Source organism: Homalodisca vitripennis, chromosome 1, assembly GCF_021130785.1.
Source record: "Homalodisca vitripennis isolate AUS2020 chromosome 1, UT_GWSS_2.1, whole genome shotgun sequence".
Taxonomy (NCBI): Eukaryota; Metazoa; Arthropoda; class Insecta; order Hemiptera; family Cicadellidae; genus Homalodisca; species Homalodisca vitripennis.
The window spans coordinates 166,620,251-166,692,339 of NC_060207.1; the positions used below are offsets into that span (position 1 = coordinate 166,620,251).

Sequence of the window (72,089 nt, forward strand, 5' to 3'; positions counted from 1 at the left end):
AGACATAACACAATCTCGATACCTGTCAAGTTTCGTAGCGTGTAAACCTCTTAACATAAATGGATATCTACCACTTGGGTCTCGATGACACTCATACCATCACTTCTTTTTAAAGACCATCTCGCGCTTACTGAGAGTTTCGAAACAATCACTGACTGCTTAATTCGGCTAGCTAGCTGTATCATTTCATTCCACCAGATTCTGATAATCAACATTGTATTTTGCAAACAAGGCATTTAAACTCACTGGACGCAGGATAAGGGTGGCTACCCTAGTTTGTAAGAGTACTGTTGTACTTTTAAAACCTAAGGGTAGTACTACCACTGGTCCTTGGGTATAATCAAGTCAGTACCCTATCCTCGAAAGCAAGAGCCTATGTTATTAACTAATTCAAGCTTTACATAGCCTCAAGTGAAAAGATCACTTAACCTCTTGACTTTCCAGGATCCCGGAAGCCTCTGTAAGGGGGAAAAGATGTATTATTTAATCTGTGAGTAATATCTGTCTGATTTGCATTATTTTTCTACAAACAAGAACATTTTCCAAACAGACTGAAAAAGTGGTTGTTAGGTTGAGAAGACAAACTACCTACTATCAATACAAGAAAAGGAATTTTCATTTTTATTTTATATAATTGAAAATAATTCATTGTTTTATAAATTACAAAATTAATAGAGATAGTATAAGAAATACTAAGATTATTTTAAAATAGTTAGGCTTAATTGAATTATGCCCAAAATAAATGTTTTTATAATTGGTCAAATAATCTCGTAGGCTTTATTGCAATCCTATCTTTATTTGTATCCTATATTTCACTTATGAAATCCTAATTTAATTTATTTTTTAGGAGTCCCTAAACTGCTTTCATTTAAGAGTTTTAACTTTCTTGGATTTATATATTAAGTTGCATATAATAGGCTTTTTTTATTAGGCAGTTAAGAATTTGAACATATTTATAATGATTTAAACAATGGAAAAATTCTTAAAGGATAGACTATTCATATTCTAATGAGTGTTTACTTTTAGTTTTGTATTTAAAAATTTAATATGCATTAATTGTAATAAATCAAGAAAATAAATTTGTTCATATTCTATTTTTTTGCTCTGTGTTCGTTAAAACAAATCCCTATTTACGTATCAATGCATCATCACCAATGTAATTCTTAACAGATATCTTCGTAAAACACCGTAGAAGTTCTACAAGTATATTAAGTTTCACGGCTATATCAAGTTTACTATTGAAGTCTAAGAATAAAACTGTTTTCTGAACTACTACTCTACATTGCTTGTATTTTGGCCAAAGCATGAACTCGCTGTGGGTAGTGGGTTTTAAGTGGATTAAATATAAGCTCATTGACACGAACCCAAATTATAACTAACAGCAAAGGGAAATATTTAAAGGTTTACATAATATTACTTATGTTATTATTCTCATTCGAAAATAACATTTATTACTCGCACGGTTTATATAACCAATGAAATGTAACCTATTCTCATACCACATTACTAATATTGTTAAATAAATAATTTCAAAAACATAAATTTAAATCACTCTTTCAATCAAGGCGCTTGCTAAAGCGTTGTGTTGTTGGTATAAATTCTATTAATAATTTTATTGTTTTAGCTATGAAAAATACTTTCAAAATGTTTAGTTAAAACCTAAAGCTAATTCGTATAGTTCAGTAAGGTAGTTTACTAAAAAAAACTTATTTATATGTATGAATATTCATTTGTTCATCAAAATACGTAACCTTAAAATACAACTTCAATTTTAGAAGTTGATATTGTTTGAAACTGTTTAGAAGTTAGATATTAGTAGGTAGTTTTATGTTAATATGGATATAAATCAAACTATGAACCATATTTTAGTATCCAATATTATTTTATCTGAAGATTTATTTAATCAGTCAAAATCTTAAAGGAATTTGGTTATATGTGTTTCATCCCCCTTGCTTTAGAATAGATTCCTTTGGATATGACTATACATTATTCAACACTATTTCAATGTCGAGTACATCCATACGCTTGTCACAATAGTTAGACATGAATTATTATATTTATGTCATCACAGTATATACATGTTATCAATTTAAAAAGATAGAGCGCAAAAATAAGTGTACAATTTAAGGACGAATTGTGTGAGCGCCACAGTCGCGTTCTCCTGAAACTCGCGCATGCAATCAATATTGTAGCCTACGATCCGCGCCGCTGCCGCAGTATTATGTGCAAGACGGATTGTTAGACCGGCCAAAGTGGGTTCTACAGAGAATGGCAGTTCGTTTATAAACGTAAGTACTGCATCTAAACACTAGGCCTCGTGCCAGGGCATTGCGTCTGTACACTTCACATGAGTTAGCATCGGTTTGTTGGTCTTGGACCGAAAATAGGCTCCAGAGCAATACTTGAGACCGTATTAATAAACAGACATCGGCGGAAATCTGACTTCCTTCCTCAGATCGTAAACAAAGTATATTCGAGTCAGTGGGTCAACTCCGTCCAATTTCTAATGAGGATGGTCGGGTTTCATAACTGAAATCAAATAGTACAGTTAGCATAATCTCAGGTACTGTTTTGATATGCCTATAATTTCACCAAAATATTTTTTGCAGACGTAGATATTTCGTAGATGGTTTCAATTTTTAATACAATATTTTAGTTGAAATAAATGCAATATTTATAAAATATTCGTAAATTCAACTAAAAAAATTCGCAGCTTGTAATTTTTAATGTTATGGAAATATTTCTTACTAGTCTGACTATATGAAATTATTAACGTTAAATGGTACCATCTTTTATAAAAATAAATTAATTTAAAACGCATACATTTTTAAGTACTCTATTTTTGTATAGGCGTTACTATTGACAGCAGTCATTTGACATTTCTAATTTCTTAACTCGTACATCACAAAGTGAAAGTGACACAGTTTACCAATGCAAGTAGGGTGTTGGAAACACATGTTAGTGTTGATAGGTTATAAGCGACACAGGATGACAAAGATATAGATGAAATAAGGTGTCACTGCAGATAGAATCTAGGGGTCACATATTGTTAGTGATAATATACTCATAGTTTATACACGAGGTATTAGGGTTGATGGACAGTAGGTGACACAAGATGACACGGACGATAGGGTATAGATGAAACATGGTGTCACTGCAGATATGATCTAGGAGTCACATATTGTTAGTGATAATATACTCGTAGTTTACACACGAGGTATTAGGGTTGATAGACTGTATGTGACAATGACTATAGGATATACATGAAACAATATGTCACTGCAGATAGGATCTAGAAGTCACAAAGTGTTAGTGATAATATACTTGTAGTTTATACACGAGGTATTAGGATTGATAGGATGTAGTTAATAAAATTTGTTATTGCAGATAAGATGCAGGTATTACAATACATTAGTGCATCTAGGAGTAGAGATAATAGGGGTACGTGACAAAGGTTTAAATGACACAATTCGCTAGGTGCAGGTGACAATAGGTGTAGAGATGCGACAAAGTATCACTAAAGATCACAATTCGCTAGGTGCAGGTGACAATAGGTGTAGAGATGCGACAAAGTATCACTAAAGATCACAATTCGCTAGGTGCAGGTGACAATAGGTGTAGAGATGCGACAAAGTATTACTGATGATAGGGTGTAGGTGTAGGTAACATTATGTATTAGGTCAAATAAAGTGTAGTTAACAGAAGTTTTTAAAGGAAATTCCATGTAGGTGATACAAGATATTCCTTTTTTCTATAGCGTGCGTGTTGCTGACAATTTAATAAATGACTCAAGGTTTAGGTTACGTATCGAGACTGAGTCCTTGTTATATCATTATAAAGTATTAAGCCGTTTTTATATTTTAACACTCCGCATACAGTTTATTATATTTATATAGTGGCCAGCTACTGAATGGGAACATTTTCAAAAATTTTCTTATATAAATATATAAATTTTTAATAAATTTATTTACATTAATGTGTTGTAATACAAGATTGAAAATGACACATTTTTGTGCTCCAAAATATTTCTTTTTCATGAAAATCTGTAAACTAACGTAGTTGTTAAATACGCAGAAATTCTTCTTCACAAAAACTTATTATTATCAACAGAATACTGAGCATTAAGACCAGAGTTCATTCCAGAGTGGTAGTTCACCGAAAAACTATGAATGATTAGAAAACGATTGAGGAAAAGATAAATAACTTTTGAATATGGCATGCGTGTATAGTTATCGGCATTTTAATTTAGAGTCCTTTAACTAATTAGTATAAATAAAGTATTAAGAAATAGGCTTTTAAAAGTTCTCATTATTTTGATAAAAGTATCCCTTTCACACTTTTTAGCATACAGTATAATGTAATCTGATATTATCCCTAGGCCTGGAATGAACTGAAGTTTGATTCATTTCAATCAAGATAAAACAATGGATCATTATGAAACCGTACAAAAATCTTTGATTCGGTGTAAGTAACAATATTTAAGAACTACAAGTGTTTTGTTTCCAGATGAAGAGACAAAATGTGCGCACGCTGTCTCTCGTCGTCTGCACGTTCACCTACCTGTTGGTCGGGGCAGCAGTGTTCGACTCTCTGGAATCTGAGACGGAACGCAAGCGATGGGAGTTTCTCCAGGGTGAGTGAATGCAATGTGCAATTTGCATTTCAAAGTGTTAGAGAATAAATTATCAAAAGTCCCCATTAACCAAACCGTATATTATCCGGAGTTCCCATTAACCAAACCGTATATTATCCGAAGTCCCGTTTACCTGGATAGAGTATGCGATGCCAACTTATAAACTCCATACTACAAAGCAGATAATTATAATGTTGCCAATGTAAAATAAATAGTTATTTTGTTAACTTGTTGGCTAAGCGTCAGAAAAGCTCGTCACTCGGGAGGGCTGAAAATCTCTCTTCTGTCTGTGTCTGCAAGATATATTTAGAACTAATTGAGACATAGACTTGAAAATGTGTTCAGCGCTTCATTTCTACGTAGATAACATCAAGTAAGATGATGGAAGATGGTCCCTCTATTGATATTGGGTGAGTGTTAGGGAAGTTTAACTAGGACTTATCTCAAGAAAGTATTTGCTTGTAGGCTTGAAATTTTGTATAAGACTTTACCTCCACGTAGATAGAATTCAATGATGGTGCATACCTCTATGGGATTTTGGGGAGCATTAGTGAAACCTATTAATCAGGGAAATATTTAAGCATCGAACTGCGTTATTGGCCAAATGAACTTAATGTTCGATGATGTTACGTCCCTTCAGTAGATGGACAGGATGCGGTTAAAGATACATCCATTGCCTTGAAACAGCGTGAGGCAAACAGAGGCCCAACAACCTTCCTGGAAGAATGAAATGCAACCTGTAGTATTTCTTGTGTAGATGGAGGCAGCTTTTTGGACAATGGAATGAACTATATCCCGGCAGAACGTGGTTCAGATAACGCCCATAGCCTCAAAACCTGTAGAAGCCTGTATAGACACGTGGTCTGATGTACTCCTACCTTATCTACAATAATAAATATCAACAAATGTATACAGACACGGTTATATTAAAAGAGGCAATCTGAGTCACTGACTTTGAAAGATTTATTGAATGATGTACTCTGTTTTGTAGATCTGAGAGATAAACTGCTGGGCAAGTACAACATCTCGCAAGAGGACTACAAGATGATCGAGATCGTGATAATAGAGAACAAGCCACACAAAGCGGGGCCGCAGTGGAAGTTCGCAGGAGCTTTCTACTTTGCCACGGTTGTCCTCGCTATGATAGGTCAGTCAAAGTTGTGTTGAGTGACGGATTTACATATTTTGAGGCCTTAGGCCAAAATTTTTATTACGATTCCCTCCCTCTTCATAACCAATAAAAGATGGTCAACAAGGAGTTCGAGAACAATTGTAAAGACAATATTGTTAAGCCATCTAGGACATGACCTATATTGTAATAAGTTTCAAACTTTAAACCAGCGTAATTTTTTGAAGAGTGAACCTTTTGAGCTCAGATTTATGGCATTGTACTCTACTAATAAAGACCTTTAATTTGATATTCTACACGAGCTATGCTCTTATTTGGGATTTCCTTCCGACTCCTCCAGGGCTATCCCCCTGACATGACAAAAAAAATTGTAGTTACTTCAAACAGTAGATTCATGGGTGGAGTAATGATGTTACTAAATTTTATTGTTTTGCCTGTTGGCGTTCGGGAATTATCAAGCCCAGGCAGGACTTTTTACACCCTGTATATACATGTGGCATCTTGTGCGGCCCCTATCAGCCCGTGTAATGGTAAATCCTGAACTAGTTTTATTCATTTTCCATAAATACGTTTACTTCTTTAGTAAAAAACTATAATAGTATTTAAATAACCAGTACAAAATAAATATGTCGACCTCTAGACATTTCTTTTGGCATTGTTGTCCCTTCACAACAGCAAACATAAATTGATTTGTCAGGGAAACCACCTTTGAGAACAATTTAATTCAAACTAAAATAAAATTTTCAATTAGTTATTTAAGAAATCGCGATCTGGATTCAAATTGCATCGAAAAGTTTCGAACACAATTCAAATCTTAATTAACAGGAAACTCTTAATGGTAGTCTTAATACCGGTTATGTAAGCGTAAGAATTAAGATTTTAAAATCCAAAATTTGTGTATATTGAAAAAGAATATAGGTTTCGTTAAGTAAAAATTTATTTAAACCCACAAAGCTAAATATTTCTTTACTGGATATATCATCCGATGTTGCAATGATTGATTAGAGGCCTACAGCTTTGCGGCATTTACCATTGAATACATAAATGTAGAGAGAGATATTTAGCATAATAAAATATTACTTTTAATCAGTTTCCAACGTTTTATCGTGAAAATATGCTGATTTGACAAAAATCTCGTAATTTACTACTTCCCATACAACACATAGCTCGACGGACCTTCATAGACGGTTGACTCCACATCGTCCTTGCAGCTCTGTTGGTCATGTTCCGCCTAGTAGAATTCCTATCAAAGGTCTACGTTGGAGACTCCTGGTGGCTATTTTAGTAAATTATTTAAAGATGTGACCCAAATGCTTATCAGGAACTTTGCGCTTTGACAGGTCTCAATTTCACAGAGTCAAATAATTGTGTACGATGAACAGTGAGCTAAGTGGATCATTCCATTCCATGTTGGGTATTTTGTTGAGTGCTATCTTACTGATACAGGATATGGCCACTCGACACCTGTCACAATCGGAGGAAAGGCGTTTTGCATGGCCTACGCTATGGTGGGAATCCCCCTGGGCCTGGTGATGTTCCAGAGTATCGGAGAGCGTCTCAACAAGTTCGCCTCGGTGGTGATCCGTCGGGCCAAGATGTATCTGCGGTGCTCCCAGACTGAAGCCACGGAGATCAATCTGATGATGGCTACAGGAATGTTGTCCTCTGTGATCATCACCACGGGGGCCGCCGTATTCTCACGCTATGAGGGCTGGAGCTACTTCGACAGTTTCTATTATTGCTTCGTCACTCTCACCACCATCGGATTCGGAGACTACGTCGCCCTCCAGGTGATTGCAGACTACATTTAAAGTTAGGAACAAAAATACCTATTACTTGCAGATATATTTAATTAAAACTTAACTTAAGCTTTTGACAATTTTTCAGAATACTCATGTGTTTACAACTACAAATTAAGAACTGGAACACCCCCCAGGTTTCTACTTAGATCCTATATTGAAAAAATTGTAGTGCAATTGTAAATTTACAAATCTTTGAAATTGATTGGAACTATAATCGACTATTCCTTGCAAATGTTTCATATCATACACTGTTACAATCGTCCCCAAAAGCTGCAAATATTTGGGAGTATTCCTTTAGTCTTGACACTATAAGATTAAGTAAAAGCCAGACTTTGGGTTAGTGTGAAAGTTTTTGCGTTCACTCCACAATGGACAACATTCCGCCCTAGAGAGTGACTCCCATTGCGATTTCGATATAGAGGTAGTAAGTACAAGTGGATTTTCACACCAAATTTCACCCTCTGCGTTTTCAACTAATTTGAAACGTAATGTACATACAGACGGTCGCACACAAACGCAGGTCTCTGGTTTAGTCATCAACTGGTGTGGGACACTCCACTAAATGTTTAGCCTATTAAACTTCAACGTGGGGAATTTTAATACATTTTACAGAGCACAACCCCAAATTTTACAATCAATTAAATGCAAACACTGGTATGGGTATATATATCCAACTAGATAGTCTTGAGCTACATTTGATATTTTAAGATGCAAAATTAATATAAAATCCATACATGAGATCCATGCTCTGTCCATCCCATTTTCTTCAGTAATTTTCTTCCATTTGTTTATCATCCAATTCAAACCTTCTTTATTCAATCACTCTGAGAGCTAGAGAAAGAGAGACAACATTTTATGTAGTTGTGTTCATTTCACAATGGCTTGTTTTACTAATGTTTCATTAATTACAGTAAATCTATTAAATTATGCTTTATCCAATTATTCAATATAAGTGCTTAGTGCTCAATTTTACGGAAAGAATCTCTTCTAATATCAGTTCTCTTCAAAACTTGTTTTAGAATGATCAAGCTCTCATCAACAAGCCAGGATATGTGGCTTTGAGTCTTGTTTTCATCCTGTTTGGACTCGCCATAGTTGCTGCAAGCATCAACCTGCTGGTCCTCAGGTTCATGACAATGTGAGTTACAATTTAATAGGCCTACTGTAATTATTACATTACACGGTACATTTGGATATAGAGTGTGTTAAGATTTCTTATTTTTGGAGTTATTAACTTTGACATGCTCTCATTGCCAAACGAATATATGTTTAACACTGAAGAAATTTTTAGAGTCTATTCATAAAATAAAAAATGTTAGTAATACTACAGATTAAAAACATTAAGCTTCTGTGAAATCGTTTGTCTTGCTAATTCAGTATTGTAAAAATTAGAAGTGTTTATTACTTTCCATGATGTTTAGCAGGTTTATAGAAGAAATGTTATAATTTTTATTTTTAAAACACAGTGTTATAAACTAAATATTTTATCTGTTTTACATTGATATCTAGACTACCTATTGCCCTGCACTCAGTTGCAAAACACATCTCTGCCAATATGAACTATCATGATTGTGCTCATCATTCATAAAAAAATCTAAGAAATATTTGTATGAGTGTTCTACAAGAAGAATATTTATTGGTACAGACCGTAAAATCCCACAGCAAGTGAATTTTTACACTGACCACTTGGAATATTACAGGAGTAAACAAAGATAATACTCTTACAAATATTTACATTCCAAAACACATAATTGAGTTTAGGATAAAGACTCAGAGACCATGTTGTCTGGTAACCCTGCTGAAGTAGAGATTCTAAGATTGGACACCATGGTGCAAAAGTAATCCAGAGGTCATGGAGATTCTAATTATATAAAGATTACAAGATCCTGTACTGATGAAATCTTGAGATTTAGGAGATCTTAGTGGAAAGACATCAGAAATATCCTGATGTATAAAATCTTCAGTTTAAGGAGAACTAGGTGCAGGAAACATTGTGAGGTAGAGAGACCTTTGTACTAGGGAAACCCCAAGATTAAAGAAATCCTGATGGAGGAGGGGAGATCAAGGTCATGTAGATCTTGCTGCATGCTTGATTCTGAGGTTGTGTGCAGATAATATGTAAAGGAATATCCTATTACATGAATGATACAATGATGCAGGGGAGATTCTTAAATCAGAGAGGTCATATCTAGTTTAAAAACTGAGCTCAGGGAAACATAAGTGCAAGATATATTTTTGGGATAAAATAGAAACTGGAAGGGGAGAAATCCTGAAGTCAGAGGAAAAACTAGTTTAAGAAAAATCCAAAAAATGAAGAAGAAATCTATAAGAGTTAGAGATATTTTGATGTCAGAAAAACTTGATTTACAAGAGATCTTGAGGTAAAGAAGAACCTTGTTCAGAAGAGATCCTTATAGCAAGAAGAGCGACATTAGGGAATATCTTGGTACAGGAAAAATTCCTAGGATAGGAAAAAATTGCTATAGGAGAGAATCTGTGGGGAGTGAATGAAATATCCCGAGGTCTTAGAGGACCTGGTGCAAGGGAATGAAACATTAAGGGATATCTTGGTTCTAGAAATATACCTAAACTAGAGAGACCATTGTGCAAGTAAAGGTCAAGAAAGAAACACTGCAGGTGCGATCCTTAGGTCAGTAAGACCTTGGTGAATATATATTGAGAATGTATAGCCCATAGAGAAATGTGAGCCTAAGCTCAGAGGCTTGATACAAGGAAGATGAAATCAGGCAGACTTTGGTACAGTATGACATTGGATCAATACCACTTTTTTCCAGGAGAGATCCTAAGGCCATGGAGACCTTGATCAGTTCATGGTTGATTCTGAGATTAGGTGTAGAGGATAACCCTCAGATTAGGGTTATCCTACAGATAGAGGATATCTTGAGATAAGAAATCTTTTGCTCTAGGTAACATATAAAAAAATCCCTTCTGGATTCTTTATCACACAAATGAAAATGAATGTTAGGTACACATCTTAAGGACTTAGTTGTAAAAATATCAAGGATATTTCACTGCTGGCTTGAAAGGGTGAAATAGATGTGAATAATTAACTATGATACTATAACGCTCTGATCAAATTATGATAGTTAGCTGTTGCATAATATACTTGAGGATTGTTACAATCCTTGGTCCAGGTTTTCACAAGCATTGTAAACAACCCTTTGCTCTGTGCAGGAATGCCGAGGATGTTCGGAGGGAAGACAATGAACTACAGTCAGCCTCCCATCATGTGTTGACACTGGACGGTGAGGTTCTAGCTCTTAACGGGAAGCTACTGGCAGGCCACGCTAACCCAGGAGTGGTAGACGATGACTATGACCAGCTGAGTGTGTGCTCCTGCAGTTGCTTCGGTCCATCCAAACATCCCCCTCACTTCGTTTCATTCGACCCTCCTCGCAATCCTTCTCTCTCTAAGCGGTCTTCTGTGTAGCTTCCAGTTTTAAATAATTCTGATTCTTCATTAAAGTGATTTAAACTATATTTTGTGTACACCATACACAAAGGTACTGAGTTTTAACTTTTAAATTTTTCATAACACTATCTATTAAGATGCTCAAGAAGCCATTCTGGTGTAGATCGATTCTATTAAAGTATGGTTCAATTAAAGTTCAGTGGTTTATGTTCCATCCTCAGTTAAGGAAGATGCAGACCAAAGTGATGGTATGGCTAAATTTACCAAAGGATGTTACACTGAACTGTACTTAGATCTCACTACACATGACAATTAAGAGTTAGCATTATATGTTTATCAATTCAGTCATCTCACAAATGAAATGCAGTAGTTTACCCCCAAGGGAGTGGCTATATTATGTTATCAGTTAACTGGGGTTGAAATAAGAGAAAACATTGCACATGTGACTAAATACTTTGACCTAGCTATAGAACTTCTTCCTTTATAAATAAGTTATTAATAAAAAGAACAATATAGTTAATTTTTATATAACAGGTTTTTACACAAGATTAATATTATGTAATAAATTGTTAAACTACTTCTCTATTTTACAGGGAACAATATGACAGTGGCCCATTGTATTGTTTGTATTAAGTTTCTGGTTGATATGTTTTTGACTCCTTATTTTGTTACTTAATTTTTTTATATGTGTATATCCACTTTTTGTATTTTAGTATGTTACACACTAATTGATTAATTATTAGAATAAAGTTAAAAGACTGATATTTTATATAAAAAATGTCCACTTTACACTAAAATGTATATGAAAAGAAAATAAACAAATTTTTGCATTTTATGTTTATTATATATCCTACCTTAATTAATTAGCTGTTTTATTTTACATGATGCAGTCTTTCACTTTAACACAGGAAATGTTTTATACTATAAAAGTTTGGGATATTTGTTTATGATTATGTGGCTTGTATGGATTGCTAACACAATTACATGATTTGTATTTTGTTATATTTCCTTAATTATATCTCTTCTAAATAGTGGTTGAAAAGAAAGTTCCAAAATAAAAAGATTACTTATCTAGTAATAAAAAATTTACAAACTATTCCAATTTTTTTGGGATTATCCAATTTATCCCTAAAGTACTTCATGTACCATCAATTGCAGTCACTGCTGACATCCACATTGACATCATTCTGAGTCTAATTTTAGCATTAAAGCTGTGAGTTCCTTGTTGTGGATACTTGCGGACCGTCAGTAAAGTATCTCAGTAAAGTATTGATACTCAACAATTCCTCCTTACCTATGAAAGCTACTGTTATCAGATTCCACATGCACTATCTGTGTACTCTCTTGCTTACACTGAGAATAGCTCTCATTTATACCTTTAATAAGTCTGCTGTCAGTCAATGTTCAGTGCGTGTGCTCCTCAAGCCTTTGTCAGATATGTTATCTCAAAAAAAGACAAGACATGAAGATCAGTTTCATCAAATTTTCGTCAAACTCTGGAAAATGTGTGTGGAGAAGACTCAAATGAACCACAAGCCTTTCAGGGAGAATCATGTCCCTGACTACCATGAATCTGTGGTTCAACTGTTTAATAAATGGCCACAATTGAGTTGAAAGTTATCTCCAACAATCTGGTCGGCCTTTATTAATGTAAACCCCAAAAACATCAAACATGTTTACGTAGAGATCATACTATCTGTTAACAATGTATGATTCGGAAGAAGATTTGGGTATACAAAAAACCACTGTTGCTGAAATTTTGTCCAAGGACTTGAGTTTGAAACAAGTGGTTGTGAAATTTGTCCTAAAAATTCTCACTAAAGATAAGCAGGAATAAGCAGTGTTTTAAAGCTGCACAAGACTTATACAAAACCATGACCATTAACCTCAAAAAAATTATTGCTGCAAATGTGACATGAGTTTACACCTACAGTCACAAAACAACAAACCAATCATCGGTCTGGAATCCAGCGCCCGAAAAAGGCTTGGCAAGTTTGAAGTGAAATCAAGGCAGTATTTTTTACTACAAAAGGTGTAATACACCACAAATACGCTCCAGAGGACTGGACTATCATGAAGGATTACTACCTTGAAGTTTTGAGACATCTCAAGGATACGCTGCGGCAAAAAAGTTTTGAATTGTGAGCCAGTGAAGATTGAATGCTTCACCACAATTCCTGGAAGCCCTGAAACTTTGATTAACTGAATTCCAGATAATCAAATCCATAGTATAACATTAAATATACAGTAAAATAAGTAAAGTGAAAATATTGTTTTATTGTTGTAGCATATGGTACGTTTTACTACGGGGAACATGTTAAAGTGGACTATCATAGTCACTTTTTATACAAGACTGTACATACTGGTCACCATATACAGAAACACACTAGCAATCAGTTAAGTAGGCATATTACGTTTTTGTTTTTCTGTTACTTTGTCGTATACATACATTGTATTTGTAATTTTTAAATTTTATTTGATGATGTTATGAAGACTGAATAATCTTGTAAAGAACCTTATGATGGTCACACTGCATTTATGCTTTGCGTAACCTAGCACAATTCTGCTCCCTTGAACTCTTAAGAACAGCCTATTTTGGCTTGGTCCATACTCACTTGGAGTACGGAATCAGACTTTGGGGTAGCTGCTCTAAATACAAGCTGGAAAGGGTATTTAGACTTCAGAAAAGAGCTGTCAGAACCATCTTGAAATTGAAAACAAGAGAGTCGTGTAGAGAAGCATTTAGGGAGTTTAGATTATTGACTTTACCCTCCCTCTATATCTTGGAGGTCGCTCTGTACTGCAGGTCAAGGTGCACTTTGACTCAAGGCAGGGATGTTCACTCATATGATACTAGAGGTAGGGACAACTACAGAATTCAACAACACAGAAGTACAGCCTTTGAACGGCTGCCATCTCAAGTTGGTGTCAAAGTAATCAATTGCCTTCCTGAATGCATCAAAAATCAAAACCTAAATCTTTTCAAGACTTGTTTAAAGCATCTTTTGGTGTCTAGTGCCTTTTACACGATTGAGGAGTTTTTTCAATACCGCTGGGACAATTAGTAACCCCCCTACCCGATATTCTGGTGTTGAGAGTGTGATTGTTTGCATGATTGTTGAGAGGTGTATGTATGTTTGAGTGAGCTTCAATGTGTATGAATGGCTAGGAAGAATATGACACTTGCAACAAAATTGTAAAAAATACAATAAAGAATTTATTATTATTATTACTGCATACTCATTGTCAAAGCTAAAGACAGGGTAAAAAAGACTGTAGTTTGTAAAAAGATATATTGTCTTAATGCATTTGATACCTTGTTAAGATACAAACAAACCTAACTGCCAAGTTTGCTGCTTCAATACACCAACTGCTTGCTCTGTGATACTTGAAAAACCTCGAAATATTTGACTTCTTTCATATTTGGTCTGATCACTGCTAAAGGCTGCACCTACTAAAGACATTATTCTTACCATAAAAAATAAAAACATTGGATAAAATTTGAACCCAACTGCCTTTCAATGTTTCATACATTTCAAGCAATAGTAATTCCAAAATTAGCTATTTTCCTAAAACTTTGGGAACTACGTGTTTATAAACCTTCTGATGAGAAAATATTAATATAACACTATAGACTGTTATTATCTGATAATACTCATCCTGACCAGAAAATATTACATCACATTGTAGTAAAGCTACTTAGCTTTATCTAGTTATTAGTTTGTTAACTAACCACAGAAACAAATAGACAGGCCCAGTAGGATCTCATTGATTTACAAAAACAATCAGATTCTTTTACAATTGGACCTTGACTGTCCAGAACACCCTGGATATGATCTGTCATCATATATTTCTGGAGTTTAGTGTTTGGTATTGTTTTTCTCGAGGTTGTATATTGTCAGAGGTTTATCTAACATTGTATAATGTTGTTTTGATACTCTGAAAACTGTTGAAATCAACTTCGGATGTAAATAAATAGTTAATCTGCATGCTAGAGGTCTTAATTTTGGTCAGTGCCAGTGATTTATTTCAGCTGATGTTTATTTACTTTTGTGACCGTAATATCATTATATCTCTGCTATAAGTTATTTATTTATTTAGAATTCGTGATTCGTAAGTGTTTCGTTCATGTTTTTATTATAAAATGGTGCAAGAAAATCTTTGTTCTAGCGAAGTCGTCAGAGAATTTCAAGCAAAGTAATCAATAAGCTGTAAATTTTCACATTGCAAATACAATTTTTTAAGTAAGTTTTTGGCCTAATGCTTTCAACATTGTGATTTATCTATACTATTTATTACTTTATATCAATTCATTAAAACAGAATTCCTAAAGTGAAAATATATTAAGTTTACTAGGTAAGAAATATTATATTACAAAACTTTTCAAATTTCTTTACTTCTTTAAAACTTAAATTTTTTATGTTATACTTATTTGGGATTTTCTAATTTTTTACAGACTGGTTTAGAGAGAAATTTCACATTTTGACACCAAATGTGTATGTTACCTTTAATGTAACTAGATTTATGAACTTTTTAGTAGAGCATTGCAAAGATACCTCTGGTACTTGAGGTCATGGACACTTTTTCATTTGACGTGAACAAACTTTGCAACAAGGAATATTATTGCATGGCTCTATAAGGTGTTAAAGTTATCTAGAAATAATACTACATTATTACTAGTTTCAAACTGGCATCACTGAATATGTGTATCAATAATAAGAGCAGACATATTATGAAAGAATTTATTATGTTATAGCAAAATTATGATTTTACAAAAATACTATTGTTATCAAATCATATCACTTCTTGCTTATTGATAATAATGTCTCAGCAACTTTGGCAATGATATCTGGATGACAGAAAGCATCGATTACATGTTCCACTGATAAAGGAGGGGACTCGGAGGGGGATGAGTTGGCGGTACAATCACTGATACAACCGCATTTGGACAACAATAACCGCTGGAGATCTACTGCTGACATGGTTGAGACGGTTGACACATAACCAGGGTAACTTGTGGTGGGAACAGAATTGTCTTCTCTGGTTGACACTTTGTGAGCAACCACTTGATCCACACACCATGATAATTGTTGCAGATCTATTGGCTGATCTAGTAAGTCTGCCTGAGAGGATATGATAAAATTAACATTTTAGAACTAACTCACAAACTAATTAACACTATATTAAACAATATATTATGCTAATCAGTTTAGTGTGTTCCAAATGTTATGCACACTGAATGGATCTTGGAAACTATAAGAGATACAGCAAAGATTAAATGGACAAAGTTGTATGTAGTAACAAGACCAAAAAATCAATCTGGTTAAGTTGATAATTGGTTGTGTCATTCACTCGCTGCACTCAAAAAAATGGGTTTTAGTTAAAATTTGCTCTGTCATAGCTTTCTTACTAGTATCTATAATAGAATATTTTTATGTCAAATCTGCATGAATTTTTTTCTAGTTTTTAAATACTATAGTGAAAAATTTTTCAATACCAGAAATTTTAGTGAAACACAGAAATTATACTACAGGGTCAGTCTAAAACTAACTGTTAATGACATTTTTGTGATTGATTAGCAAAATATCATGTTAATTTTCAAATTGCATAATATTTTATGATCTTTAAAAAATACAAATTATTATCTGTATTACTGAGAGGCACTCTGAGGTTTAATTATTTAGAGTTGCTATTACTGTATACATGATTTATATGATTTCTTTGAAAAGGTACTTGTCGAAAACACTACCAAATACTTTTTATTCTGGCCACTACGAAGCTTAATAGATATTATATATTTAGTCAAGATATTATATTAAAACTATCCAGTTTTCTTAAATTCTGTCTTGATTTTATGCACAACAGAGGTTATGTTAATATGTTTAGATCTGATTAGGAATGATTATTAACTTGAGAGGTTAAGTCTTTAAAATTGGTAGTTACTGCTTAAAATTATGGTGAGTACTCCTGTGATGACAGTGTATAGGCTTGCCTAGACTGAATTTATCAATTACATGTCTGTGGAACTTGGAACCTCCAACTAGATAATTTAATAACTTTCCGCATTTGATACTGCAAAATGTTCTATCTTTAAACATTAAAGTCCTTCAAAATAGATTTAATAAAACAGAATACATTATTTCTGAAAGATTGCTCATTAGTAATTTTAAACACATCTTTTAAAGTGAAAAGTTTGATTGTTAATAAGTTGTACAAGAAAATATAAAACATTTATCTACATCTTCTGAATTTTCCTTCAAGCGAGAAAACCCAACAGAGACAACTTAAAGTAAAAAGACCAACTTTACCTCATTAGGGTTCAACAAAGGTGTTTCTGGCTTCATGCAGAAAGTTCTGAGTGTTGAAGACACAAAGAATCGTACTAGAGCCTCTTGTAGACGACTTGTATGATCAGTTTCCTGTAAAATATCAATCTACTTCACCATTTCACCAGCTAATGAATTACAATACTTATTTACATGCCGGTTATATACTCGATTGTGAACATGTGCATATAACAGACTCTGCGAGTGTGTACATTAGCCTGTACTATCCTATGCCAACTAAATAGTTACGAATTTGTAATATATCTTGCTCAACTAACCCCAGTTATACCTAAGTACATCTCACCATCCAGATGGAGGTACCCCACTATATGCTTGTTTTTAGTCCATGCTTGGATTACAAGGCTGGTACAGTGAGGCGGTACAGGGTGTGAATTCATTGAATGGTTTCTCACAACAATCATTTCTGATCTCAGGGAGTCTTGGTGTAGTTTGTCATCTTTGTAAGGGTACCTAATGAAAACATTTTTTAATCCAAGAAATTTTGATGATGGTACAATAGACTTAATGGGATCTTGAGATTTCTCACAACGACTATCATGAGCCTAATGCTCATTTGGGGACCTCTTGAAATCCTAGTACGTGTGTATACTGGCATACTTTTTAAATATTTTGTATAACATGAGGAGAAGACGGTTTGCACTGTTTATGATAATTTTTTAGAGGAAAAAAGTTTGTTGTAGTGCCATCAGTACATGTATTGTTCATAATTTTTATCTGTTTCTAAGTAATAAACCGATACAATGAACTACCAAAGGACCCAACAAAACATGACGAAATTAAAATGTTCTATCTTTATGAAACCAATCAATCTAACAATATAAGTTCATCATATATATATTGGTAACTAACTGAAAAATCTTACATGATCTACTTTTGCAGTATAATCAGTTTTTTTACAAATTTGTGTAGTCTACACTACTGACTTTTTCTTGCTACCACCATGGTTACAAAACCAAAGTAAAAATGTTACAATTTTATTTTTACAATTAATTTTTGCCTTTTGACCCCAAAATCAACAGTGTACTTCCTTAGAACAAGAGAAACCAAGGAAGTATCACGTTTCAAATCTCTAGTACCTATCATCTATCAAGACTTATTGCACAGATAGATGACTCAATTTTAAGAAGAACCTATTGGGTCATTACATTAACATACATACACTACGGTTACATGGTAGTATAAATTTACACTAAGATATAATATTTTCTAATGGAAAAACAAAAATTTGTCTCCTAGTTGAAATGATTTAGTTATGCACTTGATAACAACATCCTGGTTTAACTCAATTCGAATCAGTTAAATTTTTGAATTGGTATGGTTTCCACAGGATATTCTTCACTTTTGGTATGATTTTCTTTATAATGAAGGTAACATTTTTTCTCTCTTTCAGACCTATACATTAATGTTGAAAACAAATCATTTTACAAGTGGATACAGTGCTGATAAAAATATGGGAATCAACAATTCTACTTGCAGAGTTCTAGTCACATTTGATAAAATAGAAATGTTCATAATTTAGAAAAAAATCCAAAATTAAAACAATTTAACAGTGTTTATGGGAAGATATTAAGATGTACTTAAAACTTTCACTAACTGTGAGCTGTAGAATAATTAAATTTAATTATGGCTACTCACCAAAGGTACCCACATATTGATGCTGATGGCGGTGGTGAGGTTCTCCACGTAGTGCCACCAGTGGCTGGGTACCACCAGCACATCTCCCGGAGACAATTCAACCACGTGTGCTTCTCCTACACCTGTGGAAAAAACATACAAATATGAAACACAAAGCCATGTGGCATGTTTGAAAAATATATGTTGATTTGTTTTGCTGCTCAAGGACTGTGTAACTCATCACTTCCTTGTCTTGTTGGCTTTGAACAGATCCCATTTCAGCATTAGCGAATTCAATTTACTGTTTGCACAGATTAATTACAAAGTTATCAAGTGTGATCAGTCATCTAATTTACAAGTACAATATATATGAAACCAACATATTCATGTCAATGCAGACATTATTGTTATAATCTAATGGAAAGTTCAGAAAGTGTGTTGAGCAATTCACAACAGAAGATAGGAGATACTGAGTCATAAATTGTCTTTCTGTATGACGATATAAGCCCATATTCCCAACACAATCCACTGTTAAATCAGACAATATGGTTGGAATATTTTATTTACAACCCAAACCCAGCTCTTTCTGACTCTTCTATTCTTCCACACAAAATAATGATTACGATGTTAATAATATGAGAATCACAACAATGTTCCAAATCTACTTCACCAATCAATAAATATCTTCAATAGCATCAGGCTTTTTGAAGAAAAGTTTATAAAAGGCTCTTTAATATTATTAATGGTGGAAAACGTATATGCTAATATGCAAAAAGGACTGAGTGGGCGATTTATTGCCTGATTTTTTAGTGTTTTGTATTCCTCCATATGTTGATAGATATATTTTTTGTAATTAAAATTTATAAATATTATGTAAAGTATGATATTACAACAAGAATTACTCAATTCTTGAGATCTGCAACTCTTTTCATTTGATTCTGATACAAAATGGTAAATAAAATCAACAGGAGTGCTTAAAATACAATTTCACAATATTATGACTAGTGAAGTGTTGAAGCAGAATCCACTAAATCGTCAAACAATTCTAGTCTGACAACAACTGATCGGCAGAATTCAAATTACCAATCACTAAAACTTGTTGTTGTTATAAAAACCTTAATGAATAAATAATTACTGTTTCTTTCGCAGTTTGTATTTTATATATTTGTGATTTTCACATCACCGTGAGTCTGCTGCACCTATTTATGGTCAAAAGCTGCTGAATGGCACCAAGTAAATCACCAATTGCTGAAACATATAATTAGGTGTACTTTCTGAATGAAAATAATTAGGTAGATAACCACATTAACAAATTGCTGTAGTTTGATAAATAATATTTTGGCTACAGTTTGTATTTTCCATGTCCATATATGTTCTATGTCTGTTGTGTTGTCCACTTCTCAGCAGTAGTGTTTATTTGAACTGTTACAACTCCACACTAACACTGTCTGATAGCTACAACACTCTGAAGGTCAACTAAGGAACTATTACAAAAGAACATGGTTCGGTTTTACAAGGCTGTTAGAAAAAAATGTTACCTAGTTTTTCACAAGCGTTTTTGAAGTTTCAGTTCTCTTGTACCAGTTTGTACATCTCAGTTCTCAATGCTCACACTTTATATCTTACCGGAATTGGATTGAAACCAACATTGCCTCAATTTAACCTAATAGTACGACAATTTCTCGAAAGTAACCTCAACACACCTATGACCTCAGAATAAAGGAAGATCTTCAACTAAAGACATCACTTAGAAAGACACTTTCCTTCAGTTGTGCCACCAACAGAGAAGAAACAAGCTACTTTTAGACAGAGCAAAAACACATGTGCCAATTACTAAAGTTGTGTAAGACATTACACGTGCAGTGACTGCAGAATGACTGTGGACAGTAACCTGCTTTGCAAACTATCACGGTTTCATAAACTACTGAAACAGTAGCGTTGTAAATGGAGTAAATAATAATTTTCCTCTGTAATAAAGACACTTTCATCAATGGAATCAGTGTGATTAAAAAAGTTATGTATGTTTTTATTTTGCTCTTTAGTAAAGCCCCTCTCAAACTAATTCTCTTACAAGTAAACCTAGCAGCCTTACACATTTCTTATTAATATATATTTGTTGTTCCAAGCATAAATTGTAAGTTGTTTGTTTGTTACAGAACTAACAACTAATATTGATATTTAGAAATAAAAAAAATCTGGGAGAGGAGGGTTAGGGCACTTCTATAAACCGGCAATTGAGGGGTTGAAGGCTGTTATTTGCCTGAACATAAGAGAGTGCTGTCCACTAACCACTTTGACTGGACAAGACTACGATAAAGCTCGCTAAACCACCTCATGGGATCTTGACAGGAGGTGACCCTATCCCTATCCTCACCCCTCTTGTACTTCAGAAAAAAGTGCATAGGTCATTTTGGGACAAAGTGCAATGATAATTTTCTTTGCCTCTTTTCCTAAGTGAACAAAAAAATAAAGTGAAAATGGGGATACAATTTTTTAATAATCAGGTTATATTTTTATTTCTTAGTAACAAATAATATAGTAATAGGAATTGAATTTAGAAATGATATTACTAATAAATAGTAATATTGTTACAGAGCCAAAATAAGGGTAATTACAATATCAAGAACCCCTGGAGCTAAAAGGAAAACACATAACACTTAATTTAAATTGAATTACTAAATAATGCTGTTTTATATACTTTGCAGATCAGAAAGCCCGCAGGTAAAATTGATTTTGCTGTAAACACTGGACTCTTCATAAGGTACTCGGGTAGGCTTCAGTAGTGATGTTTTACAGGGAGGGAACATCACCCAAAGTTTCCTGCAACAAAAATTCAATTTCACCTAATGAGTATAATTTGTTTAAAAGAATGATATAAACCTACTACTAATTTTAATTATTACTATAACTTTCCAATTCAAAAGAGTCAAAAATAATTTTACTGGCTATGTTTTCAATTCATGATTATGGGATAATGATTACTCAAGTAAGCTTGAATAAAAAGGGCTTTGTATAAACTAGATAACTACAAGGAAAGCTTAAACACGTAAGTGCTATAAATGTTTACTTCAGATTATTAAAAAGTTCAATTAAAATAATTCTTAAGGTAATTTTGGAGATGATACTGCAATAGAACTGAGATATATCTATTCCGATTCTGATGTTTTTTCCTATACATTTTCCAAACTAAGCTTATATTTGCAACTCCTATTAGTGAGCTATATGAGACCTAATATTTAATTTATCAATACACTATTGTTTAACTCAATGTCATAATCCATCAATGTTTAGCATACCTAATCCATGACACAACATCTTTGATAACATTCCCGGGTACGTTTTACAAGATTACAGAATAATGTAATGTGTTTGCAATGGTATTATCATTGCTATCTAACAGTCACTGTCACAGACTGAAGGTTAAGCCCTTATCACAATGATAATACTTCATCATCTATAATAATACAAGATGTTGACTAAACCACATCAGGAGGTGTTTTAAGAACTTAACACTTCGTGCTACAAGATGATGAACTATTCTTGCCTCTCAAATGAATCAAACTTTTGATTAATTTTGTTTTAGTCTCTTACTCAATTTAAAAATACCTTTAAGGGATTGTTTTTATCCAGATTTATTGGGGTAGAATGTTAATACCACAATCACCTGCCATAAACTTGTGCGACAATGTTGTAACCATAGGAGTCCATGTGACAGGGAGTGTTGGCGCCTTCGGTCCCGATCCAGATTGTTGAATCATTTCCACTTTTATCAGGAAATCCAAAATCTGCCCAAGACACAGTCTACGGATAAACAGTGATAAAGTCACTTGAACTTTTCTCATCATTAAATAGTATTGAAATTAGTCTGATTACAAATCATATACCTCTAAAAGATTAGTTTTGGTTTTAAAATGTTGATTCATATGTTTATAGTCAAAGTACATCCAGGTGTCACTTGATGCGTTAGCATCGTCCAATAGTTCATTGAGTGTCCCTGACACAACTGGACAGTTGCTTTCCCACTGTGGCACCTAGAAACAAAAATATATATTTAATATAATTTATAAGTTTTAGAGATAATAGAATCATTCCTAAATTGGTAAACATGTTTTTTCAATGCTAGTTACATAATTAATTATCTTAGAACTCAAATATTTTATACTACAATTTTTCACAAGATGAGTGATCTATTGCTATGAGCTTGACATTTTCAGACATGAATTTATTTTAACACTAATCACTCTTTTACTGGGTTATTAAAGGTTTTTATTAAAAAAAAACATTCAAACTCCATTGAGTTATACATTATTTATTGACCTCCTTGAGAATATTTATTGAATACAATATTTCACTCTATTTGGCCTCTTCAAGTTCACAAAACTTGTAGGTGTCACTAATGAAATTGTAAATAAACACTATATATTGTAATATTGCTGTGGTGTGTTGCAGGTGTTTATTATCTATACTTTGTTAGCCAATTATAACAATAAAAAAAATAAAAAATAGAAAACAAATTATGCATTCCAACAGCCATGGTTCAAAATAATAAGAAAAACTAGACTTTAACAAAGACCAATAAATCATAAATAAAAAGAGAGAATGAACTGCATAACTCTGTTAGCTAGTGCGTTGTTGGCTACCCTGCAGAAATGTTCTCTTCCCTACACTGTTCGTAGCTGCAACAATTCAAGCCTGTGCTCATCCCAAGGTCACTCATGTGGTTTATTTGGTTAGTGATTGTTTTGATCAGAGGTGTGTTTACTTGACTTGGGTCAGCTTTAGCCATTATACATAATTCAATTCCTATTATTCAACCAATCTTAATCCAATTAATAAAAATTTATCATATGGATGAATAATGGAGAGTTACATATATAACATAAGTTTTTTTCTGTATATGCTCCATTCTGTTAGTGACATAATATTACATGGCATATAAAATATACATAGTACACTCAGAATTGATTGATCAGCAACAAAATCTGTCTATATGTTTGTTTTAACAATTTATATGTGTTCAACACAAATCAGACCTATTCATAATTTTGCATATTATATTGATTATGACAAGACTCCTGTCACATCCACATCTATAGAAGCAACCTCATGGCAGTGCACCTCAGAGCTTTGACATCATTAAAGCCCTCTTTTTATAAGTAAACTCCAGAAAAAAAGAGTTGCTTACTTTTATCAAGATGGTATGTTTAAGACAGCAAAATGTACAATACGAGATACAAGTTCTACTACTGACTCAGGTGGCAATCAGATTTACTAGTTGGATGTATACAGGTTGTAAAAAAAGTCCCGTACTGGCTTGGAAACTCCCGAACGATTAAAGATAAAGCAATAAAACTTGGTACATCATTACTGCACCTATAAATCTATTTTTTTACCTATAACTACCATTTTTGGTCATGTCACCTTGTTTTTCATGATGAATTCCATATTAACCATTAGAAGAAGAGAATAAAGGTAAAGTTTTACTATATGAGGTCTGTCCAGTAAATATGTGAACTGAGGCCATAAAAACTTGATTTTGCAAAATTTAGTCTACATTGACTTTGTCCCCATCAAAGTATTCTCCATTCGTTGCTATGCTCTTATTCTATCTTCTTTTCTACTATTTAAAGCACCCTTTATAGTCCTTGGCAGTGTTTATAGTTTTCTTGTCGTTTTTGCTTTATTATGTCCATATCTTCCCAGTGATGTCCCCTCATTATATGTTTACCTTTGGGGAATAGGAAAAAGTTGCAGACGGCAAAATATGGTGAATAAGATGGATGATGAAGGATGGCAATTGAATTTTTGCCAGAAAGTGGTGAACAATCAATGCTGAATGTGCATGTGCATTGTAATTGTGAAGGATCCATCCATTGTCTTGTGTCGAATTTGGTCGCACACGATGCATGCAGTATTCAAATGCTTGAGAACTGTGAGGTAGAATTCAGCATTTACTATTCGTCCTTCAGGAAGAAATTTATGATGAACAACACCTTCGACATAAAAAACCATGAGCATGACATTGATTTTCAATCGACTTTTACTTGATTTTTTTGGTTTGCGATTATCATTTTCTTTCCACTTCTTGCTTTGTGATTTTAGTTCAATTTCATTTAAGTAACCACGATTCGTGACCAGTGATTACCCTCTATTGAGAAATTCAGCTTTGCTTTCAGTGAATTTTTCCAGTCGGTAACACATTCAACTTTTTTTAACGTTTGATCTGGTGTCACCAGCTTGGGCACGATTGTGCACACTTTTTAAAATCCAAATGTTCAATTAAAATAGTGAGCCCTGATGATTTTCCTATATTCAGTTCATCAGCAATTATTCAGATAGTTTTTGGACGATCGGTAAGGACAAGAGACAACGCGCAGTCAATGTTGTCATCAACACAGGTGGTTGAAGGGTGCCCTGGCCTTGCATCATCCGTGGCATCTTGTTGGTCGTCTTTAAAATACTTAATCCTCTTGAAAACGGATGTTTCCTTCAGAGCATGATCACCGTAAACAGCTGTCAACATTTCAATAATTTCTTGATAATTTTTAGCATATTTCACTAAACACTTGATATCGATTTGCTACTCTGTGATTTTGTCAATTTTCATCTTCGACAAATAGTAAAATCGTACAACAGAAACTAACATAACTAGTACCATATGCACAGTTTGACGATCTGCCAAGAACTGATGGCTTACTGGGTCTCAGTCAACTAGCGCCTTCAATGGGTCGGATTATAGTCTGCATCATGGCCACTAGGTTGCAAAAGTTTATGTATTTATTGGACGGACCTCATATAGTTAAACAGCTTAAGAAATAGTAAAGCTTTTTCTGATATTGGCCTCGCTTAAGGATTTACTATATGGAAGTTGTCAGCCTGCATATCTTGTTACTTATTTTACAAATTAAAATTTTACTTCCTCATAAATTATTTTGTGTTACACTTACTTAAAAACAATTTGTTTTCCTCCATTCCAATGTAAAATAAATATTGTGTAGATTTCAACAATTATTTCAAAAGTGGGAAAATGTTCATAATAACAATGAAAAATATGTTTTACAAAAACAGAACATGATTTTATACAACAATAAAAATCTCATTAATAAAAAATGGTTGTGGTGAGGAAACTAAAATTTCCATTTTCCCCTACTAATACTTTGTAGTTTCATCCAACAAAATGTTCAAGACCAACTTATGTTTATCCTTTAAAATAATAACAGTGCCATTCATAAAACAATACAAAGATCTAAAGACGCTACTTGAATCTGCAATCAGCTAATGTTAATACATTTTTTAAATAAAGGACTTCTCAAGTTGATTAAAAATGTTAAAATTGTATGTAACAGAATTGGAAAACATTAAGATGTTAATATTAGCATAGATTTTTTTTTTCCCTGGGGCGGCCTACTGCCATGCACTTAAGCCTCAAGGGCTTTTTGCGCACCCCGGAAACACCATGAGGCCTACCAGTCTACAACTTCAGCAGTTCAACAAACCGCCGAAAACAACCTATCAATAACAGCAGATCTATAGTTCATTTAACATTATTTACTATACTGTTTTAAATGAGATGAAGGTTTGACTAGTTCTTTTGAATTATGATGATATTATTTAATTGATTATAATAACATTACAAATAATGATAATTTGATTTCATTGATTATGTTATTTAAAGACAAATCACATAGTATAGCTTGTAAAGCAAAGTTATTAACAAGAAAGACTTTATCTCGGAAATACAATGCATTGAGACTTAAGAAAGCAAAAATGGAAAATTCTAACACATTGTATGTATCTTTAGCAAATGCTAACTTACTTCTTACCTTTGTACATTTTTTTGTCCCTATTCTGAAATTCAGCTTAGGATTTCCCAATTTCTCAACCCAGTCCTCTAGAGACCAATGTAACAAGTCCCAAGATAGAGTATTTTTGAAGACTAAAGGTGTTTTCGTATTTTGAATGACTTGTTTAATTTCTTCAGATGATGGAGTAGTTTTGAACTTTTTATTGCATTCTATATCCTCCATTATATATACGATACCTGTAAAAATTGTAATGATTACTGACAATTTAAATAAATTTTGAAAGAATAAGTAGTAATGATATTCTTAAGCATATCCATGAAGGTATTATAAGCAAAATAAACCGGAAATGAAAGATGGTAAGTTATTAATTTAAAATTAATAACAAATTTAATGTTATTCAAAATATAATATTACCACTTAAAAAAGAACAGTTGATTTTGAATAATGAGTTTAGCTCCAGTTCACCTTCCTCTTAGTGCAGAGTCTGGAATCTGAGTCATAAAATTTACTCCTGGAATCTGAAGTCATCTTCCTCATGAAGAGATAAAAAAAAGCGAAGAAGCTCAAAACAAACTCTTTACGTCTTTATGACATCAGAGAAACATAGACTACAAAATATATTATAATCTAAGCGAAGACTTTTTCTCTTTATCTCATAAGGCGTACAATTCAGTGCAATACTTATGAACACTGCTTTTACTCTAACTAAAAAAGGCCGCTGGCCCGCATGTTCACAAGACTTGTCACCACTGGATATTTTTATTTGGGAATAAGTCAACAAAAAAGTGTTGAAAATATTGTAAGATGTGCGTGATGCAAAAACGTTGTTGAACACATTTTGTTGAATTACGTCCACATAATGTAGCTATGGTGGAAAGGGTTGATTTAATGGGAATATTGATCCACTTCAATTCCAATTACAAATAATTTTTATTCATTTCATTATATATATCAATATAAAAAAATGGCGTCATATGTAAAATACTAACCTAAAGGAACTAAATATACTACACGTTCGTATGAGTAATACAAATAAATTTACTCTATATTCAATATTTTGTGAGATACATGTATGTAGTTCGTTTTTATTTTTTTAAACTCGTCTATTGAATAAAGAGGTTTTGATATTAGATATTCTTCCAGAATTTTCAATATTTTTTAAATATTTAAATTTGTCTTTCACTTTTTTTCTTGCAAACCTTAGTTCAACACAATTCTTATGGCTTGTATTTGTAAAATTAATAATCTATCCAAATTCTGTTTTGATGATCCACCATAGATACTGATTCCAAAAGATGTATGAGAGTGAACATGGGCAAAATAGACAAGTTTTAGAATATTAAGGCTACAAAAATTTAATAATCTATATAAATCCAGATGGAATTTTTTAGCAACAGAATTAATGTGGAAATCCCAGTACAGTTTGATGTTCATATGTAATCCAAGAATTTTACTGTTTTCCACTTGTTTAAACGTAATATCTTCAAGTTGTGAAACCGGTGAGTCGTTGTTTGAGTTAGATTTGATATTAAATTGCATATAATTAGTCTTTGATAAATTTAGCTAAAGCTGCTTTTTTGAAAAATAATTTTGAATATGAATAATGCTTTCGACGGCAGAAATTTCAATTTCAAGATTAGATTTTCCAGATACTAATAGGTTTTCATCATCGGCATAAAGGCAAAGGTTTCCTTTAGGAACATCAGAAATCACTCCAGGCAAGCCATGTATGTAGCAAAGAAATAGAAGTGGGTCCAGTATTGAACCCTGTAAAATACCATGCTTTATATTTCTTTTAAATTTGATTACATGGTAAATGATTGATTATAATTATTGATGTGTGTAATTTCAACAAATTGTTTTCTAGTTGTTAAATATGATTTGATCCATAACAGATGTGGCCCAGATATTCCTATTTCTGTAAGTTTTTCTAGTAATTAATTGTAAGTGGGATACGCTGTCAAAAGCTCTGCTTAGGTCCATGAATACACTAAGGACTTTGTTACCCTTGTCTAATGAATCAATTATCATTTCAATACAATTTGTAGCTGCAGATATTACAGAGTGATTAGTTCTAAAGCTTTTTCAAAGAACCATGCTCAAAAAATCTAAATAACTGTTTTTATTTATTACGCAGAGATCTAATTTTTGAAATTTTTAATTTATAGGGGAAAATTTCAAATTTGGGATGAATTTATCAAGTGTGTGAGTGGCTTGACAAGTTGCTTTCGGACATACTTTATAACAGTTATGAGCACCCCTGTCCTGTTAAATATTTCTTTTCAAAATCACCAATTAATTTGCACAATTCCATCTCACTTATAGGTTCACATTGAAATTTTACTAATTGATCACTTACAGCAGACATAGGTATTCTTACAGTGTAAGGTTTTATATTAGGAATAACTTCACAGTCCACCATGTTTACATGGTGATCATTAAATAGGTTACTAATAATAAAAGGGTCTGTGTGGGCTCTATGATTAATTTCAATTTTTTCAATGACTTTTTGTTCAGTAACTTTATTATTAATATGAGAGTTGATTAAGTTCCATTTTGTTTTAGAAATGTTTGAATTAGTAATTTTATCATCAACACATTTTTGTTTGATTTAAAGCATATTACTTTTTAACATTTTGTTTAACTCCTTATAAGCTTAAACAGTTCCTTTCTTTTGTCATTCTTGCTAAATTATTGATTTCTATGATTATTTTTCTTTCACATTCAATCTCATAATTATGCCACTGATCTATCTTATTTATACATATAGTTCTTACCAGAGGGAAACATGAGTTAAAGTAATACATTATGAGATGGTGCAAAATAAACATCAACCTAACTTTCACTACTTTATACAGCCGAAAAGCATTTAAGGTTTTCATCAGAAAATTTATAAACAAGTTTTGTAATTGGTTTTTTATTGACAACAATTTTGCCAGGTAATTTAAAAGATAATAGTTTACTCTTATGATCTGAAATTTGGGTATTACAACCAATCACTTTGACATGATCTGTTTGAAATTTAATGAAGAAGTTAAGTTATAAATTGCACTTTTGATGTCTTCAATGACTCTTTTCTGAAAGTTAACTAAATATTTCATGACATGACAGGTAAGTGTATCCAAGACTAACTTGTACTTATTACAATTTGGATTAAAACATTTATATTAAAAATAGTAATTAATATGTTTGTGTATTTATTAGATAGAATTTCCGAGATAGCATTTAATTTTGTCAGAAAACTATTTACATTGAAACAAGACACCAGCTACACAAACTTGAAAGTGTCAGATTTACATTCAGCCAGACAGCATTCAAATTCTTTTTCAGCATTAATAATATTAATTGAAAGAATATTTAATCCTTTGCCCTTGCATTATACTTTGACAATGTGTCAACTCCACCACCATTATATTCCATACATGAAAATATTGTCTTAAATAATTTCCAGAGATATTGAGCTATTCTAATTAAATACTTGTCATTTTATCTTCGCAAATGACAACTATATCAGGGTTAAGTTCTATCACTTCTAATGATTCAATTCTAGTTGGTAAATGCTAGTAAATATTTTGATGGAATATTAAAAGAAAAACTGTTATAAACTTTGGTTTGCGTTGTCCATTTATGATGTATGTTGTGATACTGGTTCTCCTTGGGTTAATGTTCTATTTAAAATTTTTTGTAATTAGCAGTAACAATGTCACTGTATTATTGATTTAGTTAAATACTAAATGTAATATATTTTTTACACAATCTTCTTGAATTCCACTTTTCCTACATTTAAGAATTTCCAAATTATTCAGCTCTTTCACTTCACTCGCTGATGTTGACAGCATAGTTTCACCGTTATCCAGGGTAGGAGGAGGAACTGCCAGAAGACTTAGTGCAGTGTCTGAAATTTGACACTTGGAATTGGGAGCCCACGTCTGTGTGAAGAGATACTTAAAAAGAATCCATTAAGTCCAAAGACATTCTAAACAAACTCCTTACATTGTTTATACATCAGAGATGCCTAAGGCAACAAAGAAGCACAGTCTGGTTACTCAGTAGTTAGCCAGTGTAGCATAGACGAAGAGATATTCTCATTATTTCGTCAGGTGCATAATGAGTATACTAAAATGTTTTAGACACAATCTCAAAGCACGGTGTAACAACCTACTTTTCTATACATAACGTAACTATGGTGGAAAGAGTTAATCCAACATGAATATTGTTATGCACCATTTCACCTTCTGCTTAGTGCAGCATCTAAAATATGACACTGGTATAGATAGATTGACTCCTGGAATTTTGAGTCCACATCTCAGCACATTGAAGCAACCGAATGTGGCAATGTGAGTCAAAGTGGTACATTGAGAGCATGGTTGGAGGACGTGCAACTCGTCAGATCCAGAGTACAACACCCGTATTTCGCACCTAAAATAGTTAGCAGATTTTTGTAGTATTGTGCTTTTAATGATAATTACTCAATTATGAATTATGAAACATACATTTGGAAGGGTTTACAGATGTTTTACAGCTCCTCCTAGGATAACCATTCATAAGGTTTAGATTTCATGCAATTATGATTTACAGGATCTGGTAATAACTTAAATATCATTATTTTTATAGGTCGTTCAGTAAAAAAAATAATTTCACAGTATTTAAATTAGCTATGAACAGCTGTTGTACCACCGGTAGATGTTGGTGATGTGTGTATTGAATCAAATTGGAACTATTAGCCATTGAATATCTGTTGCTCAACTAAATAGTTATACAACTAGTTGACTATGGTGTCTGAATCCTTCACGGACTCTATCAACTTTGTGTCTCAGGTGGGTCGGAGAACATTGCTGTATATGCAGCTTACTAGCCAGACACATCTAGTAGTGATACTGTTGTGTACAACAATGTCAGTGCGTGCATGCTCAGTAGGCTAGAGCACTCAAAGTAAACATGTCTTCAGATCAATCAGCTGTTTTTGTTTCAACCGAGATGATTTTGAACTATGCTGTTGTAAAACTAAAGTTATTCGAGCTAAACTTTACTAGTCAACTAGTTGTCACACCAGTGGTTCATAGCTAATAGGGGGCTTAAAGGGAACAAGCTCTTTTATGAAACCTGCAAAAAGAATCTTTGTTTTTAATGTGTTCCGCTAATTGTTGTGCCTCATAGACTTAAAAAAATAGTTCTTATAGATCCACATATAACAAGGGCTACCTGAAGGTTATATTTGAATAATAAAAACATGTTTTAATGTGATTCTTTGTTTATTTGTTGTGTTTACATTATTTATCTGATATATATCCAATAATACAGCATATTTAATAATTCAGCATGCCTCTAGTCCTGACAGTGTAGGATTAACGGAAGTTTATTGTATATAATTTCTTGTTCTGGGCATAAGTCAAACTCAACTATCGCAATTGAAATACCTTGGATAGAAAATTAATCTAAACAGACAAGGTTGACAATTTTTGACCAAATTAGGGTTTTGAGACTTATATGTATATATTTATTCATACAACATAACCTAAAATAGAACAGGTCAAAATTGTATTTACATCTTGAACCCATAGATACTGAAATGATATGTACCTGATATGTCTACTTATGTTAAAAAAAAGTTGTAGGGCTCCATCATATTACATCATAAATGCTTTCACTCAGAAAGCTAAGGCCTTCAATTTTGAAATTTTAAGGCACTGAAAAAACCATATATAAATCTATTGTGATTGAACTTAGTTTATATCTCAATTTAAGTTAGTCCATTGGATATAAAGGACTGTGGAATATCAAGGTTTCTTGGTAAAGAAGGATAAGAAAGTAAAGAAGGATAAGAAAGTAAAGAGGGGATAACAGGGTTTCGCAATTAAGTAATGGATCATGGGATATGGCCTACCCTGGGAAACTGGGGGGTCACCAACTTATTTTAGATATGATTGTGAACACTACCAAACAGGACAAAGATTTTTAAATACGTACATAGGCTAGCCAATGTTTGTATTTTTTTATTTACTTTAGGGTACATACAATTTTGGATAGGTCAAGTAAGTTTAAGTTATTGTTCCCTTTATAGCAGGTTTCATAATGAACAAAAAATAAATGTGTTATAGTTTGCTTTATTTTAGACTTTTACAACACAAGCTTTAAAAATGGAGTTGCATTTCAATGGAAAATCATGGGCAGCCAGTTGGTTAATGATAAATTGGGTAGGGTACGATAAGCGGATCCAGTTTTTTATATCAAAATTGGCAAACGATATTACTTAATCATAACCATCGAAATAATCAATCGATAGTAATTAATTATTTTGAACAATTCACTTAAATAATCTATATCAACAGCTGTAAATACATTCAAATAATACATGTAGGGTAATATTTCAATTTTACATAAGTAACATTTGATTATTACAAATGGTTGTCAATTTTTGAAAACTACACAACATTGACTTGAAGGATGATAAGACATGTTTTTCATGTCCCCCCCCCACCCCCCCCCCCCCCCACCCCCCCCCCCCCCCACCCCCCCCCCCCCCCACCCCCCCCCCCCCCCACCCCCCCCCCCCCCCACCCCCCCCCACGGTTGCCTTGATTGTAAACGTTTTGTTTTGTTTACAGTAAGTAAATAAACGCGGCTGTTTGTGTGTACAAATGTTTTCGCTACTTTCATACTATCAAAGATTTCTGTGGGGATTTTATGTAATGTTACGAAGTTACATCTATCGTGTACCTTAGTATGTTTATGAGAAAGTACTGAATATTTTACCTTATTCTCATAATTTGTAAATATAATAACTTTTGTGTATAGTTTTAAAATTAATTTCTGTATAAATATAAAAAAACTAAACAAAATAGAAAAAAAACTCACTTTTTAGAGCACTTACTTTAAGTGAAATAAATTGATAGTTATGAGTTCAATACCAAGAAAGTGAACAATTTATTCCTCTTCCTCTCTATTTTCTTCATCAAGATCAAAACTAAACCTATTATTACACTCTACACCTTTTTCTACTACATTTGAACCCCAGCAAATGCTGCAACCAACGTGGGGGATTCAATTATTTAACATTCACCAACATAAATTGAACTACAACAATTGACACTACCAATATGGTGGAACATGTTTTTATGTGCAAACTGATCTACATCAAATGATACCAACAACGTAGAGCACATCCAATATTCAATAAAAATTGAACCATATGAATTTAATCCTGGGGATGAAAGATGAGATGTGAAGATAACACAATGCTTTACAAAAGGCTAAGTAGAGAGAGAAAGTAAAGAGAGAATAATTTAATATAGTAAAGCGTTAAGTGATAATGAATGATACAGAAAGTTAATAATAAAGTAGAATGATTCGGCATCCTATTGAAAAGCTGCAATTGTTGTTTAAAACCGTGGATGATAAACGTCATTTATGGAAAATGCTCGAGAGCATGGGTAAATAGAGAGCATTTCAGTCCAGCTGAGTTCTAATCTCCATGTGATACAAGAATGTATGAAACATGACACAAAAAAGATCGCAGAGACCGATAAAAAGACTTCAGAGCAGCTGTAGTATTAGGGGGAGATGTATATGTGTATACCGCCCATATTAATTTGGCTATGTTAATGTCCCATTATCCCAGGAAGTTAATGAAATATATTTTCCAAATTTTTACCATGTATTATTGATATATTTTAAAGACATACAAGCAGTAATAATCCATTTAACCTTTTGCAAAAATGTTTTATATGACTATATACAAACCAAATTTTTAAATAATTTTTAAAAAGTCATATTTATTAAAATAGTAGTAGGGTTGTTGTAAACACATATTATAAACATTTTGTAAATATTTGAAGCTGATATCTTAATTAGTTTTTAAAATAGTGGGTGATTTGTCAGTGAAAAAAGCATTTTTTGGAATACGTTGAAATAAAAATGTATAGTGTATACAAGGAATATATAGTAATACAAGGAGATTAAATTACAATCTAAAACATTCAAGGGTCATAATCCTGTTCTCTTGCCTCTTCGTCTAGTATTTTCTTCTTTGGCCTCTTCATCTAGTATTTTCCTTTTTCTGGCCTCTTTAGCTGCAGGTTGGCATGCTTTTTCAGCTTTTATGATTCTCTATCGATCAATGCACAGCTCATGGTTTGCATTGTCATCAGTTGAAAGCTTTGTGGAAAAATGTTGCCCAAACCTCTTATTTCATTTTATCCAGGTCATTCTTGTTCCTTCTAATGGCTAAGCCATAATATTTCATAATCCAAATTTAACTGACATGTAACAGCTGTTGACACTTTCAACTGAAGTTCGACATAGGGACTAAAACATCTGTTTACATTTAAATTTTACAAAATATTACGTATACTGTGTGATCAGTAATTCAGGTAACAAAGACACAGTTTATATCTAACATTTACTCCAGAATGTGCTAGCGTCGAATTAAAAATATATACTATGTAAATTTAACATAACAATTTAACATTACTATGTATTTAAACATTGTTATAAAACCAACTATAATGAACAATGCTCTGAATATTTTCAGATAGGGTACACCAAACTGGTGGGATTCCTTGATATTGTGATGTTGCATTTTGACAGTGTCTTGAGGGAAAATGATAAAATGAACAGTAACTTACCTCAACGATCTATTCTTCCCAGACTGTAGTCCAACAAAAAAAACTTCTATATCATAATACCTTATAAACGATTATTTGGAAATAGTGCATTAAGTTAATAGGGATTCCTTTTTATGCTGGAAATAGATAGGAGTCAGGTAGGATTTCTCTCTAGACCGTAATAGGCTTGTCAGTCATATGTATATTTTCTTCATTGGAGTAACAGCAAACTCAACTATGTCTGATACCGGAAAAATCTGACAAGAGGTAGAAGTAAAGGTTTTTTGACTGAAGTAGGTTTTTCGAGACCTATGTATTTGTATTTTCTTAATCAAGGCAAAACAAAGTAGATTCAGCTATAGCGACATAAAATGTAATTAAGTTGAACCAGAAATGCTCCTACACATGCAAAACAGGATATAAGAGTCAAGTTAAATTCCGATCTTCTAAACCATTGTTACTAAAAATATGTACCTGATGAATGCTTTCTTACATTTGGATAATGTCATAGGACTCGTATCGTATTAATCATAAGCATTTTTAGTAAGTATAGTATAAGGACTTTTGAGTTTGAATATTGTGTACAAATCCGCGAGTACTAGCTAGTGTGTATATATATGTGTGTGTGTGTGTGTGTGCGTGCGTGCGTGTGTGCGTGCATGCGTGCGTGTGTGTGTACAAAAAAGGTAATTCACAGCACAATCAACTTCTGAAATTGAATACTAGTTTTGAATTAATTTAACTTATGGTTGTGAAATTTAACACAGTAGAATAAGTTGGACAAAACATAATCTCCAGATTGTTGTAAATTTATACATAACTAAATTAGAATGATGAATTTAACAATGGAAAATTACATTATATATCTAATAACAAAATTGCAAGGATGATCTTTTGGAGTACGATACTCCAAGTATCAAAATATGTAAATAGCAGAAGTTATTTTATTTTTACTGTATTTGAAGAGTCATCCTAAATGTTGAAAACAATTTAATAATAAATAAGATATATATGAGATAGTAAATTTAACAATATCTGCACTGCTCAAACTTTTCCATGTACAGATTCCGTTTTTGTATTTAGCACAGTATGTAAATAGGTATTAATAAGTGGCAAAATTGTTATACTGTATGTACGTCTTGTATTTTTTTTTACCATAAAGCACTTTGTAATAATCTTCAATGTGTTAAACTTTAAAAACAGCAAGATTAGTGGTATGTAATAATAACTATACACATTCAAAATATCAACATATATTAACATTATGCTATATTTTCAAAATTCTGTAGTATTATTATAATTAATAATATCAGCAGCTTGGGAACTTGTCTTATCTTTATGATATGTTTCTTCACAAAAATTACTCACTTTACTTACTTTGTTTTAAAAACAATTAAAATTGTATTGTCCTCTGCACCCACTTTGGCAATGTTCCCAAATAAAACATTTAAATTTATAAATGCAATAACTCACTTATAATAAATTCACTGTATAATCTAAATTTTAAGGCAAAATGTACAGTACTTGTACTATGGTTTTTATTGGCACAGTTTTATTTGCAAATAATTTAAAGTAGTGTATTGTGAGACTCAATTAGTCAAACTATCACTGAATTTTTGGAGATTTCCTATTAAAGGAAAATATAAAATAATTAAAAAGTAAACTGAGAAAAATTGCCTTCATGCGACCTCCCGCGTGTTATTTCAGTGTGACATAGATAATTTGAACTTTTTAATTAAAAGCGTTGGATAATTCAAACTTATGGTCCCGACATTACTATTATAAATAGTATTAAAGAAGAATTCAGTTAGGTCAGTTAGAATTTGTTTTGGATAGTTCAAAATTGTTATGTTGATGCTCCCATCATATATAATTTCCAGACTAGGATTCCTAAAAGTCTAATACTGTTGTTAACTGAGTATGGTTACGTTCACAGTGTCACAGGCCATTGCCCTATTGATTGAGTAGGGTGAGTCATATGATGTTTATATGAAAAGTCTCCTTCTCCTGCACCACTCAGTGCGTCTATTTTATTGTCATGAATTTACTGTAGGTATGTGAGCAATCTAAATGTCTCCATGCCTTGCCTTGCAGCTCTCGGGGGCAGTGCCCCCTCCTTTCTCTCCTCACAATGTCTTTGTTTAGTTGTCACTGTCTCAATGCATATGACTTGGGTAATGATTTTCTTTTTGTATAATACTTCTTTTTATTGTTTGTGTAAGTACATTAATAGAGTGCTTTGGACTATAAAAGTTTATAAATATGTTTCTAACATTAATATTTTTCTTTGTGTGTTATTGGCAATAGATAATTTAAAAGTATAATAGGATTTCAGACATTTTCTATAATTATATGTTACAAAAATATATTTAAATAGTTTAATGTAAGCAAGTATTCTAAATAGAGTTTGATACATTTTAACTATATGTGTGGCAGGTTCTTCGCAACACTTTTAAGTTTTTTGTGTATCTTTAACTTTAAAGTGTTGAGGTTTTTAACAACTGAGATAGAGGTCAGCTGTCAATCCTCAAATCGTAGGATTGCAATTTTGTAAAATCCTGAACACATTTTTGTAAGAAATAATGATCGCAAATGTCCTAAATCCTATTACCCTTTCATTAATATTCTTATTGTATAAATATACCATTGAGTTAAAAAAACGATTTTTGTCAGTGTCTTATAAATAAAAAAATATGAAAATATACTTGTGTAATTCAAATTTGTGGACAATTTGAATTTTTTAACAGTCTCCTGAAGTTTGAATTATCCAAGTTCAGACATAAATTCAAACACTATACTATATTTTTTATTAACTATTAAAATCGTATGTTGGTTTAGAGAACCTCAGAAAACATTTGTTTTATATTAACCTATCTGTAATGTATGAGTTGACTGACAGCTGCATAAACCGTGATCAGAGTGATATTTCAGAAATGTGAAATAGTAGGAAGATTGAGAAATACTCAGTTCATAATGTCTGAAATTCTAGCAAAATTATAGTTTTATAGTTGGTAATATTTTTACAATATAACGAAGTACAAGCCACTTTTTTATACTTTTTATTAAAATGTACTATTATCAATGCAATACATTACCCTAAAAATTAATTTATATCTTATTAACTAACTGAAATGTATAATGAGAATAGAACATCTCTCATTGAAACAGAGCTCATAATGTACTAGATGCAGTAATCCGGATACTAATTCATAACTACCAAATGATCATTAAATGAGATTTATGCTTTTAATATATTAGAACTTCTTCTTAACAAACAGCTATGTTTTTTTAGTACATTTGTATAAAATGTTTACACTAAGAAATAATTACAAGTAAAATTAACCATAATTAAAAAAAAAACAATATTTATATAGTGAAAATTGAATTCAGCCATGTTTTTATGGCTGATTACTGTTTTCTGGGGTGGTTTTGAGTTTATAGTAATAATTTTGTCATTGTATACACTCTGAAATCACATCTTGGGATGCAAACGAAAAAAAAAAAAAAAAAAAAACTAGTTTAATGATTCTAATATTTAAACTTCTTCTGATTAAAATAAGTAACTGATTCTTTTATTGATTGCAATTTATGATTAATTAACTTCAAAGACAAAATTCATGTCTTTTTGAGGAAGCACAGTTTATTTGCCGTACTCGTTTTTCAGAATGAGAATAACACCTTTTCCTTGTGGGAGTATCTTGCTTCATTTCTGATGGTAAGTTTGAATGTTTTTGAGCTTTTGGTGGTTGTTATGTAATGTTTTGTGGTTAACTATTGGTTTGAATAAGGTATTTTTAGCATGTTTTACTAATTTAGGTTTGTAAATCTAATCCCAGTAAAAATGTATTGTATTTGTGAAGTGGCTACTTCTTTTAGTGGGCTATGTATGTTCTGCATGAAGAAAATACTTCTGTTTCGCATCAAGGAACGTCAGTCACGCATGAGTGTTTTCCACATGCTTTCAAAGTAGAATGATAGCTTAAATGAAACGTAAACAAACTGTTATATAAACATCTAATTCGAACTAACACGCCATTTAAAGCATGTTTTACTGAGACTACCAGCAGTCAACAACTAGGCAATGAGAATAGTGTCTGTAATCAGCTGTGACGGAGCATATATATGTCATATAATGTAAGTTTTCTGCATTTTCAAGGCTAATATCTTCATTGTTTTTCAACATATACGGAATTTTCAGTAAATGAGGTCATCCTATTTCATTAGCACTTATTGTAAAAAAAGCTGTTGGTTTTCCTAGTTGTCTAAACACATCATGAGACATTTTTTAATTGTCTAAAGTAAAGTTTAATGCTACTTTTATATAATGTAAGTTTTCTATATTTTCCTGGCTAATATCTTCATTGTTTTTCAACTTATACAGTGTACTGGAGATATTACACGGTATTGGCATATGTATTGACCTTATGACGTGACTGATTTGTTTAGAAGGCTTGTATTTTGAAAATATTAACTATAGATTTCAAAGGGGAAGGGGGCATAACATTTTGTAATAATGTTAAAGAGTTTAGTGTCTTTATATTATTTTAAAATAAAAAAAAAATAACCATTTAATAATTAGCCAACATACTTTTTCATGATAAATTTTAACAGCTTGTTATAAGCAGTAGTCACTTCTGTAGATCAGTCCCGCAACTGCCTTATTTCTGTAGTTATTATTTTATTGTGTATGGCAAGTCACTAAACTGAATCATTGCACAACCACATGTTTTTAAAGACTGTGTGTATCAAGTCTTCCAAATCATAGACATGAGATATTCAGTGCTATCTGACAGTTGACTAAAAGATTAATGAAGTGTTAGAATTTAAGTTAATTTTTAGTAGTACAGTAAAAGCCCGCTAATTCGGCACTTTCGGGGATCGAAGTGTTCCGGATTATTGAAAATTCAGGATTACCGAGCGTCATATGAAAATGCCGGAAAATTCTAGGTTTTTTAGCCGCTAAAATCGTATCACAATAAAGTAAAAGGAGTGAAATCAAGTGATATTAACTCAGAAAAGCTGAAAACCCAGCCAATACAATCACTCTTTAAAAATAGTGGCTGGGTTTTCAGTCCCAAAGAGATAATGTACAGTAGCTTGATTTTACTTTTTCTACTTTAGCGATGATAGCGGGCTAAAAATCGTTCGTCTAAGTTTCAGAGTGTGGCTTTAAAAAAAATCACTCTTTAACGTGTAAACAATTAAAGAATTATTAAGGAGATAAATAAAATTAAACAAACATTAGTTTGAACACAAAATGAACATTTAATGCCTAGAAAAACATTTCTAAACTTAGGTTAACTTAGATGTAGGCTAACTAGTGCGTACATTATGTAATAAATATTATGGTAAAACATAATTTTTGTGTACTGTTATTTTATTTGAAAAAAAGACCTAATGTCTGTTTGTTTTTTTGTATCATGTTTCTTCTTTAAAAAGTCATTTCTCAGAACATATAAATTTACAAGCTCTGAAGCATTGTAGGAGCTGCTGCGTTCGGCAAATCGTATAAAACGTGTCGATAGTGGCACTTGCTTCACTCCACGTAGGCACGGGTGTTGGATCATCATCTGCTCCCTCTTCATCATCTGATTCGGACTCCACAGGATGAGGCTCTGACTGAGGTCCAAGTACACTTTTGATGAGCAGTTCATCCGTAATTTCTTCTTCAACTGGCTCGTCGCAATCAATGTGTATCCACTCAAAGATTTCTTCTTGTGGCACTTTCCTTATTTCGTCTTGGGAACTGTGGGCCACCAAGTCCAGTATTGCTTCATTGTCGACTGAAACAGCAATGTCCTCTTCTTGGTAGGCAGCTGGCCATAGTTTTCGCCAAGATTTCTGTAGAGTGGTGGGCTTGACCCTTTTTCCATGCCAAGGCGATTCCGAAAATTGCATCTTTTATGTTGATTTTTTTCTGAAAATCAACCACCATACCACTCTGAGTTTATCAGGCCTTGAAGAAAGGACGCTCTGTAAAAACATTTAAAAGTTCTGAATTCACTCCTTGATCCATTGGCTGAATCAAGGGACGTGACATTTGCCGGGAGGTATGCAGTAAAATATTTCCCGATATCAACTCAGACGCTGCAGGGTGAGCTGTGCAATTGTCTAGGATGAGCACAACCTTGCTGTCTTCAGGTAAGCCACGGTTTTTTCAGATTGTCATTTTACAGATGGGACGAAGTGGTGGAAAAACCAATTTCTAAATAAATTGGAGTTCATCACGCATTGGATTGAGCATCGTATATTACGGGTAGGTGGGTAATGCCTTTCAGAGGTCTTGGCTTTTTTGCTTTTCCGATGACGAAAGGCGTCAACATGTGGTCCCCTGAGGCATTGCCACAGAGCAAAATTGTCAAACGGTCTTTGTTTTTTTAAACCTTTGGCACATTTCTCATCCCCTGCTGCCAAAGTCGAATTAGGCAAACAAACTCCAAAGTAGGCCAGTTTCATCAGCGTTGTAAATCCGGCATGCTGACAAATAGTAGTCTTCAACTAGATTTTCAAATTCAGCTTTATATTCTTCAGCCGCATTTTGGTCGGCTGATCGGAGCTCCCCAGCTACATCAAGCTTCCGTATTCCGTGTCGATTTTTAAAACAGTGCTGCCAACCATCAGAAAAGGCACATTCTTTCTCATCTATTTTTTAATTCCTCACGGAACTGTTTAGCTTTTTCCATGATCATGGGCCCAGTCACAGGCTTCCTTCAGACAGCTTAGCGCTAAACCATTTGAATAAAATTTTGTCAAGGTCGTCAAGTTCAGGTTTTTTTTAAAGTTTGTCGAGACTGCATATCTTTGACATTTGTAGTTTGAGACTTAAATTTAAGTAACTTTTCTTTATTCTTCTTGATGTCATACATTGTTGATGAAACCAATGTTGAATTCTTCCATTAGCTTCGTTCTACTTTCACCTTTTTCCTACACGTCTTATAATTTCTAGCTTTTGTTGAATGGTAAGTGTGACATGCTTACGTTTATTTCCAACTTTGCTGGTGGATGAGCCGGGCTTGGAAAACATAGGGCACAACTTTGAGAAAGTTAAAACACAATATGAACGAGCACAAACACTCACGACTGCACTCGAAATTCGAACTGACAGTGACTGAGACTGAGGCAGACGCTAGACGCTAGACAAACGGCGGACACTCGGCAAGTGGACCTGAAACCCCCCACACACAGCTGCTGCGCCACATACGATCCCTTCCGACTGAGCACAAACCTTTCCGAGCGCTCTTGCGAACTGTACGTTTCACAGTGCGGTTAAAATATCTCATTTACGCGATTTTTTTTAAGACGGTTGCCGGATGAATGAAAGTGCCGAAACATTGGATGCCGGAATTAGCGGGCTTTTACTGTATCAATCACTTGGCTATTCAATTAGTGAGATACTATTATAACGAATATAAGATACTTGGAACGTAATTTAAACATGTTTTAAAATCTTAAGTATTCTGTTAGTCAATGATGTTATCTGAAATTTAACAATCACCTCGGTGTAGTGTATTGTTGATCACATCTGGTTAATTTACCAACTGGCGGATTGCCAAGAATAGTTTTGTAACATTTGTGTAATTATATTAAGAACAAAATATTGTCTATTTCCATAAAATTTAATTTGAAAGTATGCAAGGGACAACAGGAATAAATAGTGAAGTGATCAGACTATATTTTACTATAGTCTGATCACTATAATATATAATATAGTCAATTTATAATATTATACATAAGTAGTGATCAATTTATACCTTTTCATTGTTTAAAGTTAATTATTGACAATAAACAATTTTAAAATATATATTTGATTGAAACCTTTGTCATCATTAACGTGGAATTGCTGGCAGTCAAAATTCCCCTCAGTGGCTGATTGGACTGATAAACACAACACCAAGAGAAGAAAACACTAACAAAAAAAGTGCAGAATACAAAGGAATATCAATGTTGTGTTTCAGGTTTTTACCTTGAAAAAAGCAGACACTAGTTCTTGAAATCATGTTTCAATCTCCTAAAACATTAAAGATGTCCAATGTCCATAATTTTTTTAGCTTTCCAATTCAAATTTGGTTCTATGTAAAATGGAAACTTAGATTCAACGAGTTTAATTTGAAATAAAATAGTTAACTGAAATTTATTCGTACAAAAATAGGTTTGAATTGAATTTGAAAATTATTTTAACTCATAAATTATTTAATAAGATTTGGACTCAAAGCCATATTATACACAATCTAATGGTAAACCAAGTTAGATTTAATGCCTCTGTTCCTGGGAGTTAAATAATTCCTTCAAAAGTTTTGAATTTCATTTATTGTAAACTTTGACTGTAAAAAGAAACATACATAGCCTCTTGAGGTCTGAGGTCTTGAAGTTGCATCTAGCCGCCAAAATATAATTAAAATGAAATGCTGGCTATGTTAGATGTAAAATAAGAATAATGTAAATAAGATAAAAGGATATATGTCTAATTCTTATTAATTAAAGTGATCATAAGTTCACATTATAAATGTTTTTACCTGACCAATAAAGTGGTTTTGTGGCAGGTGCGGAAGAGAGAGAAATACACTCACTCGGGGGAGATAATGTTGGAACACTTTGAGCTGAAGCCAATCTACTCATTCATGGATTACATCAAGGGAGGCACCCAGTTGCACTGCTCCATTGCCATAGACTTCACTGGTGAGCAAGTTTTAGTTGAATAAAACAAAATAAAAGTTATTCACAATCTCTCTATTGATGTGGAGATTGAGCAAGTAGAATGCTGGTATTTATGAGTATCACTGTAATCAAGTTATTTGAAGATTTTTTTAAATGCAGAGGATGATCCTCTTTTATGCTTTATTCTCCCATCCTCATGGGCCAGAGGCCTGTGCAAGGATCTTATCAAACAGAATAAGGAGGAGAGACAATGCAGTCCAAGGTCCACTGTACTGATAAAAAGTTCTATGGTCACAGACAGGATCTGAACTCTATCACTATCTCAGGTCCAAAGTTCAAATCTCTCTGCCATTGGCACTCCCTTTACTATATTGAAGTGGCTATCAACCTGGGATAGAGATTTCTTATGTTCCTTGTCTTGTATGCCATTTAGAAAACCTTTAGAAACAAAGTTTGCTGATTGCTGGTCATACCTTGACATAGTGATGGGCCAATCAAAAATTTACAAATCTCGAATCCTAATACAAGGTTTCTTTTTAACCCAAGTATGATTTAAACAAAATCACCACGAATCCATTTTTTTTTATATTTTAAACCTTTTGGAGACTGTATGATAATATAAAAATTAAGTCAAGAATACCACTCTGTTATAAAGGGATTTGCAGAGGTTCAGAGAAATAGCTATATTTTAAGAACAGTCATATCCCATATTTCCTACTCCCATATGGCAATTTGAGGTTGGGTTATAATATGGGCTTCCATAATATTGCTTGTAATTTCTGCAAATGGGTTATAAATTGGGCATAAATTTGTATATCCAATGTATTTAAACTTAAATGTTTGAAAAATTTTAATCACCCCTAGTTAAGATAAAAAGTATTAAATTATAAACACAATATATTTCATAGAGGAAATATTTTTACAACTAAGAAATTGTGAAGTGAACAAAAATTTGCTGCTGATATCCATCCATAAACACAGCAGACATATGAAATTGTATAAATATAAACGTAGAAAATAGAGACTGCAAGCAAAATATTTTTTTACAAAGCACAATAGTATTCTTATTAGGTTATCTACCTACGGCTTTTTGTGAACAAAATTCAACAAAAACAAGTTTTAGCATTCAGTAATTTGCGCACTACCAATCAGCGGTTGTCCACGAATAGACACAGCAGACTTGCGGTAGTGCACACAATTATTGTAAAACATACTAACTGCAAAAATATTATTTACAAAACAGTTATATGTTAATTAGGTAATCTGTTTACGGATTTTGAAACACAAAGTACAATAAAAACACTTTTTGCTAACGTAATTTGTGTATTGTCAATCACCCGACAATTAATGATGCAGTGGATCTACGCAGATTTTAATGTCGAATCCCGTCAATCGATTCTCAAATCCGAACCTTTGTTCATGATTCAGCATTTGGGATTTGGCTTCGACCCCTGCACTATCAAGACAGTCACTTTGCTCGTCAATATCCATGCCAGACTCTTTTAGTGTTAGATACTTACCATCTCTGATACTTACCGTCTCTGGTGTGGTATTGTGATGACTGTGGTAATTACCAAAATGATGACTGATGTAGTATTGAGAAAAGTCATCTCATTCTCTCTCCTTCCTGAGGTACTTTCCCTCAAACCTTCACCTCCCCTGTTTGTCTAACTGTTCACTAATTTTCATTCTGTCTGCCAATGACAAACTAAATGTTTTCTTTTTGAGGACATTCTTCATTACTATATCACAAGGTACTACATATACAAACAAAACAGTATAAAAACTGTTAAAAATAGTGATAGGATGAATGTAGTATCTGAACCTTGGAAAGCTGTAGCTAAAATAAGCTCAAAAAAGCTACGCTGAGTGGTGGCAGGCAGTTGCAGTATCAGATAGTGTGCGTGAGACAACTATAACTGTGTGGCTTGATGTCAGTCAGTAGCAAGAGTCTACAATAGAACTGACTGCTGAATATTAATTCTTTCAGGAATAGTAAGGTTTGTGAAGTAAACTTTTCCTTCAAAGTGATCCAGATGACTGTAGTTCTGTATACTATAGAATACTTTGCTTAGTTTTAGGACTGTAGAAACAGTGTGTTTGGCCATATTAGGTCATTATTGAAAACTAAGGCAAATAATAGTTAGTTCAACTAATATTTTTACTTACTAAGATTTACTGTACCACCATTTTATTTTATTTGGCAGAGACAAAACCCTTGGATTGGTCACATAAATATCAAAAAAGCAAATGACCTGTAACGCCACAACACTCTATTGGCAGCTTTCTCCTTGTTGGGAAGGTAAATTGGAATGGAACAAAATTAAGTTACTTTAAAGAAGTCTACATAACCAACCATCCTATGGCAATTTTCTCCATGGGCTTTTCATAACTCTTTCAAAAAGTGGGCAGAAAATTTTAGATTGTCTATTAAGTGGACGTTTCTTTTTAGAAACTGCTTTAACGAAGAGGGGTGTTTGAACCAAAACTATTTCGATTTAACATCTGTTGATTGAATGTCTCCATATTAAGGCCAACATATTTCAATAATTGTGTGAAAAATGTTTCAACACAGTTTTAACAGGAAACTTTGATGTTTTGAAACCATGGGAACTTATAAACTATGATGGAAATACCCTAATCTTGTGGTGGTGAGTTAAAAATCTGGTTTTGGATAATACAGAGTTTATAGAATAGAATATGTTTATTGCTTTGACAATATATATTACATTGTATTGCAATGCAACAGTAACCAATAATACAAAATTTTCATGGTCTTTATCTTACAAACTAAATCCTTTCTCTAGACTTTCCATACAGTTGCACGCAGGTACAAATACAAACTTCTTGGGATCATCCCTCAGGATTGCAGTACTACCGTGAATATCAATTCCGAGTGTGCTGCATGAACTCGCCAACTGAGTAAAAAGCACAAGACACTGTAGGGTTTTAATTGGCTTTTTAATTTTTTGGATTGGTTTCTAAATTTAGTGTTCCAGGGAGACTGTGAATGAGTTTGATTCCAGCCTGAGAAGGGAGACATTCAAATGCTACTGTTCTTTACTTTCAGGCTCAAAAGCGCTCTCGAGATCTTGTCTCGTACCTGTCTATATCACTGCGCTGTGTCAATATACATTTAAAGGGACAGTAAAATGAAGTATCTCAAATATACAAGCTGGGTAGAGTTAGCAAGTTTTAGTTCCCTGAAGGCACTTTTACATGACTCTTTGTTGTTAAATGTTGTGATGATTTTAACAGCTTTTTTTGTTGTCTGAATACTCTTTCCAAGTTTGATATCGCACAATTGCCCTGCAGGGAAATTCCGTGGAACAGGTATAGAAATATTAATCCATAGTAAGCTATCAGAGATGCTAAGCTTTGATAAATTTCGAAGGACAAAAATTCCAGTTATTTATTACATGATATTATTCCAGGTTCGAATGGAGACCCAACCACGCCCCAATCTCTCCACTACATAGGCCCTACACCCAACTGCTACGAGCAAGCAATCACTGCTGTTGGCTCAATAATACAGGATTACGACAGTGACAAGATGTTTCCAGTGCTAGGATTTGGGGCCAGATTACCACCTGATGGTCGTGTGTCTCATGAGTTCTTCGTCAACATGGATCCCAGCAGTCCTTACTGCACAGGAGTTCAAGGTCCAGTTCAGAAATAAACAGTTTAATAGTGAAGTACTAGTTTACAATATACACATAGAAGTTTCAACATACAAGTTCTTCTCGTAATCCATGACATGAACATTTTTATTTCAATACCCAGTATTTTTCTATTTAATTAATATATTTTGCTCACATTTTACAGTATGAGTAAAATAATTTAAAACTTAAAAACTATGTTTTAATGATTTAGTAGACCTATTTAGATAGACTTTTAGAATTACAGAGCTAAAATCGAATGAAAGGATGATTATTTGTCATGACTCGAAAGAGAGGTCTACTACTAAGTGGTTAAAACAATATTTCTTTGATTATTCTGAATAGCAGTTTGTTTTAGGAGTTCTGGAGGCGTATCGCAACTGCATACGACAAGTCCAGTTACACGGACCCACCAACTTTGCTCCTGTGGTGAACCATGTTGCCAGGTTTGCGGCCAGCTACAGAGACGGCTCCAGTTACTTTATTCTGCTCATACTGACTGATGGAGTCATTACAGATATGCCTCAGACTGTACAGGTGTGTGGTCGTTAGCGATAGATTTAGGTGGTAGGCCACACTAAATATATTTAAAATTATCTACTTTGACATTTAACTGCCTGCTTGGCTAGTAGTAAAAAATTGGAAATAGTATACAAGATCGTATTGGTAAATTAGAGATATCGTAAAATAGGCTAAAAATAAACCAGGAAAGGATAGAGAGGTAAGCAGTGAAATTCACTCACATTAGGTTTCATTGAATCACATAACTTTTACCTTGTGTTGGAAAAGTACAAAAGTCAGATCTTGTGCAATTAGTAATCAAACGGACAATTGCTTAATAGTGCGTGAGTTAAAGGAAGATTTGGATATATCCAAAACAATTGTACCCAAAATTATGTCAGAATTTGATTTGAAACAAGTGATTGTGAAATTTGTCCCAAAATTGCTCAGCTAAGATCAAAAGTAGTCCTGTTTAGAAGTTGCACTAGGCTTGTACAAAACCATAAAAACTAACCCCAATTTCTAAGTTTTCCAGAAATTGAAAACCTAGCTTAAAGGAACCATATTTCAAACAGTGAAATAATTAAAATTGAATGCAATGGCGATCCTGAAGGCGGGACTTGCAACTTATTTTTTTTAAGTAGGAGGAGCATTTCTACATTGCATTGTGTCCAAGAAAACTGCCCATTGAGTACTTTGAAGAAAACTACAGTTTGGTTGCAATTGGTTTTTTAAAGCTAGTTTTTCAGTGATATCAAAATATTACGTACTTAACAGAAAACTCTCATAATATCTGTCTGTAGAGTCTGTGCAGGGTACAGCAAAAATTAATGTGTTACTTAAATCTGGGTAACCCTATTTATATCCAGGAGTAGCACATCACTGACTGCAAATGTTGAGATTTGGGTAAAATAGGGCCTGTTGATAAGCCTAGTTTATTACGAAGGATGACTGTTTGAGTGGGTAGGGCGACTTTCATGTTAAAGGATTTTACAAGTCGGAAACATGAGGGAGTATTGTCTCCTCTGTGCGTTTTTACTGGAAGAGGCTGGAACAGAGCCAAACTCCTCTTTTTCCAAGGTGACATGACTGAGATAGTGCCCATTATTTCTCTTCATGGGATCTTGATATAGGGCAGCAACTTACTCATCCAGAATATCCTGTCACTAAAGAAGCAGCACAAAACTCTGGACTATATGTAATGAGGGGTTTCCTTATCTTCTTGTAGCATGTACAGACTATCTAGCGAAAGTGAATAAAGGAGTTAAGATAGCAGTTTATAAAATCCTACTTAATCTACCGTGTGATATGGTTTCGTCGTAAGTGGCAATACTTCCCTTACGAACTTTAGGTAATATACTTATAACATGCTTAAGAAATTAAAATTTTCTGACTCAACCAAGTGAAATTGATGATGAATCAAACTTAAAACATTGGTAGCTTTCAAAGTTCAAAGGAAGTTTACGTCTATAATATATCAACAAACAGCTTCCTTGATTTATATATAATTCCAGAAAATAAGATCATACAACAAGAAGCAAAGACAAATTTGTTACCTATAAGAGTACATTACAAAGAGAGGTGTTACCTGGTCAACAGAACTCAAAAGAGCTTAAAATCATGATTAATTTGCTGTTGTTTAGAGGTAGAAATTTAAAAATGGCTTACTGGTGTAAATACACGAGCAAGTCAAGGAGAACTTGCCTCTACATTACATCAGGCCGAACACAGATTTTCAGTAGTGTCAAAGTTGAATCTCAAATTCCCAAAACTTATAACAAATTCAAAACTATAAATCGATTTGACATCAACAATGCTTTCTTGTGTTCAGTGAGGACGACAGCCCATGAAATGGTTTCATCTTTGATCCCTTACTCTAGTCAGCTGCTGCATAACCAGGATGGCCCTATTCTCTGGTTCACAGGAGCCCTGTTACGTGTATTGAAGTTCAGGAGTGTGTTTTGGCAATGAAAAGTGCTACAAGTAAACATATATCTAATATCAGTGGTGCTTTAATCATTAAAGTGCTCCCAACCATTTTGGAATCTCTCACTTTTTGCATAAACTGATGTTTAATGACCATTCAACCATTTTCCTGACCTACTGAAACTATCTAAGATAGTGTATATTTTTAAGAAAGGAAACAATGCTTTGGTAAAGAGCTATCTACCAATCTTTTTCTAAAATAATTTTAAAATCTGTAATACGTAAGGTTTGTACTTTTTTTTGAAAATAATAATCTTTTTCCTAAATTTCATTTTGGTTTTTTAAAGGGTCTTTTAACCGTGGACACAGTCGAGGCCTTGGCTACTAGTGTAGTTAAAAATTTTGAGAGGCAGAACAGCACACTAGCCTCACTTTGTGACCTCACTAAGGCTTTGGGCTGTGTTCTACACGACGTTCTTCTTTCAAAGTACAATATTATGGTGTGAAGGATGTTAAGCTCCTGTTTAAAAATCATATTTGGAAAACCATACTCAGAGGGTTTGTGTCAATAACATTCTTTCTGAGACGGCGTCAGTAGAGAGTGGGGTTCCACAAGGATTGGTACTGGAACCATTTCTGTTTTTGGTTATGATTAATGATTTGCCTAGTAATATTGTTAGGCCTACATGAGCTGACATTGCCTTTTTTGTTTATTTGTATTAATTGTAGTTTGGCGATACAAATATTTTGGTTCTGGTTTGAATTTTAATATTTGTGATTAGATTTGAACGTCCTGGTTTCAATCATAAATTATGTGTTATTGTAATTGCAGGCAGTGGTGTCTGCATCAGTGCTTCCAATGTCCATCATCATCGTTGGAGTCGGCAACGCAGATTTCACTGCCATGGAGACTCTGGATGCAGACACAGTGGCTCTGAGCCATGAAGGAGTCAAGGCGGCCCGGGATATTGTTCAGTTTGTTCCCTTCAACAAGTTTGTGGCGATGGGAGACCCGCGCACGGCTAGACTGCGTCTGGCGAGAGAGGTGCTGGCTGAGATCCCCACCCAATTCATTGGTTACATGAAGGCCAACAATATCACTCCCAAACCTCCCCTTGCCAATACCACGCTTCTCCCTCCCGATCCTGAAACGCTTGATGCGCAAACTTAATCACTCCACATCGACTTGTTGTTTGTTAACTTCTTTGAATTTTATACTTTGTTACTGTGGATTTGATATTTTTAACGCTGTTGTCATGTCCAGCTCATGTGGCCTCTTTGTGAATGATCGTTTTGCAGTTATATCACAGAGTGGTTTGGTGCACAAATGTTACATATAACATTTCAATTACTAAATGTCTCACATTTCGTGTTGTGTATATATGTTAATTTGTCAAATGTTTTCAAACTGTTTTTTTCTAACTAACTCATTTGTGTTTAGATAATTTTGTGATTGATGGTGAGTTTCATTCGAAACTCAACGGTGAACTTTTATAAGGTTTTTATAACAATTTTAACTAAATGTTTGGAATTACCAACCCTTGTAGACAAAGATTGTATTATTTAATGTCTGCTTTATTTGAACTCATTCAATTTTTCTTCGATTATTTTCAAATATATTTAAATAAATAAAATTGAGATTGGATTTAGAGGATGTGATCTTTGGAATAATAGCAGTCAAATTACTACAGCCAGCCCAATTTGATAGTCATATGTTTCATTCCTTACTATATGAACAATCTTATATGAATATTACTCTTAGGGATTTTTGTTAAAACAATGTTTTATTTCAGTGATAAGTCAATTTAAGGCAGCTTGATTGCAATCGTTTAATACTTGGAAACTCTACTTAACAGGGAAGAAGGAATATAATAATTTTCTTCTATGTGGTAAAATTTGTAGGAAAGAACCTCCTTGACATTTATATTACTTTTTACTTTGACCTATTGCTACCTCTACATTACATATAATTTTTTATTAATTTGTTTATTCTTTATTAATAGTTGTGTATGTTAATAAAAATATTCAGAACATGAATATATGGGTATCGTGTAGCTGTAACATATAACATACAGATATAAAAGGTCTTAAAAGATTTTTTGATTGTTCATAAAAACCAATAATTTAATTATCATTTATTTTCAATCAAAATTTAGAGTTGTGTTAATATTTTCTGATCAGTTCAACTGAAAATTGGTGTCATATACCACAAATAACCTAGATGCATTTATAGAAAAAATATGATTAGAAATAGTATAAGATTTTGTAAGACTTGTTACAAGCATTACAAAGACTACACCGTAGGGAAATTTCCTGGTCATTCTTCAATTAGCACATTCTAGTCTTTAGAAATAAGCAAAAATCTTGCAAGACTATTATAAGTTAGAACGGATTCAAATTGAATCCTTGCAAGCATTTAATTCAATTCGATATACAAGTTTGAAATTCTTAAAGAAATTAGATGAGAAATATTTTTGTAACTCTAGATATATTATTAGAATCAAAGGGGGAATTAAATACACTGATAAATCTATTGGAAAATAAATTAATATTGATTAGATTTGTCAAGATGATATAGTAAAAACAAGTACTAACACTATTGTAGATGAATGCATAATTTTGGATTCAAATACTAGGATTCAGATTTAAATTCAGTTTGAAGTTAATGGTTGATAGATTGATTAGATGTATTTCTGTATTATGTCATAACCACAGTAACATTCAAAGTTTATATTTGGAAGGTTGGACGGATAATTACATAAACTTAGTTCTTATTTTACAATTATTATCAAACACCAGTTCAACTGTTTACCTACATTGGACTGTCAGTATCCATTGAAAACAAAATCAAGAAATAGTATAAACAATGTAGCTGATTCAGTAATGGTTGTGTCACATACTGAACTGAAGTTGAATCTCCAGAGAATTGAATTAATTAAAGTACTTAATAAATTTTACCTAATGAAAAAATTATGTATTAATTTTTAAAATTTATTTCTGTAGCTAACCATGCAGACAATATTGGTTTTCAATACAATGTTAGTAATTAAAAGTTAGTATTAAAAATTGTCTAAATCAGCTTCAGCAATAGGTATTAAAAATACTTAAATAACTGTGAAAGTACAGAAAGAAAAGTCTGGAGAAGTAAGTAACACAGTAGCCTGTCTTAATTTTATACAATTTAAACCATGCAAGGGTTTGGATTAATTTCCGAGTAACGGAATGACAACTTGATTAGACTCAGTTTTAATTATATACAAAATTGAATATTCATAGTTGCTAAAAAACAAAATTCTGCTTAAGGATCCAGATACTGTAATTATAGAACTTGTTCAAAAGTTGTTTGAAATAAAAATCATGGACTAATTTACAAAGAGAAGGAAAAACTAATTATTTTCTTTAATAATGAGAACACGGACATTTTCCTTTTCTACAGGAAGACAGAGTTGAATACAATGTACGGTCATAGATATAAAATTATATCTAGGTGTGGTTATTGTGTGTGTTGTATTGTCTTGTGAGAATTTGTTGTTAAGAGTTGTAAATAATCTGTTTCACTGAAGTGTTTTTGTTCTTTAATATTAAGAGATATAATAATAGTTTTAAAATCAAAACTATGTAATTAAATGTTATAATATAAAACATACCAGTTTCACCCTCCAAGTAGATAAGGAAACGATCCACAACTACACTTATCGAGCTTATTACCTAAAGGGTTGAAGAATTCGTTAATTTCTGCAAAACCTAATTTTTTACAGTTAAAAATGCTTCTTAACGTGTATGAAAACCTACAAAATGTGACCGAATGATAAATTAACAGGTTTAGTGTAATATTTATGTATACAAATATTTTATGTTGTTAATTGTTTTGAACTATTCAGCATTTCATCACCCTTTTTCACTGTCTTACTTCTTGTAATGTGTCAAAAGAAATAAGTGCCATTTTAGACAATCGTACAGTAGTTTTTCATTAGTTAGTTTTAAAAGTATACTATTAGTTTAATAACTAATGTTGTTTAGGATTAGTTATATGATTTAAATGTTATTTGATTAAAACTAGAAAATTAAAATTGTATTAACAACTATTAGATATAGTATGTTTACGTAAACAAATGTACAACAATAACAATTACAATCTTGCTAATGTTGAGTTCAGTTCTATTTACCTTACACTTTGTGCAGAGTCTGAAATCTGACACTGTCACAGACTTGACTCTTGAAACCTGGAGTCCATTTCTGTCTGAAGATAAGAGTGTTCAATTTCAGACGCAGCACTAAGTGGAAAGTGAAATGGAGTTCAACTTAACATTAACATTGAATCCCACCATGTTATGTGATGAATTATCATCTTTATCTAAAAAATTATAATTCTATTTACTAACCAGGATAGTTTCTACTTAATAAGGAAAGCATAGTTAATATATTTAATTAAAAAAATACTTCTTGGTGTAAAATATAGAAAATTTACAATACAATACAAATGTAATGTCAATATAAAGTAAAACCCTAGTGAGGTACAGTTTCATAAAATACTAAGTTCTCAATTGTATATTTACAAGGGTTTGCCTATTTTTGTTATTTTAATACTTCAATGGTTGTTTAGCTATTTGCTAACAGTAATTACATACAATGGTCATAATACGACGTAATAAAACTTGCATATACTATTTAATCTTTTATAACAGCACTCTAATGTTTGGAGATTCATAGTGTTATGTGATTTACAAAACTAAAACTTTTTTTATAATGAAATGAATGTATCCTTGATCATTTGGTGTTCCTGATACAGTGACATGAAGATTGTAGTAATCAGGTGATTGGGTTAGCTCCATCATTCCACAGTTTAATTCCAATATTTCAAGTGGTGTAAACTCAGAGTTAACTTAGAGTTAAGATGATCTTTTATAACTTTTAAAAATTCTGTATAATTTTTGTCATAATTGATGCTAATAATTGAGAATCACTTTCAGCTTGTGACATTAAAAGTTTTAAAAATTGGTTAATGGACTATTAATCTTGCTTTCAGTTGAGGCCTGGTTACGTAACTGATTTTATACAAAATTTGTGACTTCTTCACTACATGTATATTTAATACCATAAATTTAGTTTAGTTCTCTGTCAATATTCATCAACACTATTATCTTTAAGTAAACTGTTGTAATATACAGGATCTTTTAGTTAAGTTATTATGAGGGATGGGCCGATAGAACAAAAATTAGATTCCAATACCGATACCAAAATTGTGATCTAAATTCCGAATTTAATACCAATTCCTATGGTATTTGAACTAAGAATATAGGCCAGTTTTAAAAGGTTCCACCAAAACGTAGCCCCAAATAATAATGAACCAGAAACTGTGTACCTATTTTATAAGTAGTCCTATCATTATAGTTAATTGGACCATAAAACTAAATAATAAACACAATAATGGAATGCTAACTTAAATATAATAACAATGGTACGATCTGCCATCTTTGATTCCAGTAAAACAATGTTTTCTTAATGAAGTATATGTGTTAGTAAATCTATTTTATTAACAGAATTATAAAACCATTAATAGTATAATTAGTTGTATTGAGTATTGTGACTGTAACTATTGGATGTTATGTTGTAAAAGGAAATTTCAGATAATACCATTTCAAGAAAATAATTACTTATAGCAAAATTTGTGTAACCTTTAAAATTGTATTCATTTATGACTCCAAACTGTGATTTATATCAAAATACTATGATAACTATTTATATATAGTTTATAATTAGTTATTATAAATTAGTTTATAATAACTATTTTATGTAAACAAATTTTTTATCATAAAGTATCAGTAAAAAAATAAATTTTTCTCTTTTCTTATAATATAATTAGTATTGATTCTACAAATTAAAATGAAACTGAAAACAACTACCTCGTATACAACTAGTATTACGATACTCAACTGGAATACAGGCTTTTAATTAGCGGTTTTCTTCCCACAGAATATTTATTGTTTTAAATGCTTTAATTACTATAGAATAAAGACAAATAAAAATAATGTGACTTTCCAAAAGTACTTTAAAAAAACTGTTATTATTGATTTTATAATAAAATACTTTGAGTCGAGTAACAAGAGCCTCAGAATTGAAAATTGTTTGTACCTCGGTATTGAGATGTTTAGATTATTCAGTATAAGTATTGACCCATCCCTAATACTTAAACTATCAAGTCCAACTGTCAGAATCATGGTCGATTGTATGTATGTGTGTAATTTGTTTTTATTTAATTAAATAGAAACACAATTGATTGATAATTAATTGATTTTGTCTCTTTTTAATTACGCTTATAGATTTTGAAATAAAATTCTAGTTTATCAATCGAAATTTAACGTTTTATGTTGAAATTAAAGTGAATAAATGAAGAACTGTTAAGGTCTCAATTGAATATAATTAACTGTAGATAAATGAATTTTTCATCATGCTGAATGTTATTTAAACCACTAGTACCAATGAATCAAATTCATTCAGTGTTTGATCGATGATCAATTAAAATGTATCTTGCATGCTGTGGTCTAATGTATAGTTTAGTGTGAAGATGTTCGTTAAGGAACAAAGTTTCTATGTGTCTTTCAGTCCATCAGATTATATTTGTACACATTTACCAATTTTATTCAACCACTCGTCAATTTGTATCTTCTGTATAGTGTAGGCTTGATTGTTCCGTGTTTAAACTGTTAATCTGTCTATGCCTTTACTAAATGTGATATTCTGTGTGTATGAGATGGCAGTGAAAAGTTTCCAGGCTGTATACATTTGTACTGACACTGGTAGTGGCATTTTTGTAGGCAACATACCGGTTTGGAATTAAACATCTACTTTTAACATTATCTAGCTATCTAGATCAGGCTCATGTGAAATTTACAGACAGAAGTTACTGATTACTGAAAATTAATATATTTTTTCTGACTTAAAGTTAGGTAAACATTGTGCGTTTTTAGTTTTGTATTGGTCAATCGCATTAAATCCATGAAACAATTAAGTGAATGTATGGTATGTCTCTTTAACCCTTTGAGGCTGGCTGTTGACTATAGGTCGACCGTGGTATTTCTGCAGAACGCTCACACGTCGTCGACTATAGGTCAACCAACTACTGTCACGGTTTAAAAAATTATTATTATTATTTTATTGTTGCTGTTCGGCATTTATACTTTGGACTTCTTTTTGTATTAAATGAATACTACATTAATCTTTACGTATGACAAGAGAAACTGAAAATAAAAAATAGAACATCTCATATGTTGTCTGCACTCATGTTGTGTTTGTAAACATGGCCGATCCTACTAGAAGTTTCATCAATGACGGTGAAATATAAAAAGAAAATAACAATTTTGATAGTTGTAGATTGTCTCCACAAACTGTCAATGACTGCAACTTTGTGCAGTGATCAAAATCTTAATAAAACTGGAATAACATATGCTTCATTAAACAGCAATAGTTTCATGGATATTTCACCTGAAATCAGGTAATTAATATCTGGTTTGTTTACAGAAAGATTTGGTTTTTATAAAAGGGTAAAAACTGAAACTTCAGAATTTTCTGTATGAATTTCTTAAAACTATTCACCCAAAAATGATGTTTAAACTTGTTAATGTTGTTTTTTTATTTGGACCTGTGATGTGTAACAGATGGATTACTGTGAAACATAACGTTTTAGATTTCAACATTTGTGTAAATCAGATCCGATTTTAAATTTAAACAAGCTTAGGAACTTTTTAGCACTGCCTTCTGTATTTTTCTATAATCATCTGCCAGTTTTTATTGTTCAGAAATCTGAACAAAACAAAAAGTGGTGCTATCTTGTCTAGTGGTTTTATGGTCTTTTGCTTTATTCCCAGTCTTATACACTTGTACATTCCTACTAGTTCCTTTTATAGTTGATTATCTGAGAAACTATCCTTCTTGTGTTTTCATTTCATCACACATTCACATTGTCTATTGGTAATGCTGTACAGTATTTACCAATAACTTAAATTGTGTGCAATGATTTAAATTAGATATGTTTTGTATTTAGATTCCACAATAAAAAGGCAATTTATTGTGAAAATCAATTCAATCTTAAAAATAATTAAGTGGAAAACCCATTGTATATTTGAATCTATCTTACTATACCATTCAAGCAAACACTGAAAATGTATTATGAAATGAAAATGAACATTTTTTTCATCCATAATAAAATATTTTAGATTCACTATTATCTGTGATATTTATGTCATTCTTGTTCATAGTTTATTGACAAAGCGACTTTGATCCTCCTCAACTTGTCATTGTTTGCTGGATATTATCATCAGCTTGTTGCATATATGTACAAATTATTACCGATGTTTATCTTTTATTATATAATAAACCTAGAACAAAAAAAAAAAAAAATTAAATTCTTGCATTTAAAGAAAGGTTGTCCAGAGGATGTTTCAATGAAATCATGTTTCTTGAATATTAACATCTGCCTGTAGAACAATATGTAATCATTGGTAGAAGATAGCAGAACTTCAATCTGCCTTTTAATTGCAATAGAGGGAGGAGGGTTGGAGTGTTCACACTCTTTACTTCCATTAAATTCAGTTTTATAATATTATTTGTTCATGAAAATGTTAGTGTTTAACTAAGTATGTATGTAGTGAATTAGTTGTAGTTTTCTTAAGTTTGTCATGAATAATTACATTTAAGATGATTTTGTTTCTTGTCAGTTTTACTAGGCTAATGTGTGAAGAAAGAGACAGTTGCTACAGTTAATTGATGCTTGAAGAAATCAGGTGTAATAGCTTTTCATACTATGTAGCCATCTCTCGAAATAAACTAGCCATTCTAATACGAATCTCGTAGTTTAATTGTTGTAATAAATGATTAGGTACTGTTACTTTAGGCTGGACATTGCTGATGAATTATGTTAATCATGTGAATCAGTAGAATATTATAAAGTTTCCACCATAAATGTAGCATATTTTAATAAAAAATTAAACTGGATTGAAGAATTTATTATAGTATTTATTGAGTGGTAATGATTTAAAAGTAAGTCAGATTGGTGAAAACAAGGTGTGTTTACCAAGGAAATATGGATTTAAGAAAGTCAAAGATGATTGAAATTCAATATACATTTTTGTACAGAATGTAATTGAAAGAACTAAGAGTAAATGAGAGAAGTAAGTCAGATTAGTGAAAACAAGGTGTGTTTACCAAGGAAATACGGATTTAAGAAAGTCAAAGATGATTGAAATTCAATATACATTTTTGTACTGAATGTAATTGAAAGAACTAAGAGTATATGAGAGGTTAAGGGTGAGTTGAATAAAGCACTTCAAAGCAGTCAAGTCTCAATTTCTGTTGAATAACATTTAAACATTCAAGAAGAGTGCCCACTCATGTAAACTCACAAAATGCAAGTGTGTTTTTTACGATCCGAAGTGGACGGGAGTGTTCAGATCTGAACAGAAGTATCGGCTGACTGGCCCCTTCCGTAACATTGACATAGTTATAACCCTTACACGATTAGGTACAGATGAACTTTGTCATTATCCCTTTTGTTTAACTTGAGTTTAATCCATAAAAATAATAGAACCCAAAACATTACAATTTTAAGGAATTTTAATTTTAAAAACAGTAGGTAACAAAAAAAAATGTATAGTGTGATAAGGATTTCTCCAATTAAGCTGGAGAAATCCATTTTAGACTTCTTGCGGAAAGATATGAAATACTGTCTGTGTCTTCAAAAAGATGTTTAAAATGGCTGTAAGCAGATTTTTTTATTACAAAAATATTTTGTTAAAAACCTATTGTACCACTTTTGGTCTTTAAATACTTACAGATACTTTTTTCCAAAATAAAAACCAATAAATTGTTCTTTGTTTTATTTCCAGAACTACGTTGAAACTATGGGGCTTTCAGGAAATATAATATAATAATATCTTTTGTAGACATCTTTAGAAGAATAAAATAAAATGGTTTAAAAATGTTTACTCCATTTTGGTTGATTTCTTAAAGACCTGCAGTAATCTTACTCTTGTGCATTTCTGGTTACTTGTACAATTTGCTCCTACGCCTTAGTATAAATTCAGCTACAGCGAAAACACTCTCAGCTATGTTAAGTCTGCTAGTAGGCAGATTCACCAGTTTGCAAGTAGGCTCTCAACTTTATTGACCTAAATTCTGTAGTAGGCACTCGCAAATAATTACAAAACCCACAAGGGAGCCAACTCGTCATTTTAGGCGAGTCAGTTCATTTTATTCAACTGACCCAATGTAGCCCTTCTTATTTCCTAATTGGTTGTGTGTATTATGAAAATAATCCTTAAATGCAAGACCTTGTGATAAGGACCAAAGAAACTTTTTGATCTGCATCCAAAGGTTGGTCGTTCATTCAGTTTATCTTTTGCTAGAGTAACTCTTAGTTTCATCTTAAAAACTTCTTTATTTCTTGTTGGAGGAAAATAAAAAATAAATTACATCTTTTAAGAGTTAGAAGTTGCATATAAATTTTATATGCAAAATAAATTAAACACTACTACAGTGCTTGTAATGTATATACCATGTTCAGAATTATCAGATGTCATTTGTCATGTTTCCTATCCGATCCAAAACTAATAACCTGTTTTGTGTCAAATTTGTGTTATATTCTTAAAAATATAATTTCATATGTGGAGTATGTGATGTAAACATAAACAATATTACTGCTGAATTAAGCAGAGAAACGTGTTTGCTTTTGAAGTGATGATCTCAATAATTACAAGAAAACTACTTAATTGTTTAAACCATTGTTTACTTTACCAGTAAAAGTGGTGAAGTATAATTGAGTTTTTATGATAAAGAAATATTTTTGAAATCCAAAACCACCAGCTTTTCAGCATAACTTTGCAACATAATAACTTTTGTACATTGCACATATTTATATATTTTTGGAGAAAAGGAGGGGGCTCTCTTGGTTATATGCTTTACTGTGTATTTTAAATTGAATCATTATTTACTTGTTAAGCATTCCTTGTATATTACTAAGTAGCAAGTTAAGTTTGGTAGCTTCAGACCAAATTATAACATTGCATGTAGAACGGAGATTGGTTTTCTCCGATTAAATGTTAGTGTAGTTATAATTTTTACTTGGCTGGTTTGTTTGCATACAAACTAATTATACTGATCTAGTAAAACATAAAAAGTGTAGTCAACAATCAACTTTATTGGATTCTGACCAAACTACACACGTCTTCCAATAAATGCTATTATAGTTAGTTTTGAATAGATTATTTATATAACTGTGTATTTACTAACCGCTACATATAACTTTTGCACAATCATTGGTGCTGCTGTGACAACTTGGTTTATTTTTAACTTTACTAGCTGAGGTAAGAACTATGCAAATTCCTAGTATAACATATTTCAAAAATATGTTATAGCATAAACTTTGTATTCAGTTTGAACATATTTAACGTTTTGCATTTTATGCCTATTTCTTCTTTATTCATTAAATAAACTTGTTCATACATGTACTAGAAATGTAATGTTATTGATGTATTTTTATTGCTAACAAATTTGTATTATTTGAAAAGGTATTTACTGTTTATTTTGTAAGCAATGTTACTTTTTGCTCATCATATTTTTTAATACACTTTATCTGTTGTCCATTTTATTTGTCAGTCATGTGCAAAGGTTAGGTGACCAATTAACCAGAATCATATTGTTGGGGTAGTTTTTTTAAATAAATGGATCTTGTCATTTTTTTAGGACTTTGCTACAAATCATAACAAGTTATCTATAACCAAAGGTACACAGTGTCAGAACCTTTAGCTCTTTTACATATACAATCGTAAGAGACAGTAGTAAGAAAATAGTTTGCCTAATCTATTGTAATCTATTTTTGTACTAAAGACTCAGATGCCTCTATTCAACATAACAATGTAGTGGACATAGAAGTATTCATGACTGAATGAAATCTTAACAACAAAAGTGAAAGGTTATTATAAAACAGGTTTTCCAATTAAGAGATAATAGTTAATAGTTGTTTGCTTTGACAAAGAGAGCATCACACAAACAGGTAGGCATAGTTGTTTACTAGTTAATTATAGTTATCTGCTGTACTTCAGGTGATCATTTTATTTTTCACATAAAATATTTGAACATTTGTTTAAAATATAACACCAATAATCTATACATGAAAATGTTTTGCTAATTTTAAAATTAGGTATTTCTGTGAACTTAGTTCTATTTATATCCAGTTATGAAATTAACCCTTTTAAACCCCAACTTCCATATAGTGCGAATGTACACTTAATTTATTATTTTACTGGCCACCTATTGTACCAAATTGCTTTGAAATTCCACATACTGGTGTGAAAAATGTATTGCATTGAAATGTATTAGTTCGTAAAGCTTTGAATTCTTATTTTGTCAGTTTGTAATTGAGAAATTCCAATTCAGCTCAACTGGCTGCTCACTGATTCTTGCAGACAGCTGTATCTCTCTACATTGTGAGTATTCCACCCTTGCTTCATGTTTTTAGGTGAAAACGGTATAAAGTATGGCAATTAAATTTTAGTTTGTCATTTATTTGATTTGAAAATGAGTAAAAGGAATCAATTATTAAAGTCTCCGGTAAGCAAAAATACACCAAATAGTAGCAAGTGGCATGGATGCGGGTGGTGTCGATGATTTGAGTGATAGCTATCTTGACAGTTCTGAAAACATTTTCTAGTGATGTAAATATTGTATTAAAACGTTTCAAATGTAGACTATGAACAGTTTTTAGTTATTTTATCAGAAATAACTTTGGTTTAGTTGTTTGTACTATGGATTTCAAAGCTCATGTTACATTTTCTTGGACAGAAGTGGCAAAAAGGAAAAATAACACATCTTTAGAAAAATTGATTTTACTCCACTTGTAAATAAGGTAGCCATATCATTTTTGATTCCTTACATTAAGAATTAAATTTAACATAAAATGAATAGATATTTGTGTGTCAATTATCTTTTTATCTATATGGTTTTCATCAACAAACCTAAATAAGTTTATAATATATTACATATATATATATATATATATATATATATATATATATATATATATAAAATTGTTACAAAAATTACATTTAAGGTAAAAAAAAGAATTAGCTTGATAACTTGTCTAAAAATGGCATGGGAATTTTGCCATATCACTTGATGGCTGGGGTTAAAAGCGTTAAGTTATAATTATTATGTAAAATAGTTTTAAAATTCAAATTTTCAGTAAACTGAATGTTACTATTTTCAGAAAATGTATGCTGATAGTAGTTATTTAGCAGTTTATTTTCCTGGAACCAAACATAATATAAATTTTATCTTAAATTTTCAATTACTCTTTGTTATAGTTGTTTGTTGCTGTTAATATTACATTAAACCAGGATATGATACAAGTTGTATGTTATAAGTCAACATCAGTTTTTTTTAGATAGTACTTTTGTTGTCAGTTCTTGATTTAAAAAAGGGTTACAGTTAATTTTTAAAAGTAACCCTCTCATTGCCGGTCTGAAAGCCATTGATTGAGAGAATTTATACCATGTATGTGTAATATCAGCCTGTGGCACTGTAGAGGGTGAACTCAATTCTGTAAAATGTTATATTTCCATGTTTTGTACTTAACTTTATTGATTTACTTACAACAGTTTTAGAAATATATCTTCTTCTTAAACTTTAGTGTGATGTACTAGCCAGTAGCTAGCCATTCTGTATTCAGTTTAAACTCTACAGAAAGTTACTAAGAATGTCACCAACAAATATATTTAAAAATAAAGATAGCTTTCTTGTATTGGATTAGTGGTTCCCAGGTGTGTTTAAAACTCGGCTGTGTTCATTGTACTGTAATTTTATCATCTGAATGTGCCTACTGCCTGCTCTACCCAGCACTTAGATTCAGGTAATCAATTCCCGATTTCTTAACTATAAACCAAGAACTGTCTTTCAGGGTAATACATGCATACCACATACTGTATAATACAATATAGCTTCCATTAGTATTATTTTTGTTTTAAAATTTTGAAGTGTAATTTTGTATATATACTTTGATATAGTTTTGTTATATACTCAGTACTGTATATTATGTGTTTTATTTCTCGTAACATCACCATTTTATGTTTTCACGATTGAAGTTTTTTATGTGTAGAATTTATTGTAAACTTCGACTTCAGATATATAATGGTGCTTTATGAAGACACATTTATTTTATGTAAATTGAAAACTACTCTATCAGTGTTAAAAAAATGTCAAGCTGTAAATTAACTTAAAATCAAACGTCTGATAAAAAATCTTGGATTCGTGTTGAAATATGGTTCTTTTCAAGATCTACCGAGCAATGGTAGCACATTTGGGTGTATATCCTAATTAAATTGTACACGTTGTTTGAACATTTTTATCACAGTTTTACACATTTTGCACTGCACCCCTTTGTTGAAACTGAAAGTATGAGAAATTAAGATCATTCTCAGAGTTTGAATCTGCATGTAAATGTTTTTTAGAATTTTGAATTTTTTAGAATATTTTGATTAGTCTGTGTCTGGTTTTTTTTTTTTAGATATGTGTAGTTTCCCTGCTTGCATCCTCTCTGTTATCCAAGCCCCTCTCTCGAACAGTTGCATTCCAACCGTTTGCAGGTCACTCATCACTATTTCGTTCCTGCCTTCAGAGTTTACCACTTCAACAAGTAATGTAATATCCACTTGTAGATTGTAGACCAAGTTGACATTTGTAGTGTGAGTGCAGTTTTGATTAAATTCAGTTCTAATTTTAGTTCATCACTGCATTGTGTAGTAAAGTGCCAAGCATGAGATTGTAACTTCTTAGAAGGAATTACTTCTTTACAGAAACTTCATTACAGTGTATCGTTTCAAGTTTTAATGTTACCGTACAAAGCACTTGCTTAGTGTTATTTCTCAGGGAGAAAAGTCAAAAAGTCTCAGCCATAATTACTTATTGATTATAAAAATACAATAGCACAGTTGTATATAAATAGTGTTTTATTTGTGCAAAGTTAAAAAAAGCTTTTTACTTTGTTACCAGTAATGTAGGTACAAATAAAAGTGATTGTTGTGCTGTATATTTAGATAGTTTTGAAAATTAATTTTGATTTAGTATGTTTGGGTTATTATGTACAATTTCAAATATTTTAATTTTGTAATTTTCCATACAATTCGTATTTAACATATTATTATATTCAATAAACTGGACATTAAGCCATAGTACTAAACTGCGGTTGGGATAAATGAGTTAACCTCCATAGGTTTAATTTCTTAAAAAAGGTGTAATGATTGTACGAAACGTTTTGTGCTCTTTAACCTATCTTGTTTCCAAAATTTGTTTTATAAAAGTTTAAATTAAGACAGGGTTATGATTATTTTTAAAAATATAAATTTTCAACCTTATATGTTTTCATTTAAAAGTAATAGTTTTACCTTGTAAGGCAGTAAAATTTACTTAATTTATTTAAAATAAAAACTGTTTTCTATGTATTAAAGTTTAGTGAAACGGGCATTTCTGACTACGTGTTTTCATATATGTAACAACATAACTTTGGAATAAAAATTCAATATTAAAATTGTCACTGCCAATACAATAATAAATTATAATAACATTAAAATATATAAAGTACAAAAATATGCTAGTAAAATACAAGTATCTTTATTAATAGGATTATTCTTTTAATTATAGTACAGTAGATGAACAAGTTCAAGCTCAATCTAAACTAGGGGTGTAACACCCATTTATCCAACCTATTTTTGGTAAATGTATGATTTTAATTGCTGAATATAATCAATCTAATGAACAGATGTTTAGATAAAAGTACCATTCTTCATTACTAACAGTAATGTCATAACTTATCTAAGTCCCCAAAATGTGAATACAGTACGGAACATTTCATACACACTGACTTAGTAATTTACTACTTAATACTGAGGAAAACATTTGAACATGAGTTAGCTAACCTACTTCCTACAAATATAAAACTATAAGAAATTTATATATTTATTATTTAAAATTACAAATGCTTTAAAGACTAATTTAAAGAATCAAAATTCATTGTGGGATTCTTAGGAGTCTAAATATACATATTTCATAACAATATGTGAAATATTGTTAATGTTAATCAGTGAAAAACTCTGCAGCACAACATATTTTATGCCCATGCAGTCAATACTGCCCATGTATCATGCACACGAGACCACAACACCCGCCACCGTGACATTATTGCGCCTGACCATTTTAATAATTAAATTATAAATAGTTATTTTAAAGTGCTTTAATTGATTAAAAAGTTCTTAAACAGTTATTTGTGAAAGTAGGAACCAGATTTTCATGCTCAAATGTTTCTGTAAACTGTTTATGGACACTATAAATGGAACAAATATGATGAATCGATTTTTAAATACTTCATAAACATTTTCAGTATGTAAAATTTCAATGGTACTTCTAAGGTTTATTGTTTACAACTGATTAAAATAAATTTAAATATAGCACTAATGTTTATGGATTAATTTAAACAATTCAATGAAATGCAAACAAGCAAACAATACATTTTTATTGTAAGTTAAATATGTGTAATGCTGAGATTATGTAGTTTTGTCATTGCACCTTTGTACTTTATAATATTTACAATTTGATTTAATATTTTATTAAGTTGTTTCATCTGAGTGTAGTATTTAATTGTTTATATAATTTATCTATTTGTTTTGACCAACTGAATGTTATATTTTAGCATTTTATTTCATGTGTTGACCAGAGACATTGAGTGTTGCATGTTTGTCACACCCTCTCGGTTACCAAGCCAAGGCTCAATCTTACAAGCTTAATACAGTATCACGGTACAGTATTTACGTACCGCCTTTCTCAATGTTGTTCTTTAAGAGGCTTTAGCTGTATTATGAATTAAAATTTTATACACTACCCATGTAATATTATGAAAAGAAATAGATGTGTCTTTTTTATATATTTGTGTATAATTTTTATATACTTGTATTAAATGTTTATTGTATCGCAAATAAAAATGGAAAATAAATTCTGCATAAAATGTTAAATGTGTGTGTTTAATTGAGTCGCCCTGTAATTGTTGGTGGTAAAGGCAGTGATGATAACTAACTGTGTGTAGTGTATATGCCAACCTTGATTTATTTACGACAATAACATAAATTGGATTGACAGAAGCAGGTATCAGATATTTGCCATTGTTAAAGCTAATTGATTTTGCTATATACAGGCCAACTCTAAATGTCCAAGGCCTTCTAACCAAAGACACACTGATATACTGCATATGCAGACAAAAAATAGCAATTGTGTAGAGATTAAATAGATTATAAATTACCGACTATTGCAGAATTATTCATAATTGTTATGTCCATTTATAGTTAAACATTTCTCTATCCAGAAAAGTGCCAACTTATTAACCTCAGGGCAGGAAACCGTGCCTTTGTACATTAAGCTCATTGCACAATTGGGTATACTCTGGCTTGCCAGCAATCCTATGAAAATGATCTCATGTCATTGGAATACTCTGCTTTGCTAGAAATTCTGTAATTGCTTCATGAGATTATTGGAAATACTCAGCTTACCAACAATCCTATGCCTTTTAGTTGAAAATATAATTGTTTTTCAAAAAGCCTACATCATTTACCTCATGCTCTCATTGGGAATATTCTAGCTGTTAGCAATCATATGTGATGTGCCTCATGGTTTCATTAAAACTTTACAATTTTATTAGAAAATTATGCCAAAAAATTCCCTTAGGACCATTGTAATACTCAGCTTTATCAGATTTATGCTATATTATGTGACGCTCTACTTTGTTAGCAATTCTATATCACTCATTGGAAATATTTTGGCTTACAAGTAATCATATGTACATAATTTGCCTTTTAGCCATTGGGAATACAATAGTATGTCAGCAGTCCTGTCTGCCTTGTAGTTCCTTTGAGGATACTCTAGCTGTCAGTAATCCTATGTAATATGTTTCTTAGTTCATTGGGAATATTTTCAGTAAACCTATGTTTTTTCCTCCTTGCTTCATTGGAAACAGTGGCTTACCAACAAATTGTCATTTTCTTCATGGCATAATTGAAAATACTCTAGTTTGTTTGTTAAATGGGATTGCTGTCATTTGCTTCATGATGTGATTGGGAATACAATACTCCAGCTTATCACCAATTATACAACATTTGCCTTATGGCTTAATTGGGATTACTCTGGTTTGTTAGCAATCTATGTCATTTGTTTCACAACATCAGCGAGAGTGCTCTGGCTTACAAGTAATTCTGTCATTTAATGGGATCTAGATTTTATAAATTAGGGCAAGAAAATGATGGAACCACTCATTGCACTTAATCCTAATAAGAATAAGAATTTTATTCTGCCAGAAAATATTCCACACAAATACATGGGCATGTCAATACAATGTTACAACTTTTGTAATACAATGAACATTCTAAAAGTCTTGTTTCGTCCATACTGTTGAGATGTACTCTTCCACTGAATAGAATGATCTTTTACATAGAAAATAATTTAGTTTAGCTTTAAATTCCAAAACACTTAGCATCCTTATGCAATGGTAACTTATTGTATAGTCTAATAGTCATCATCATTGGGCTTTTGTCAGTTTCAGCTAGTCTAGTTTGAGGAAAGTTAATATTGTTACGACTTCTTGTTTCATAATTGTGAATATTTTTCCTTAGGTTTACTTTCCTAAATTAGCTCGGAGGTAAAGTAGGCATTGTTGTATATATAAAGAGAATAATGTCAAAATTTTAAAACGTTTAAAAAGTTCTCTGCAACTATGATATTTATTGACTCCTGCCAATATTCTGACAACTTTTTTTGGATGATGAATAATATCATTTGCGTAAGGAGAAGAGCCCCAACAATCAAACCATAATTTAAGTGACAGTGAAAAAGTCTGAATAAGATTGTATAAGAGCTTTTTCCTCAAGTTCATCACATAAACGTTTAATTTCAAACACACTTTTACTTAGTTTACTTTTAATAGGATCTTTCTGCTGCTTATGAAGGTGCCACATCCGGTAGAGATCCATGAGGAATAAAGGGCACTTATTAGTAATGTTGCTTTAGAAGAGAGGCTAGATCTTATGTTTCCAGCCTCTTTGAGTAGGGGAAATAATATTGCCTTGTGTTTAGGCTTCAATAAACCTTTAACACTAATTCAAATTCAAATTCAAATTCAAAACTTCTTTATTCATAAGACAGTACAGGTATTGTACATAGAATAGTGTCAAAATTATTGTGTCACATAATGTACAGATTTATAGAATAATACAAAATATAATGCCAGTTATCTAATATAAAAGTAGTCTTAATCCATGGTAATAATGTATTAACTGTAGATAATGCATTTTTAAATTGTTTGTTAGCTTTTTATTTAATTAATATTGTCTTATTTATTTATATGTTAAGTGTATCAAAATATCAAAGTTGTTTATTTTTTGCTAATGTAACTATATTAAATGTGACTAATTAAGTTAAAGAAAGTTAAGCAAGTATTATTATACACAACTCAAAAAACTCTTCCAGGCTATAGATTGCTCTTTTTATTAAAAACTGCTTCAGAAGGATTTTAAATTTATTTAAATATGGCTCTGATTGAATACTAGAAGGCAGATTATTATAAAATTTTGCACTCATGTATGAAGGTTTTTTGCAATAAAATTGTAAATTATGTTTTTCTAAGTACAACTTGTTTTTTTGTTTCTTGTTGAATATTGATGATGGTGTCCTAGTTTTAAATGGTTATGAAATGTTTCTTTTATGCTTACAACAGTTTCAAAAACGTAAAGACTATACACAGTTAGTATTCCTAATCTAGAAAAATGCTGTTAAACTGAATAACTATGACCTAATCTTAAAATGATTTTTATGGCCTGTTTTTGAGTCTTTAAAATAGAGTCCATATTTTTATTTGTAGTCCCACTATAAAGGCTTATGCCAAATGAAATTATTGAATGTATGTATGCAAAATAAATTATTTTCAGTGTTTTTGAGCTGCATATCAAGGACATTTTGCGAAGGGCATACAAACCAGATAATATTCGTGGCCATACCATTGTTACATGACTTATCCAACTTAGGTGTTGGTCTATTACCAAATCTAAAAATTTTGAGATACTGACCACACAGGTTTGGTCATCTAGTTTTATGTGATTTTCCTTGTTGAGTAGAGAAAGTGATAACATTAGTTTTATTTGGGTTAATATGAAGATTGTTCTTTTTAAAGTAACTATTCATGGTGGAAATATTTAAACTAGATAGAATTTCAATTTCCTTCTTTGAAGCTGGCCCATATTTTTAGATTTGCATCATCTGCATAGAAAACCACTTGATTGTTTCCCTCTAGTTGTGGTACACCTTTAAGGCAACAGATGAAAAGAATTGGACCCAAGATTGAGCCCTGGGACACACTAAATTTAGTAGTCTTGACTGTTCTTTTTATTTAAATGTGTGATTTGAACAAATTGTTTCCTATTTAGCAGATAGGATTCAAACCAATTATACGCAACATTTTTTACTCCCAAATTATGAAGACGTTTAAGCAGTATTTCATGTCAAATGCTGTCAAAAGCCTTGCTAAGATCCAAAAATATCCCAAGAGCTTTTTCTGAATTATCAATGGAATCTATTACTGATTCTATGAATTCCAATGCTGCTGTTTTGACTGACTTGCCATTTCTGAAGCCATGTTGAAAAGAGTACAGCAACTGATTTTTTTCAAGGTAATCAAGTAATTGGTATGACATAGTGTGTTCATAAATTTTTGAAAATGTTGGCAGTAAGGCAATTGGACGATAACCATCCATCTCATTTTTGGAATTTTATGAATTGACTAAGCTCCACCCACTCCAATAGTCATCGCCCGCATTAACTAAACATATTGACAAGCACTTTTTCCATGTTTGGAAGGATAGATTTTACGTAGTAACAAATAATAACCAAGGGGAGCCCACAAACGGCTTTTGAGCTAAGGGAGCGGAACCCCCAGACCAAAACCATTTGATACGCACATTCTATAGACATCTTGCAGTAAGATATATTTGAAACATATTGTGCATGACCGTTGTACATAGTAAAAGTCAACTAATTATGGCTTTTCATTGTCTTCTGAGACAAGTGGGTGGAGTCCCAGGGCCTAATGAAATAAAATTTATTTATCTCATATACGGTACATAATATGTACACAAATAAATTGTAAACACATTAAACAAGAAGGTTCCAAAATGAACACGTTTATGTGTTCTCACACACAGGCCTAAAACCAATCCATCTTCACTTGAATTGACAATACAATAATACACAAATATAAAAAACCATTATGTGAATTTGGATGAAGATTTTAAGACGGAAGTAAAATTATGCATCCGAGTACTTCAGCTTACTGTGAAAGTGAGTAAAGCTCTGCAAAGCAATAAAATAGACCTTTGCCAAGCAATTTACCTGTATGATGTTGAAAGCTAGATTTTACTTTGGTAGCAATGAGAAATAGAGAACAGTTTAAGGCCATCTTTACCAAAATAAAGAAAATGTGTAGTACACTAGATAATGAAATTCAAAATGTATCGAAAAGAAAAGTATCAGTCCTATTAGAAGACACTAGTTGGTCTTCTTCCCAAATCTACATGCACACAAAAAAATAGGATTTTTAAAAATTATTACGCTGTTTTGGATCCCCTTGTAGGAAATCCGAATACTTGATTTGAGAAACAAAACACGTTATCTTCGCTGCAGGAACATTGAGGAGATTAAATCTTAATCACTGTTGCAAGTGAAAAACTGAAGTTTATGAAATTCTCGCAAAACAATGTAAATTCACCAGAATTTAAGCTTTTGGAATCAAAGAAGCATGGAAAAATTTATACAAACGAGGTTCACAAAGTCTTCTCAAAACTTAGTGTCATGAAATCCAAGCTTCTCAGAACTAAAATGCCTCAAGATCAATTAGAAAACTTATTCC

At 32.1% G+C, this 72,089-nt stretch overlaps 3 protein-coding genes across 3 annotated transcripts; 2 read left to right on the forward strand and 1 right to left on the reverse strand.

Moving 5' to 3' along the window:
• Nucleotides 1-2,179: 2,179 nt before the first annotated feature.
• On the forward strand, nucleotides 2,180-11,774 carry LOC124352688 (two pore potassium channel protein sup-9). Its single transcript, XM_046802282.1, has 6 exons — nucleotides 2,180-2,288; nucleotides 4,507-4,633; nucleotides 5,625-5,780; nucleotides 7,209-7,552; nucleotides 8,584-8,702; nucleotides 10,760-11,774. The coding sequence occupies exons 2-6, from the start codon at nucleotides 4,507-4,509 to the stop codon at nucleotides 11,013-11,015; spliced, it is 1,002 nt and encodes a 333-aa protein (XP_046658238.1). The 5' UTR covers nucleotides 2,180-2,288; the 3' UTR covers nucleotides 11,016-11,774.
• Nucleotides 11,775-15,725: 3,951 nt separating this feature from the next.
• Nucleotides 15,726-27,079, reverse strand: LOC124352689 (HSPB1-associated protein 1). Its single transcript, XM_046802283.1, has 7 exons — nucleotides 26,782-27,079; nucleotides 22,843-22,989; nucleotides 22,623-22,759; nucleotides 21,657-21,778; nucleotides 18,980-19,101; nucleotides 17,306-17,416; nucleotides 15,726-16,120 (listed from the first exon to the last, which is right to left on the reverse strand). Exons 1-7 carry the CDS (start codon nucleotides 26,983-26,985, stop codon nucleotides 15,797-15,799), a joined length of 1,167 nt encoding a protein of 388 aa, XP_046658239.1. The 5' UTR covers nucleotides 26,986-27,079; the 3' UTR covers nucleotides 15,726-15,796.
• An 11,096-nt stretch (nucleotides 27,080-38,175) lies between these two features.
• LOC124352690 (copine-8-like) lies at nucleotides 38,176-59,108 on the forward strand. Its single transcript, XM_046802284.1, has 5 exons — nucleotides 38,176-39,081; nucleotides 43,907-44,042; nucleotides 47,456-47,683; nucleotides 48,039-48,217; nucleotides 50,940-59,108. Exons 1-5 carry the CDS (start codon nucleotides 39,079-39,081, stop codon nucleotides 51,276-51,278), a joined length of 885 nt encoding a protein of 294 aa, XP_046658240.1. The 5' UTR covers nucleotides 38,176-39,078; the 3' UTR covers nucleotides 51,279-59,108.
• Nucleotides 59,109-72,089: the final 12,981 nt, after the last annotated feature.

What these genes read in the sequence shown, in the direction of transcription:
- LOC124352688 (XM_046802282.1), top strand. Translation starts at nt 4,507, where the DNA reads ATGAAGAGACAAAATGTGCGCACGCTGTCTCTCGTCGTCTGCACGTTC. An exon ending in GCGATGGGAGTTTCTCCAGG is followed by an intron (nt 4,634 to 5,624) that starts GTGAGTGAATGC and finishes TCTGTTTTGTAG; the next exon opens with ATCTGAGAGATAAACTGCTG. An exon ending in GGTTGTCCTCGCTATGATAG is followed by an intron (nt 5,781 to 7,208) that starts GTCAGTCAAAGT and finishes TTACTGATACAG; the next exon opens with GATATGGCCACTCGACACCT.
- LOC124352690 (XM_046802284.1), top strand. An exon ending in CATTGCCATAGACTTCACTG is followed by an intron (nt 44,043 to 47,455) that starts GTGAGCAAGTTT and finishes ATATTATTCCAG; the next exon opens with GTTCGAATGGAGACCCAACC. An exon ending in ATATGCCTCAGACTGTACAG is followed by an intron (nt 48,218 to 50,939) that starts GTGTGTGGTCGT and finishes TTGTAATTGCAG; the next exon opens with GCAGTGGTGTCTGCATCAGT.
- LOC124352689 (XM_046802283.1), bottom strand. Translation starts at nt 26,985, where the DNA reads ATGGAGGATATAGAATGCAATAAAAAGTTCAAAACTACTCCATCATCT. An exon ending in GTCGCACAAGTTTATGGCAG is followed by an intron (nt 21,779 to 22,622) that starts GTGATTGTGGTA and finishes TTTTTGTTGCAG; the next exon opens with GAAACTTTGGGTGATGTTCC. An exon ending in CTTTGTTGAACCCTAATGAG is followed by an intron (nt 16,121 to 17,305) that starts GTAAAGTTGGTC and finishes ATATCCTCTCAG; the next exon opens with GCAGACTTACTAGATCAGCC.